Source organism: Gymnodraco acuticeps, unplaced genomic scaffold (assembly GCF_902827175.1).
Source record: "Gymnodraco acuticeps unplaced genomic scaffold, fGymAcu1.1, whole genome shotgun sequence".
In the NCBI taxonomy this organism is placed as follows: Eukaryota; Metazoa; Chordata; class Actinopteri; order Perciformes; family Bathydraconidae; genus Gymnodraco; species Gymnodraco acuticeps.
In genome coordinates, this window is record NW_022989980.1 from 1,105,926 (window position 1) to 1,178,014 (window position 72,089).

The 72,089-nt window shown below is 40.5% G+C and overlaps 4 protein-coding genes across 4 annotated transcripts; 3 read left to right on the forward strand and 1 right to left on the reverse strand.

The window, feature by feature from the left end:
- Positions 1-1,137: 1,137 nt before the first annotated feature.
- Positions 1,138-23,114, reverse strand: xkrx (XK related X-linked). The gene is made up of 5 exons (XM_034211787.1): positions 22,928-23,114; positions 22,401-22,490; positions 15,362-16,320; positions 3,652-3,908; positions 1,138-2,775 (listed from the first exon to the last, which is right to left on the reverse strand). Exons 3-5 carry the CDS (start codon positions 15,706-15,708, stop codon positions 1,910-1,912), a joined length of 1,470 nt encoding a protein of 489 aa, XP_034067678.1. The 5' UTR covers positions 15,709-16,320; positions 22,401-22,490; positions 22,928-23,114; the 3' UTR covers positions 1,138-1,909.
- Positions 19,281-24,452, forward strand: arl13a (ADP-ribosylation factor-like 13A). Its single transcript, XM_034211788.1, has 11 exons — positions 19,281-19,306; positions 19,406-20,814; positions 21,650-21,757; positions 22,157-22,227; positions 22,325-22,577; positions 22,752-22,857; positions 22,949-23,154; positions 23,262-23,370; positions 23,524-23,782; positions 23,871-23,987; positions 24,101-24,452. The coding sequence occupies exons 2-11, from the start codon at positions 20,795-20,797 to the stop codon at positions 24,160-24,162; spliced, it is 1,311 nt and encodes a 436-aa protein (XP_034067679.1). The 5' UTR covers positions 19,281-19,306; positions 19,406-20,794; the 3' UTR covers positions 24,163-24,452.
- A 3,087-nt stretch (positions 24,453-27,539) lies between these two features.
- tmem35 (transmembrane protein 35) lies at positions 27,540-30,094 on the forward strand. Its single transcript, XM_034211789.1, has 2 exons — positions 27,540-27,767; positions 28,647-30,094. Exons 1-2 carry the CDS (start codon positions 27,648-27,650, stop codon positions 29,010-29,012), a joined length of 486 nt encoding a protein of 161 aa, XP_034067680.1. The 5' UTR covers positions 27,540-27,647; the 3' UTR covers positions 29,013-30,094.
- A 2,227-nt stretch (positions 30,095-32,321) lies between these two features.
- On the forward strand, positions 32,322-50,458 carry cenpi (centromere protein I). The gene is made up of 20 exons (XM_034211837.1): positions 32,322-32,627; positions 33,783-33,920; positions 34,119-34,237; positions 34,597-34,704; positions 36,751-36,799; positions 36,920-36,966; positions 37,215-37,304; positions 37,413-37,544; positions 38,783-38,920; positions 40,518-40,638; positions 41,637-41,728; positions 41,871-41,988; positions 42,364-42,428; positions 42,614-42,723; positions 44,014-44,149; positions 44,451-44,575; positions 45,474-45,522; positions 47,127-47,345; positions 48,373-48,414; positions 49,680-50,458. The coding sequence occupies exons 1-20, from the start codon at positions 32,408-32,410 to the stop codon at positions 49,809-49,811; spliced, it is 2,250 nt and encodes a 749-aa protein (XP_034067728.1). The 5' UTR covers positions 32,322-32,407; the 3' UTR covers positions 49,812-50,458.
- Positions 50,459-72,089: the final 21,631 nt, after the last annotated feature.

Consider the following 72,089-nt stretch of genomic DNA (forward strand, 5'->3'; position numbering starts at 1 on the left):
ACGTCATAGAGTGGCACCGAATGCTGGGCATTTAACCATGGATGTATGCATTTAACATGCATTTAAACATCCTTCGGCGCCACTCAATGACGTAGTATACTTGAAATAGTGGCTCTGCAGCAGGTATACTCGACATTGAGAAACGGCCCAGGGTTGCAGTCGAATAGTCCATTTAGCTTGAGTTAACGGAGTGAAATGACCCGGAAGTACATCAGTGGCAGCAATGACAAGGGCCTTTCGATTTCGCTAGATAGGAAAGCAATCCTTTCTACGTCATGTTAACTGCACAAACGACATATCACATGAAATCTGAGAATCCACAGATTCCATTGGTATAAATCTCATCACTGTACGACCAAAACTCACTGAACTAGCAGCCAGGAAAGAGCAAGAAAACAACTTCACTTTACGTAGCCATGATGATGTCTTACCTTCGCTGCTTTGTAATCAAAAGTTGTGTTCAAGGGCATAAAAACAGTTAATCCAATGTCTCTGTGTAACTTTAAAATCATTACTGATAATCCATCATTACAATTATAAATAATAAACGCAATAAACGGATTATAATGGTTAGCCGACCGGAGCTTCCGGTTTATGAGGTGCGTAACTGAATAATGGTCATGTTTACATGGATGTATGAACTGCCCCTAATTACCGCCCCCCTTCCAGAGACACACTGTCAAAACACACCTGCTTGGTATTATGGTTTTATATTTCTGTTGTAAATGATTGTCTTTTATTGTGATTGTAGTAATGTGTTTTTATTACATGTACAGCACTTTGGCTCGACCAAAAATCGCTTTTAAATGTGCTATATAAATACAACTTGATTTAATTTTGGTATGACATTGAAAAAGTTACATTAAATAATAAATACAAATAAATTACAATAAAATGACTTTTTTAATCTTCACATCTTGTAAGCATGTCTATAATTTTGAGCACCAAATTATTGAAAAGTATCGAAAAATACCAGTATCGAATCTGTATCGATAAAATCCTAACGATACCCATCCCTAGCAAGGAGGAAATGTTACCCTGCTGGACGCTGAAGCAATACGCTTTATCGGAAACAATGAGCTTTTATTGTGTTAGTGACAATTAGTCATAAGTCATGAAAGAAGTCAAGAGCAAGAATGAATGTGTCAGATTCTTTTATTTTGAGTTTCAAGTAAAACAATAGTAGTCAAGGCACCGAACAAACAAACAAGACATAGCATAAAAAATAAGCATACTGTGAAAGCACTTTGATAAAGTAGTTAATTCAGTTTAAGTCGGGTAAATTCAACTTCAAGATTGACTTTAAAAAGATAGGCATTTTATATTCCATTACGTTTTTTAGGTGTTTTTCAACTGCATATTGTTTTGTGACATATTTTGATGAATTTTTGTAAAGCTAAAATAAGTTTTTCTAATAGTAAACACCTAACGGCTTTCAACAAAGCGGGTTTATGTAGTAAGGTAGGAGGAAGATACATTCTTCTTCTGACCTTTTTCTTTTTTTTGTAAAAGTATTTTTAGTGCAGATGCAAATGTGTGCAAAGGAGTGAAAACCCTGAGAGGGAGTAAACTGGGGGTGTCCCGGTCTTTCTTTCTGACACTTGGCACGTTTCCCACACACCTGGCTCACTCCTGCACACTGCTGCTCTCTCAAGGCGGCCTTTGTGCATCGCTGCATATCTGGACGTGCTACATTCTTTGGTGCAATGAGGCCTTGCTGTGCCTCAAGTGTAAGTAATCACCCTTGATAAAGACAACAGCAGTTAACCTTAATCCACCTCACAATCACAAACTAGTAAAAGTTGCTTTATAGTCTCTGTTTTTTGTGTTAAAAGTACTCGAGGACTTGTGCAGCTGAGGTGCATCCTCATTAAATAACTTGTTCATTTATTTCTCCACTAAGCCCTCCTCAGGCTGCCTGCATCATGTCATCAAGGATAGCCGTCTCTTGCTCTCCCAGCTGATTGGTCAGGTCGAGGGGTTGGGAGTTTTCGGGGTCCAGCAGCTGCAGGGGCTCCTCCGGCACCAGCACCATGGTGGCAGCCGTCGAGTACGAGGGTGGCAGCTTCCCTCTCCGACCCCTCCCCCCCCTCCGGCCTGTACGGAAGCAGACGCAGTGCAGGCAGTCGTGCACGTTGTACTTGAAGAGGCTTTTGCACGGGTGGCAGAACTGGTAGAAGAGCAACATGAAGAGCACGGCCAGGCTGTAGCAGATCAGCAGCTGGGCGGCCAGCAGCGGCGCGCACACGTACTCGTAGAAGTCCGACTTGTAGAAATACCATAGCGTGATGAGGACAAAGTTCTCCACAAAGCGCCCGCAGTAGAACATGGCCAGGCGGTCCCAGCGCTGTTTCCTCTCGATGAGCTCTCGGTGAGCGAGGTCCAGCTGCACCGCCGACCAGCAGAAGACGTTGATGCAGGCGTACAGCAGCGTGAACATGGACAGCACCACCGTGGTGCCCAGCTTGGAGAAGTTTTTCTCCACGTCCTTGGCCAGCGAGCCTTTCCTGGCCCAGAACTCGACCCAAGGGAGAAAAAAGAAGAAGAGCAGGTTTCCCATGCCGACGAGGATCACCCAGTGTGTGAGCGCCGTGCTGAAGAGGACCAGAGAGGTGATGCGGGTGGCGATCTCCAGCCCGCGCCACACGATCATGCACAGGTAGGCGAAGGGCCGCAACCGCACCTTGTAGTCGTCGTATCTGATCTGGATGGCCAGCACGATGCACACCAGAGCCCCGTATGTGATGGAGATCAGCGTGATGATCATCAGTGTCACTGAGGAAACAAACACAGGTCATCGGTTACATTATAATCAGCAGCGTCATATCCAAAAATGTCTTGTCTTTAACTTATTAGAACTTATATTATCAACATAAAGCTATCGTATTTCAATAGAAATGTTCTTATAAACTCACACTTCATTTAATATAAAATGTATGTTATATTCCTAAATTAATGTAATTTAAACATAGGGAAAGTAAATAATACATGCTCAAAAGCGTCTTCTTTCAAGAACTCATAAGGTAAAGATTTCAGGTCACCTCTTTGGCAAACACTGAATTATATCTGCAACTATTTAATGTATTACCATCATGTTCAGAAAGGTAAAGTATACATTTGATCATCCTTAACTTTTAATCTAGCGCCATCATCAGGTCAATTTGAATATTTCTTTGATTATATTACACTGAATACCTGCCAAACTAATGTCCTCATGACTGCCTCAGATTCTGTGTGTTTATTGATCAAAAGCAAATGCTAACTTACAGTGTTTCCATGTGCCCTTATCTTTATCTTGATTTTATATCTTAACAGTCTCCAATAAACAAAACATCTCCCGACTAACACACTGACTTCTTAATAACTGTGGGACATTCACAAAAGAAAATATTTACTAAGTTATGAGGTAATTTGAAATATTCTACCCTTACTAAGTGCATTCAAAAACAGCAGTGACATTTGAATTCTGTGTGTACAGAATTCATTTATGGGGGGGGGGAGAGAGAGAGTCAAGAGCTGCCAACCTGAAATAATGTAATAATTGTGTAATTTTAAGAGGCTTGCATGATGTAGAAATTGCATTGTTTCATAGCGGTTGTTAATTTTAATTGTATAGTAGAACAAAGGCATGATCCCCTCGGCCATTCTTACATCTGGCAGGGAGGAAGTATTTCTCCTGGATGCTGGCGTACAGCTGCAGGGTCAGCTGAGGTGCAGAGCCCAGGAAAGCCTGAATGACGGCGGTGCGTTTGAAGGCGTTTCTGTGAGTGGCCAGGTTGCGCTCTGATTGGCCGATTTCCCACTCCATGGGGCTCTGTCCCTTTTCCAGGTTAATCTTCCTGGAGATGGTGACGTAAGGCTCCTCCCTTTTACCCGACTTGAAATAAACCACCAGAGCCTCGAAACACCTGAGGATGAGATAATGGAGTTACTGAAAGTGGAGTGATATTTTTACACCAACAGAGGGCAGTGTAGTGTTACAATGATTCGTGTATCTACATCATTTAAAAACAAAATTACATTTTGAAGATGTAATGAATATGTAAGACACCAAAAAAAACCAGCTATTTCCATTACATATTGCAGGATTTTTTCACAGCTTGGTCTTTTCTGCTTTTTCTCTTAAGCTTGGCAGATAATATCTTCAATCAAAAAAGGCTACCTTCCTGAATCACAACTCAGGTCAACCAGACTGAATACATACTCATAAATGTAGGTCAATTTAATAAAAAGTGCATAATCATGCCCTTTGGACAACCTTATTATGAACTTCACCTATAGCTTAGCTTGTTTTCAGTGTAGGAATTTAAGATGAGATATTATACACATGATACACTGATCTCAGAACTGTTATCTCGTAAGGGATCCATCATAAACAAACCTGTCTTTGTAAATCACAGCTAAATAAACTAAAGCACAACACTGAGACTCCAGCAGAGGGCAGCCAGGGGAAATAAAACAGTTTCCAGAGGCCTGAATGGATCAACTGAAACTCTCTGGGTGTGGTCCTCTCAACATTTGAAAGGTAAATGCTTTCTGTGTTTAGCCTAAGGGGCAAGTTTAACTGTATTCATGTGGAGTGAAACAAGTTTTCCACTGCCAGAGGTCTATTTGGAAACTGATGGTGATCATCAGTGGCACCCCCACACACTCTTCCCCCCCCCCCCCAGAGCTGAGCAAGGCAACGAAACTTAAAATAAAAAGCAGCATTTTACGGCGCGCTATGCATGGGGCCCCCTTGAGGGAATTTCCCGACATGTCGTTGCAGTAAATGAAAGGGTGTTATCGTTGCTGTGGCATAGCCGCGGGAAGTAGGGGTGCTGGGGGTGCTGCAGCACCCCCTGTTGGCGAGTGGTATACATTTTAAAAACTGAGTGACCACCTAAATAAAAAGGATTAAACTACATAAAATAGTTATGATTTTACTTAAAATAAAATTAGCTGTATACAGTAGCATATAATAGTCATATATATTTGTATATATCAGGTGGCTTGAATTTATTTTCCAAATAAAATCCGAGTCATCTAGGTCGTAGTTCCTGGGAGTGTGACGTAATTGACGCGACACACACACAATGCAGAGTGACAACTTTCTAGAATGGCGCAAAAAAGGATTTTGGATTTTTTTCTCCAACAAACAACCCAATAAAAAGAGTGGACCACCATCTACTCCTCAGCCCACCACCTCTACAACTAGAGTAATATGACACAGAAGAGACTGACACATCTGACTTTAATGCATGTCCATAGTAACATTTTGGACAATGTGGATGTATCTGCTCTAATGAGGGTCTTCATTAGTGCCACCCCAGGCTACATTTGGTGTTTTGTGAAGCCCCAACACAAGGTAAGACGATATGTTTCCTTTAATGCTGCTGCCGCTGTGCAGTGTTTTGCCTTGTCAATCAGTTAAAATTGAATTCATAGTTTTATTAATATTGTAAATAATATTTTCTGACTATTTGTAATGTTATGTAGGTTTGTAAGACCCATAGTTAGCATGTGGGCATGTGCAGCTGTTGCTAAGTGATGTAGGTCTATAATGGTTTATTAAGCCTGGTTAAGGCGAGACACCCCAGGTGAATAGGGTAATTTATCCAGTTAATTACCTACAATAAGGCAATTGTTTCTTATATTACAAGTTTTCTGAATATGCAAATGATCCATTATCTCATTAAATTTGCGCACATTTTAATACATTTCAGGAACCGAAATCTGAACTTTGGATAAAGCCAGGTTCAAAATTCTTGTTTCATTTTGTAGTCATATTAGTATCTAAGGCTTTTACTGAAGGGATTTTGGATATCTCTTTTTATCACTCCATAAATCAGAAAATACTGTCAATAGCCCTAAAATATCAATTTTCGCCATGTTTCTAGCCATGTAATCTTATATAATTCAGGCTATGAATGATATATGAACAAACCCTTCTGTAAAAGCCTTCATAATATTGATAGGAATATAACTGGAAGGTTTGGTGTATGTAAGTGCTACTGAAGTGGACATTTCGAACTCAGAGTAGGAGAAACAACTCATTTTGAGAAAACAACCTTTAAAGATTGCAGTGAGGCGCTAGCTAAACCCTCCTGTTCTTTGGATGACAGCTTGCGCCTCGACGCACTCCGTGAAGGTATTTCATGTTCGGGGTAATTTGGTTTTTGTATAATCTTGCTTCGTGCAAGTGACAATTGTTGTTGTCTTCTCTGTGAACGTTTTTTCGCCGTTCTTTTGCCATTTTGAGATTTACATTTCTAGCGGAAAGCTAACCAGGAAGTGTTTTAGCACACCACGTGACGCATCTGAACGAATCACGTTGTCAGAAGTTGACACCAGCCAATGAGATTTCGTTTCTTGGTTTAACCCCTTTGTGCTTTCACGATTGGTTGCTGATACAAAGGAAATGACCATATTTGGATCCGATGAGATTGTGCAGGAGAGACGGAGCTTTTCCAACGATGACATTGTGCAAACAGCGGTCGCGGTACTTTATGTTACGTTAGAAAGCTAACTTTTGGTGAATTTAGGAGAAATATACAGATGCAAATAGACAAACTATAGTAAAATGAACACTTAAATGTGTATTTTGTACGTTTTCCTTCCAAAAGCCTGAAAGAAAACATGTTATGGAATCAAAATAGCACAACATCTCAAAATTGACCAGTGCATGAAAAACGATGTTTTTGCCTGCTGTGTCTCGCCTTTAACAAACAATTGATGCGGCTTGTATCGCTTAAGCGGCTCCCTCCCCACTTTTGGCAGCACCCCCTGAGCAAAATGACTTCCCGCGGCTATGTGCTGTGGACCTTCTTAATCTACCTTCTTAGCAGTTGCCTGCCTTGCCTGTTCGCAAGTGGCGCCCCTGTGTGTGGAACACCAACTATAAGGAAACTATTTGAATCATCGACAAATATAAAATGATTTATAACATCAAAACCAAATGTTCAAGCTGCAGCAACACATGTCAGCCATATGGCAAAACACATTCTTGATATTTTTTGTCAAATTATATGAACAGTGGCGGCGCCAGACTATTTTTGTTGGGTAATCTATGGTAGGGCTAACCCATACAGTGGTGGGGCTCAAATCAGTATTTGTAATATAATTACATACACGCTATATCGCACCCCTTGACAGTGAAACGCCACGCGTGAGGCTTTTATTAGCTTTTATTAGTCTCCTTTTATCAGCTAAATTACATCGAGAGCAACAGGTGTGAGTTAAACAATACAATAGCCTATTCTGCTAATTCCACGTTGTTTCAACATGCTACGCAGCGGCAGAAACAAGAAAAGTTGGCATATAGAATTGACACGGAGAGAGAGGGAGAGTGAGGGAGACAGAGACACGGGTAAACAGAGAGAGACAGACACAGCACACAACAGGTGGCCTGTGTTTCTATTGTCATACAAAACACTTTTTCAAATGACCCATTATTACAAAATATATTCAAAACTCACTATTCACTCTTCAGGTGGGTCGTGTGACTCTGGCACCTGTTCGACTTGTACCTCAATGCGAGGGCGTTTAAGAACAAATCTATCCATCTATATCCAAATATACTGCATCTATAAGCATATAAGCACTACATACATACATACATACATACATGTATTGCTACCAAAAAGAGCTGCAAACTATTGTTAACTGTCAGCCACTGTCAGTTGCAGCACACAAAGGTTAAAGGTAGCATATAATAATGTTAAAATGTGCAACAAAAAAGAGGAGTAAAAGTAGCTCTTTTTTTCGTTTTAGTTTTTGAAAGTAGCTCTCATCCTAAAAAAGGTTGGAGACTGTTATAGAACGATACATTTGACAATTTTAAGCTTGAAAAATTAAGCTTAAGAGGAACAGGTGTGGCTTGAAAAGGCCCACCTGTTCAAAGTGGGGAATGACAGAAAAAGTTTGAGAACCACTGCAGTGTAGGATAAGCACCAGGGTGGGAATTTCACGACGGCCACGACGGCCATGGCCGTCGTTGCCCCGCACTTTGGCCGTGATGCCCTGTGAAAAAAAATGCAATTCACGGCCAAAGTGGCCTTGGTGCCCCTGTCAAAAGTTCCAGTGTAAACAACGCTAGTAAAGTCATATTAGTGCGCGCAGTAGGATAGTCCCGTGCCTGTGGATCAGAGCGATTGCTCTGCTGTGATTGTTCCGTTAGAAATGCCTGTAGGGGCCCGACAGCCTGCTCCTCAGCCGCGGGAGCAAGACAAGCACAGGTAAGCAAGCGGACCAAGCTGTTTTGATATGATTTAACTGAAGTATGTGGTAGTATTTGAAAGGACTTAACATTTACGTGTTTATAGAAAGTACTATTGATAGGTAATTACCATTGTATTAGCCTATTTAAAGTCGACTCGTTACATTTTGTCATGAAAACTAGCGATAGCTAGCTAGTTTGGATAGCGCTAACGTCTTCCCTTCAAGGGGTCTACATCTAGTGTTGCTTCTACAAGCTAGCAGATAGCTGTCACCTTTGAATCTAGTATTTTTCTTGCTAAGCGGTTTTGATATAATACATGACTGACTTATGTGGTTTATGGCTGAACTTAACGTATACGTTAAAGAAACACTATTGCTATTCAGCCATTTGTAAAACGACTGGTGTTGACGTTAGTGCTACACTTTTCAGTCATGTTGATTGACCAGCGTAATTTAACCAAACGGCCTTTGTGCCCTGTCATGTGGCCTTTGTGCCCTTGAAAAAAATGTGAACGGGAAGGCCAAATGGCCTTGCCCCTAAAATGACGAAATTCCAAGCACCCCTTTATAAGTAGTGCTATGGCGGCATCTCAGTGGTGCTCTGCAAAGAATATGGGAGATAAAGTCATCCTGCCACAAATTCTTTCCATGGCCCCACTGGACAGAGAAGCAGCTCTCCATAACCTTGGTGAAGCCAGCAACCTGCGGGACGAAGACAGCTGGGAAGACAGGATGGACCCATTTATGTTCAGGTTCAAATTTGAGTCGGACTATTTAATGTTTTTTGAGCAGTGCATTGACAAAGAAAACCTTAAGGTTCATGCCTGTTTTGAAGAGCGCGGTTGAATGTTTGCATCAGCAAAGCCTTTCACTGTTGTATAGATTTTTTTTTTGTATACTTGGTTTGGTTTTTATATTTACTGTATTTGCTTTTTCGGTTCTGTTATCTTAATGATTGTTCTGTTATATGATAAATGTTGTAAATAATAAATGCTTTTTCTATCATTCTATGAAATGCAGTGCAATGTATCATTTGAAATATATGGACTAGATATGAGTATGCACAGAACTAACTAAATGAATAATCAATTAAAACAAATATTAAATAATATACTTAAATACACTAATATATCAATTAAAAACAAATATTAAATAATGAACTTAAATACACTAATAGAAAATATGACTTTTTATACCACATATTTAAATACATTCATGCATTTAATTAGTATGAAGTTTTTTAAATTATATTTAGTCGAGTGCAGATTTGTATTTGTACTTATTGTAGTTGTCCAGCAGATGATGCTGTTTGTGTCATTAGGATATCCATACAACCCGCCCATCGGACGTCCAGCCCCGCCCACATCCGACCCCGCCCCATTCCGCGTTCCGCAGCCAGGGCCTATAGATGCATGACGCAGCAGACCCAACGTTTCGTTGCTGTGATTGGCTGTAGGTCTATTCAAATTGCATTCGGAGGCATTTTGATCTGGCCGCGGCCTCGCTGATATTATAACGCGAGAGAATTTTCACACCTTTTTAGTGTATAAAACTACCCCACTACTTAGACTATTCCGTGCACCCCTCTAGCATAAGCCCGAATGGTCTCAACCATATTGCGTCAGTAACGTGCACTTGTTGTTACAGCAGGATCAGTTTGTGTGTTAAGGACACGACCGGTAGATTTTCGCAATCCGTGTTCTCAACATGCTTACTTTAACATACTTTTTCATGGTCGGGCTAAGGTAGGGCTAAGCCATTTCTTGGTATGGCTGTAGCCTACCCCAGCCATACCCTGGCACCGCCACTGGATATGAACCATGTATGGCAATGTCTGAACCAATATTGTCATAACATTTAGCAAATGTTTCATGGTAGAGACAATGAATCCAGGCTTTAGAAACACCCTGACTTTTGTTTTACTAGTACAGTGCTGGACATCTGTATTCAACACACACACACCTCTCCCCCTGAGGATCCCCACTGCTGCACCAAATCTAACATCACTGTGCTGGAATGTTAGCTTTTACTCCAACTTTGGACATAAGACTTGAATCCCACACAACTGTGGTTCCACTGTGTTGCTGTGCAGCAGACTCTCAGAGTCAGCAGTCAGACATGTTGCTTCAGCTGCTCTTTGTAGGGAAACTGTACACTGTAGTTACATTGCAAATGCAGCTCAGTGCCAAGCTTCCACACTCACCTCTGAACTGTGTTTGACCCACCAGTTAGAGGCTGGCAGGGGAAAAAAAAATCATTGTTGTTGTTTGGAAGCACGCTCTCATCTCAAAACCAGCGCACTCCCTTTATTAACTCCCTGACATTAGCTTTACAGTACATTGTCTACGATCGGGAAACAAAACCTGATTTATCGACATAATTGCCATGGAAATCTGGCAGCAAAATGTCACAACACTTTGTGAGGGTACTGAGCTCGAGCCAGCCAGCACTTAGGATTCAGACTGAGAGGCAGGCTGTGTTTCACTTAGCGGAGGGGGAAAGAATGAGCAGGGCTGCATTAGCTAAATGAATCAATATAGTGACATCCGCAGCAGAAACGTATGGATTTATCAAAGGGAAACACACAGGCTACTGCTCTGTATCTGCAGTCTAAACACACAATATGTCCGTGTAGTCTACAGTATGATGTGGAAATACCACATAAGCAAAGAGGAACAAGCATTCAGGAAATTCTATCAACATCTCTTTAGCAAAATTCCCTTGTTTTGGTCACATGGGATTAACTCATCAGGCTCATCAGGTTTATGCTAACAAGCCAGACTGTGGAGCGTTTTCGAAACACAAACAGACACACAACAAGAAGCTTTGCAAGTCTGCACTGGTCCACAAGTTGACATTTTAGTTATGTAATTGTGTTTCCCAGCTTTAGGAGCAGGATTGTTGACGAGTCGAAACAAGTTGAAAATAACCTGACCTATTTGAAGTTGCCAATATTTACTCTGTGGAAACAGTGTCTTCTGGTAGACTACACAGCAACTAAAACAAGGCTCTCGTGAAGGTTATTAGGAAGTCATGTGTTAAGATTAAGAATTGTGACTTGGAATTCTGCTTTTGACAGCAGACACAGTATGTCTGACCACAAGATTAGCAACTGAGTCGTCCCTGAGTCACACAGGAAACCTCCTATCTGATCCGAGGGGGAGCAGAGGTGATTTGTTTACAGCGGCAGAGCGAGGGAATGAGAAGCATTGGAAATAAAACAGAAGAAGAGAGCAGAACAAACTGTTCTGTAAGAGCAAGCATTGCTACATGTTATTTTTTCTACACTGCCACATTAAAAGCATCAGATGTCACAGTTTAGTGTAAAAGATTAATATTACAAAAACGCTTCAGGAAGTAGACATTAGAGAGGCAGCTTTACTTTGATATTAAAAGCCGATTCATGGTTGTTGACGTTTTAAATCACTGGAGTGTGCAAAGCATTTTTAGGTGGAGGAAAGACGTGTACTGGATCATAAAGAGTGAGCGTAGCCGACAGATAACAGCTGCTTTTGGTTTTTAACCAGCTTTCTTTTTACAGCTGGAAACTAGGGCTGCTCAATTAATCGTATTTTAATCGCGATTACGGCTTCCAACGATTACGAAAACAACGTAATCGAAATAAAACGATCATTCTTTTATTATTACTTTTTTTTTTTTGGTTTTTCAGTTGAATTATACTTAAAGTTCAGGGTAATCAACTGTTAAAAACATACTGTTCACATTTTTTCTCTCCAATAAATGGATGTTTTCAAAGTCAATGAATAATCGCATTTAATAATCGCAATTACAATTGTTGACCCAAATAATGGAGATTTTTGCCATAATCGAGCAGCCCTACTGGAAACTCGTGGATACTTTGCTATGCTAGCAGATATGTATGGCAGTAGGTCTGGTGATAAGTTGGTCTATTGGAGTATCATAACATTTAGCAACTTTTTAATGGTAGACAATGAAATGTGCTGACAATGGTGATCCCCTGACTTCTCCCTTCAGCACCATTACCGGGTCAAATGTATCATTCGTGCAATACTTTTATTTAGGTTCATGAGCAAATACCAAATATGTAGGACATTTTGATCAGGAGATATACATTTAAATAAAGGTCTGTTAAGTCATCATCTATCGTGACAAGAGATAACACAAGCTCAATTCCAGAGAAATCCTAAATCAACCAGGAATAAACTATTAAGGATTGCTACTTTAACTAAGATGGTAAACATGATTTCTGCCACATTACCATGTTAGTATTGTCGGTGTGAGCATGTTGATGTCAGCTCAAAGCTTTGACTGTGCCTTAATAGATTTAGCATGACTCTTTGCCCTGTTTTTATCAAATCAAGGCGGCAAAACCAGAGATATGGTCCATTTCATTTCACACATTTGTATTCCTTGTCAAAAACCAGGTGCCTACATCATCAACACTGCAACTAAGCTAATTTAGCCTCAATGGGGAGCGTGCTCCAAGCTAATGTCCACACCCCCAAGATTTGTTGTGTTTTTCTAACATCTAGTCCTAGTCAGATATCAGTCAGTGTGTGTCAAAATGTATGCTCTAAAATTAAGTCAGACATCGTCCTTAAAGTTCAGACATTCTTCTATGAATTCCCCAGCTCTGTAGCTCTGTAGCTCTGATCAGTTCCTCATAGCCAAAATATGTCGTAACTATTACAACAACAGGCAACAGCACAAACCAAGTGTTGACTCACTCAAGATTGTAATAGTCTGTAGGGCTGCAGGTGGTCTATCCTTCTCCTGCAATGACATGATTGGCTTTATCTCCAGTGTGTTAATAATTATAGACCTGTGCCTGACCTTGGTCAAGTTATTTGTGAGAACTGCAAATCTGCTATGAGCATTGTTCAAATAAAAAGGTCTGTTCTCTTGGAAGATACTCTGTGTTACATTGTCCTGATTTGTGAAGCACTATTAGCTCAAATGGCATTTATCACCACTGGGAAAAATACTATCTATTTTGATATGCGGCTACACTAAACACGTCACTCAGCATTGTAGATAAGATAATTTCCTGTCTTCTGAACGGCATTGCAAAGGGTTGTTGTTCTTTCTACAGATGTCCTTGATCTTTATTTACATCTTTTTATCCAGATCTTTTTATCTATATATTTTCTCCTATATCTGTAAACTGTCTGGTTATATTTTAGGGTGCACAGAAACCTGAGCCAAATCAAGCTATTTATAAGCCTTTTAGCAACACTTTCTCTAGCAAAGTGTTCTTCCTGTTACACATACATTTGTTCGGTTGATTTTCTTGCCCTGTAAAATATAGCACGCCCTACATTTAACTGTTATTATACTGTACATTCAGACCAACACCTTAACAGCTCACTGTAGACATATCAAAGTCCAGAGGGGAAGAAAGAGAGTATGAATATGTGTATATTTGAATTTCAAAGAGCTTAAGTCACCGCCTACATGAGTCACGGTTCGCCGAACAGGTCTCTCAGCTGAAAACAACTGACACAGGAGTGCAGACTGAAACACCTCCCTCACAGAAAGAGAACGTTTAAGACAATACATATGCTTTGATTTCAAAGAGTAACTCAAGCTCTATTATTTCAAGAGGCAACATTAGTCTCTCTCTCTGTTAGCCAGCCAGGCCTGATCTCTGGTCTGCAGCACCGAAGGCTTCTGGGGGACGTTATCCTGAGATGAGGTCATACAACCGAGCGACGTAAATGAATGTGAGTGATGTTTTACTAGGGCGGGTGCCAGCTCTGCAGAGTCATATGACAAACTGGCTTTCAAATTAAAAGAAGCTCTAAGGTTGTGGGAGGTTGTCCTGTTCAGTCGTCCCTCCTGTTGTTCATACTGAAGAGGCTGGCATCTGGATTGTGATTCAGTTAGAGAGCTTAATCTGTAGATCTCATTCAGTACTAAATCCATGATGCTGCAACAGTCTATCTACAATGTAATGTGGATGATTCATTGTATTTGATGAACTGACCAACTGATTTAATAAGTCAGTCAGGGCTGCAACCGATAATTCAATTTATAATCGATTAACTTTGTAGTCTATGAAAAATTCCCGTCATAACACAGTAGAGGCAATGTGGACATCTTTAAATGGCTTGTTTTGTTCAACCAATTGTTTAGAACCCAAAAATATTGTTGACAATAATATATGACAAAGAAAAAGTATTAAAGTCAATTTAGAGGCATGAGACTACTTTGCTGTTACTGGTATATCTTGAATAATGACAAACTATTAATTCATTTTGAAGAAAGTTTCAGATAATTTTTCTGTCACTGGTAATAGATCAATCATTTCAGTTCTAGTCAGCATCCTTTATTTATGAGGACAACTCTGATTCATAGTGACACATTATGGCAGCATCATGTCACCCCTCAAAGATCATTAGAGTGCTCTTGTGCACTCAATAGAGATTTAAATGTGTATCCCATTAAGTGTACTTCACTGCAAATGGAAAAATCTGTATATCTGTAAACACTACAAAGTCACAGCACTAATACAGAGTATCATGATTTGTAGTGACTTTGACATACCCCTAACACCCCATGACCCTCACCTACCCAGTGGTGTGAAGAATCTACTTATATTTACTCAAGTACTGTACTTGAGTACACTTTTGAGATACTTGTACTTTACTTAAGTATTTCAATGTTTTGCTACTGCAACTTCTACACCACTACAATTCAGAGGTAAATATTGTACTTTTATTTATTGTATACCTTTTACTTTCCAGATTTGGATTTTATTGATATGAAATATCAACATCTAAATAACACGGAGTAAATCCACCAGCTATCTTGCATTATACAAAGGGATTTAATTTAGCTCCACCTTTACCAGCTGTGGTAAACACATTAATGCATCAATAATTAGAATTAAAAACACATGATATATATTCTTACAAAATAGGCCAATCTGCATAATGAGTACTTTTACTTTCGGTACTTAAAGTATATTCTGATGCTAATATTTCTGTACTTTAACTTGAGTAACATTTTTAATGCAGGACTTTTACTTGCAACAGTAGTCCTACACTGTGGTATTTCTACTTTGTACTATTTTGTACAAGATCTGAGTACTTCTGATTATATCAAGGGATTGTTTTCTTACATTCAACAATATATAAACATTTCAACATACCAACAACATCCCATCACCCCTCCCTACCTGATAACAGGGCCGAGCAGCAGCAGGTGCAGGAACAGCACGAGCGGCCTGTCCCGGCCCAGGTCTCTGTGGATGAACGTCAGGGCCAGTTGGATGAGCACGGCGGGCAGCAGCATGAAGGTGAGTGTGAAGCCCATCCAGATCACGTCCTCGGTCTTGTGATACCGGCTGCAGAGCACGGCGGCCGTGATGAACTCCGCACAGTACAGCACGGTGGCCAGCAGCACGCTGAAGGGGGGCTTGATCCGGCTGTGATTGACCACCAGCATGACTTCACTGTGCGCCACCGTGGAGCTCTCCATGTCGGAGATCTCACTCTCATGCTCCTCCATGGCCACTTCGCACATTATGTTATCCACTTTGATCAGTATACGGTTCACGATTAAGACGCTAAACTATGCTAAAAAACATCACTATTTGTAAATAATTCCCTTGATGCGCCGTCTCTCCCAACTTTCCACAAAGTTGAGCATCGCTGGGTTCACATTGTGTGTTACTCAACAACTGCTGTGCCACCGCTCCGATGCACTCCCACCAAAAGCGTTTATTTAATGGTATCGTTATATCGTCGGACGTGGAGTTACCACCCCGTTAGATCCAGAGGAAACCACTGTACTGCCCGTCGGGATTTCAGCGCTGTTGTTGCACCGTGTGTGCAGAATAGGGAAAGTTCAGTTCAGCCTCGTCATCCAGGACGATATCTACTAAATGTCAGCCAGCCGGTTACCGTCCAAACTCGCTGGACGTCAGTAGCTTAAAGTTTGTTATTGTATGTTAAAAACACCTCCAGCTATAGTGTGAATGCCGGGCTGTAGGAGGGCCGAGTGTCTCCGTGTCGGTGTATTTGTGCGTCTGCTGGCTGCTACTCGTGTTTCCAATCTTTTGACTGTCTGTCAATGCAACAACTGCGTTAAGTCAGCCAGAAACTGGGGGCGATACCGGAAATTACGGGCGGCTGCCTTCAAAATAAAAGAGAGTACAGATAATAACATACAACTCATCAAAAATACAATTCTGTGACAAGGAAAACAAATCCATTATTAAGAGGCTGGCACAAATAGTTTGGTAACTATGAGGAAACAGCTTCATTTTTGTGATATGATCTCGCTAACTACTTTAGAAAGGTGTTTAGAACCACATTCCGTACATGTATTCAAGATGTTTTCTCTTTTTCCCCTCAAACTCAATTACAATGTTTTATTAAAATAATTGTACTCTGAAATGATTCTGGTATAATATTTCTTTAAAAAAATATATGATTTGTATTTAGAGTTTTATTTATTGTTAATTGTCAATTTCATAACCCTGGGTGTTTTGCTTGAATCACACCATAAGTAAGAAAAATGGGAGGTGAAAAGCTCACATGATAATGAAAAAAGTATAGGATGTCTGTTACAATCTTACATATTACAAGCAATGAACAAACTGTTAAATAAATAATAGTAAATGCAGCCTATACAAGTATATATTACAGGGTAACAAAGCTGCCTACAAAGATAAGAACGATTTCATTTGAATTGAGGGAAACACAACAACTTGTTTGACATTTCACTTTCTCTAGAGGACCTTTGCCAAGCTAAATGCCACCGATACTGTAAGCACATGCACTGTAGTTTTATTACAGTACTTGTCCTTTTCAAAAGGAAGCTAGACTGTGAAGGGCGAGTAATGAGAGATCAGATTCTCCGCGCTTCCATTTTTAGTTTCCAAAAGTAGTGAGGACTTGGCCTTGTTATGGTGACGTGCAAGCCTGTGAGGGGAAGCAGCTACACAAACAGGTGCAGAACACACACACACACACACACACACACACACACACACACACACACACACACACACACACACACACACACACACACACACACACACACACACACACACACACACACACACACATACATCATTCCATCGTTTCATTCGCTTTTCACACAGACATTTCCTCATTATATTACAATCAGATAAGGCCACATGCTCATTAGACAACAATAACATTTTGTGACCCTGAACGTAATCCGTTTCATGTTTGTTCTACTACTTATTCAAACAAGGATTATTTGTTTGGAAAGTGCATGAGAAGGACACCAAATGTAGTTAAACCCCCACATTCCCATTGCAAAAATATCATGTGTTGCTTAGCTTGATGTCATCATGACCTAAAGTAAACCCTTATTGTGTTGTTTTTTTACTGAATAATCACTCTTACTTCCTGTTTGGTAGATGTCATGTTGCTGTCCCTGTGGTACAGTTTAAATACAGCTCATTCCATTCATGCTGATCTCTCCCTGTCTAACCAGATCTCATCTAAGTCAGTGGTCGACACAACCTACGAAGGCATTACTAATGCATGTGTTTGGTGAAGCAGTGCTTTGGGTCAGTGACTTCAGACTGCTGAGGCTGTGTGCTGTTGAGACATTACTGAGCACCAGCATGTGCACAGTCAGCCAATCAGGTCAGGTCAGCTTGTCTATGTTTCAAATTCTTTACAGGAATCTTCAGCTGCAGTCAAATAGTATTTTCGCATAGGAAGATTCCTAAAAGAGTGAAATGACCTGAAAAGCCATGGTAACAGCTGGTTGAAATCTCTAGATCAGTGATTCTCAAATGGGGGTACGCGGACCCCTGGGGGTACGTTGGGGTACTGCAGGGGGTACGTGAGATAAAAAAAAAAAAAAAAAGGTTAATTAAAAAAATAATCTTAGTAAAATAAGTTAAATAGAAAACACACATTTTATATAAAACATTCCTAGAACCACCAAGGGGGTCCTCATATAAACATGTCAAATGTGTGTATTGTATTTTATAGTTTTTCACAATAACATATTACTTAAATTGAAAAACTCCTTGGAGAAATCTGTTTTATAAAAGTGTTATGTTGTTTTTTTTCATGCATAAAATGAAAATATCCTTAGTTTGTTGTAATGCATACCACGAAGGAGTTAATACATCACACACTGAGGGAACATCACTATATTGTAATTATTTATATAGGCTTTTTCGATCACAAATGTTCGGGATCGGTCAGGGGGTACTTGGCTGAGAAAATGTTTCAAAGGGGGTACATTACTGAAAAAAGTTTGAGAAGCACTGCTCTAGATGATAAGAAAAAAGTACTACGGTTTGTTATCTAATTTAGTATAGGGTGCACCAGACAATCCTTAAAAACAAAGGAGATAAATGCTTTCCTACAATTCCTTATGGCCTCAACAAATATAGTTCAACATTAGGAAATATAACTGTATTTTCATGCCGAAAGTTAGATGACAATATACCACCCTGTGTGTCAAAATGTAGCAAAATGCACCTGCCAGCCCCTGTAAAGAACACTATACAACAGGTTGTATCTTGTATGTTTAATCTGTACGAAAGTGTAAGTATAACTATTTAAAATATGATTCTCAATTTCACAGCGGTTATGAACCAGGCTTCTACATCAGCTGCCTGGTTGTCGAGTACATACACATCTGTAAAACCACAACATGCTTTTCACACAATATGTTGTACAAATTACATTAATCAAGTATTACATGTTAATGACCGCCCCAGTGGTGTTGGCTTGCATATTTCTGTGATAAAAAAGAGTATTAAAGTAGAAGCTTTAACCGATATTGCAATATCAGCAGTTGGTGGTTTTTTAAACATGTTTGCAATGTGGTGAACAGGAGCCGTATGGGGGTGTGGTCTTCAGCTGCTGCTTTTTTGCTGTGTGTGTGTGTGTGTGTGTGTGTGTGTGTGTGTGTGTGTGTGTGTGTGTGTGTGTGTGTGTGTGTGTGTGTGTGTGTGTGTGTGTGTGGTGTGTGTGTGTGTGTGTGTGTGTGTGTGTATCAGCTGACGCAGGGCTCTGGTGAGAGTCTGGGATGAGTCTACTCAGCAGCGGAGGCAGAGCCTGATTGGACGTTGGTATAATGACATAATGAGATAAGGCCTGCACAGAAACCATTGTGACAGGTTTCTGAGAGCTCCAAATAACCATTTATAATTTCATTATATCTACAGAAGCTCTACTCTGTAGTCTACTCACCATTTTGTTTTGATTTCCCTCATTAGACGTGAAGAAGGAAAACATCCAATGAGGGAGGATTGGTTTGTGAAGAGGCTGCACATCTAAACTATGAATGTTTGTTTTCAGTTTGGAGCAGACTGTCATTCAGCTGCAGCAATTCATCTCAGCTTGTCAAGGATTTGAAAATAGAGCATTTATATTATTTACAGAGACTACAAGGTGCACAGCAGCCTCTTGCAGTGAAGATATATCCTGTGAATGGGAGGCCATCTAGTGGTGCATGCTGCATTACAGAATGCACTTGCTTATGCTTGCATTAATACCATTGTACGTTGATCCTCTGTTAACGTAAGTGTACTGTTGTACCTGAACATTAATGTTTACAATTAACAAGTGATTAAGTTACATTAAGTACATTTTCCTTGTAAAGTAATTTTTAACCTGAACTATAATTGTCTTTTTTTTCTCTTTACTTGCCACACTTCATAACATTTTATATATTTTTGTCTTTTAACTTGATCTGACAGGAAAACATTTAATTGATCAATAGGAAAACATCTGTACATTTAACCCAATCCTAAAATGGTCATTTTCATCAGTTGTCCATGGCCTAATGTTATAAACGGACCATAGGAATAGAATAAGTGAGGGTAATGGGGGAAACATGGGTATTGATAATTAAAGTATCAAATACTTAAAAAGAAACTGGAAAGCACATGATAAGCAAATGACTCTTATACAGTACGACAGCTTTGAAAGACACTAGGCAGTAGGCAGGAAGTCATTTTTAGGATATTTTAAGAAGTATAATGGACTGAATATGCAGGATTATGCAGTTCAGTTTATTTTGATCTGCTTGTGTTTGTTGCATGTTATTGTCTGAACGTATAAAACCTTACAAATGTTGTAAACCCTTTTGAAGGAACATATAAGATAACATTATCTGTAGAATGATCAACACGCCACATCTCAAGCGATCAAGATATACCTCGCTAGAAAAAAATAGAAAGAAAAGCGATAGTTCCAAATATACAAGTAAACCTGCCTCACGTACACCGTGATGCGACTCCACCATCACCATAGACATGATGTCATTATCCCTAACAGTGACTAAAGTGGTGCAGCTTAAATCTGACCAGCATTGTTCCACTTTTAGGAGATCACAGCACGTCACAGATCACACCACAAGACACATTTAGATTTTCCTGACGGATAAATGCATCTTTGTTTGGTCTAACTAAAGAAGCACTCTGCCATCCAATGGGATTAGTGATTGGATCAGAGGGCTTTGGGATTGGTTGAAATACCAAAACACAACTCCAAGGCTGTACCTCCCACATGAGGTGACTAAAGGCTTACTGTGAGCCTGATTAGTTATATAGCTCCTACTGTAGGTACAAGTTGTTGTTAGAAAAGAGAATCCAAACAAATGCATGGACATAGACTTACTTCTGTGAGTATCCTTCAATATTCTCACATCTTAGTTCATTTGGTATGTTATACGTGTGATTAAGTCGTTCAGTGGTGTCGGGTAGTTGTAGTTTAGTGTCCACTGAGTTTTAAATGCTTGTTTTAATCCAATAATTCTCAGCATTTACAACCCATGTTGACTTTTAATTTATTGTCTGTGTGAATTCAAACCAGAGCACTGTTATGCATTGGGCTTTTACAGATATATGAACTCTGATTTAACAGAGACAACAAAGAGTTTTCCACGAGTGGTATAGGTCTGCTGTAGGTTTATTGTTGTTTCAACATCAGGTTTCTCATGGCTAATAGGACTGCTTATTTATGGCACTTTACTGTTTATTGTTGGGCTAATATCCCAGTTTCTCCTTTTATTTACACTCGCTGATATCACTAAAATTAAGATACCATCATAATATACATCGTCTGTAACAGCCAAAACAAATATGCCAGCTTGTTACCAACACTGTAAAAGCAGGCCGTTATTATTACACAGCCTCAACAGATGCACTGCACAAAGTTTTTTAGCACATGGTCTGACTTCCTTAGACACACCTGCTGAATTTGTTTTACAAGATGAGAGGACCACGTATAATTCCTGACACATGGTAAACCACACTGCAGAAAATACGTAAAGCACAACATGTTTTAATGAAACACAGCTAAGAAATACGAATACAGCTAATTTTAGACTTTTGATTTTGTTGATGTGTAGGTTGAGATATGAGGCAGTCCGAACATTTGCTGACTGTATCTTGAATTCACAGGAGAGGATATTTGTGCGAGACCTGATTATACTAAGGTTGACCATCTGTTCATAGGTACGGGTTCCAGAGAAGATGGTGGCCGCTGTGCTCACCTCAAGCAAACATGTTCAACCTCATGACCAACTGCTGCGCCTGGTTCTCCAAAATACAGGAGCCAATCAGGTAACAAAAACGACATTTCTTGTAAAATGACAGAGTGAAATCAAATGTATGATGAGTATCTGAAAATGTGACCTGTGATGGATGGGATAGCATGGCCTATCTTTCAAATTCAAGAGAACACAAATGTAATCAGTTTGGTTGAATCTCCTTTGACCTTAAATACAAATAAATGCATTCTGTACAAAAAAACAGAAACAATCTTCTTTCTTTTGACATTTTCGTATAGTATTTAGATTGAGGTCTCATGATATCCCCTCATGTTGAAAGCAGCACTTGAATTAAATGAAATCAAAACTTCTTGTCCTGACAGTATTTGTGATATCGTATTTGTGTCCAAAAGAGTCAATATATTATTGTATCTTGATGACACGTGTCATTTACAAAAGCACTTCTTTGTAGGAAAGTTACCATTTTGGTGGTTGGTCTTGACAAGGCAGGAAAAACAGCCTCCATTAAAGGAATGTTAAAAGGTAATTCAAGAGTACATTGAATACTGAATAAACTAAAAGTTCCCAAATCTGAAAATGGACTGAAGATCTACCTATGTTTTACTTCCTGTCCTTTCAGTGCCCCATACTGTAGAAACAGGACCCACTCATGGCTGTGTGAAAAATGAGCTGAGAGTGGAGAACTACATGGTCACCTTGCTGGATGTGGGGGGGTCGGCCGAGACCAGAGGAGCCTGGATGGAGCTCAGTGGAGAGGCCCATGGGATCATCTTCGTGGTGGACTCCTGTGACAGGCAGAGGATAAAGGAGGTCAAGGAGGTTCTGGCAGAGCTGCTGAAGCAACCCAGAGTGGCAGGAAAACCCGTATTAGTGTAATTATACTCAACTTCTTACATGCATTATATGTGTGATCAAACATCATGTGCAAAGTAGAGTAAAACTAGAGCCCTCTAGTGGCGGATTGGGGGAACACTGAAATAACTAATGACTGGATAACTGTGAAGCTAAACGTAACTTAGGCCTGTGCTGAAACCTTTTCTTCTTAGGTTGGCTAACAAACAGGACAAAATGAATGCTTTACTGGGAAGTGAGCTGATTGAGAGTCTCTCATTGGAGAAATTGGTCAACCAGAGCCGTTCTCTGTGCCATATTGTAAGTATTAAAAGTGTGAGAATTAATCATTAGAAACATACATTTCTTGTAGGAATTGTAACAGACCAACCTTTTTTTCTTTCCTTCACAGGAGCCTTGTTCAGCCTTAACTGATCTGCGACGCTGGTCGGAGGGAAAGACTCTACGAGGCCTTCGCTGGTTGCTGCGGGCCATAGCTCTGGATTACCCTGAGCTGTGCAGTCGTGTAGCACAGGACAGCAAGAGACCTCTGGAACCAGGAGAGAGGAAAAAGACCTGGAAAACAGGGAAAGTTCGCAAAAAAACTAAGGGGGAACGGTAAGAGATGTTCAACATTATGAATATTGTACAGATCAATGTCAACCTAACCCATAATCTATTATTCATTCTGACTATCTTTTATGAAAAATGTTTTCCTACCTCAGGATGCGTTCCAGTAAGTCAGATCTTCGCCAGTTTCATCGGCCAAAAGAAAAGGCTAAAAAGACAAAGGGTGAAGGAAAGCTTCAACCCATACGAGACATGCTGCAAAAGGTCAGTATCTTGCTTGACTTTATACGTATGTAATATGTACATATATACATTTTACCTTAACAATGTTCAAAAATAATATTTACACTCCCACAACTAATCATACATTGACAGTACAGTTCAAATTAAACTCACCATTTTTTAAATTCTTTACAGGAGAACACTCTGAAAAAAAAGCTGAGGAAGAAGAAGCCGGTTAAGGTCAAGGAAGGTGAAAAAGATCAAGCCAAAGCAAATGAACAGGAGGAAGAAGAGGGTGACGGTAATGGAGAACATGAAAACTCTAGTCACACAGAGAAAGCAAGCAGTGCCCTTATTCCCCCGAAGAAAACCAAACCGAAACGCAAAACAAAGGTGAAAGAAGATGCTCTGGACGTGCCAGAATCAAACAACAATGGAGAGAAGCCACTCAAAGGTAGAAATCAGTTATTAATGGCTTATAGATATTTTGCTTTTCAACTGTTTAAGAATGGGAATATAACATTTCTTTATCTTATGTATAGCTAAGGGGGAAAAAAGGAGAAAGAAGAAAGTTGTCAAAGTGAAAAGGAAGAACAAGATCAACACAGAGGAAATGTCGGGAACTTACTCTCAACCTGTGGACCTGTCTGCAACATTTGGTGAGCCTCATTTACATCTTCCATCTCCAAATCAAATGCAATTACACGTTGGAGTCTGAAATTGAATGAAATCAAAGCTTTACATTTAAAAAGACGCATCGTTCTCCCGACAGATCTGTACCGAAAAGCAATAATGGCTCTGAAGGAACGTCAGGATCAGGGACAGAGAGCGTGAATCCTGCTTGAGTCCTGAGACCTGAGTGTGAGGATGTTGTCCACGGCGTTGGACACAGGCACACTACATCAATTCAAAGATGAAGAAGTTATTTCTTTAACACTTTTTGACCTGATCCCTGAACCTTGAGAATGAAACTGCAAATTCAAATGTGTGGGTCTGCTGCATAACTATGTCATGATAGAAACATCAATAATAATTAAAACTGCGGTCGCACTTGTGCGCGCAGTGATGAGCGGGCCCTCGCGTCCGTGCGCCTGTCGGGGAGGGCAGCAGGTCGTCCCGGCGTCAAGCAGACGTGCGCGAGTCCTGGGAAATGAGCCGTTTCTCATTTCTATAATTTTAGCGTCCCAGACTCCCAGGTCTTCCGGCAGCGACCCGGAAACGGATGTCGAAGGAAAACAAATTTCTCTAAAGGCTCGTCGAGGATCGATTATCGAGGAGGCTGTCTGGAGGAGGCGTAACCGAGGATACACTGATTTAGAGGAGAGAGGAGTGTCTCTAGAGGAGCTATAACCGAGGGTACACTGAAGTATTCTCCTGAGACGATTTCAGCCAACAGTGATGTTTAAAAGAGGCGTGACGCATGGCTGGACTTCTGTCAACGAAGCACAGCTCTGCAAACTGTTCCCGTTGTGATTATAAGTTATTTGAGATGATCAAATGTGCATCAGACTTTGTGCCCTTTACCGTTTGTTTTCTCACTAATCACATGTCCCCTGGATGTTAGGTGATGTTACAGTGAGAACAGCTGCTGAGGTCAGTGCAGAAAGCAGAACAGTGTGTATAATATATATCGCTCACTAATAAATGTAACAGGCCTACATTTCACATTTTATTTGTAGACTTTAGGAGATATCTACAAATAAACAGTAGGGTTAGGGTTAGGGTTAGGGAGTGTATAGGTGTCTGTTGTAATGAATATGCCGCCAGCAAAGGGTGTTGTTGGACTAACAGTAGGTGTGTGTGTGTGTGTGTGTGTGTGTGTGTGTGTGTGTGTGTGTGTGTGTGTGTGTGTGTGTGTGAGAGAGTTGATGTGCCAGGCAAACAGGCAGGCCTCAGTAGCTTATCTGACATATAATTGGTCAAAAATGGTACATTCTCCGTTAGCCTACGAGCTCCCCGTTTGAGCGAAGGACTATTCCTTCTCAATGTAGCATGACATTGGAAATGCGCTGAAGTTGTCCTGGATTGGAATTGTTCCGATCATTCCCCTATGAGGAGTTTGCAGAAATGTCCTTAAAATGTCCAATTTGAAATATGTGTGCAATCATAATAGCAATATGTATACAGCGTTTCGTGAATATTGGAAAAAGTATACGCGAGTAGTTTGGAGTAATTTGGAGTAATTTGTGACATGTAAATCGTAATAAATGGTGTATTCGCTGTTAGCTTACGACCTCCACGATTGAGCTATAAAAAATGTTCTTCTCAATTTAGCATCATATTGGATAGGGGCTGAACTTGTGCTGGATTTGAATTTTTCCGATCATTCCCCTAGGAGGAGTGCGCAAGAATGTGCTTAAAATGCATAAAAAACGCACATATTTCAAAATGGCCAACTTTTTGGGGGGCGGGGCTAATGGAATGTATGTACAAATATGTCCGCAATTCCATGAGGAATGTTTGTGCCAAAATTCGTGAAGTTCTGAGAAACTATATGTGACTACCACACAATAGGGGGCGCTAGTGAGCAGTTTTTTTGAAAATTTACGTTTTTTTTTACATTCTCGAAAAGGTCCTGGGCTCTGACGTGTGTCCCAAGTTTTGCGTCCGAAGCTCATTTAAAAAAAATGTATAGGCCACGCCCACATTCTGCATTTATTGCGACACTTTAATTCTGAGTTCGTAGTCACCCCGAGAGTATGTGTAAAAAAATAAATAATAATTCGTCCATCCGCTCTTGAGTTATAAATTGGTGGTGTTTTTGGCGCCCCCTATATTCCTAAATGAAAATTATTTGGTAAGCCTATTCCTCAAGACAGACTGAACCTATTTATCAAAATCTGTGATGTTTGGATATATTATTGATGAGTTATGAGCATTTCTTTCTAAGCCCCGCCTTTTTGCGAGTACCTTTTAATTCATGGCGGAAATATTTATCGTTTGAACATACTCATCTCCGAGGGTAATGTGTCTGACCCTCCACCGATGCTGTATACGAAGTTTGGTGTTGAAAAACTGAAAATTGAAATTTAAGTGAATATTTAACTGTTTTGAACATTATGCTAATTTAAATTAAAAATATAAAAATATAGGCGGAGCTTAGGGTTCCAAGATGATTACTTGTAGAGCAGGTCCACCCGGATATGTGTGCAAAATGCAGGTCATTTGGAGTTACTGTGCGACTTTGTACATTTATTCCGAAATGGGTTTTTCATAGGTGGCGCTAGCGAGCACGTTGGAATATTTAACCCATTGACTCCAGAATATTGTATTTTTCACCAGTCCTGGCGTCCGTGCAAAATTATACAACTTTGTCAGCGTCCTAAAGGCCTCAAAAACAGGAAACGCCAGCAGAAAAATAATAATTCCACCAATAACAATAGGTTTCTCGCACTTCGTGCTAGGACGCCGTTGGGTCCTAGCGCTCCGTGCTCAGGCCCTAATAAATAAAATAAAATGAAAAAATGTAAGATAAAAACTGAAAGAACAATGTATAAATGTTTTCAATTTAAAAATGAAATTGAGTACCTGGCCAAAATGTTAATGGATGTTTTGTTTGTAGCCTATACATTTATAAATTGTCATTGTTAGTGGAATATATTTTTTATGGGTATTGAACACTTTCTAGAAATGATTGGGCAGTGTATGGGATATTCTTGAAAATAATAATGTCTACTGTGTGGCATATCTATTGTGCTAACATTATTAAACCATCAAAGCATCAGCATGGGCCTAAATGTGGTATGAAAAGAAAATGGCTGTAGCCTATACCTCAGAAACTATGGAGCACAATCAAGTAGGGCTATTTGGTATAAAAACTTGAATACCAAATCATTTATGAGATTAAAATCATGAGGTGTTGATAATATAGCATATATTTCACAAGGTAGACATTTACTGTATCCAAATAAGCGTTTTGCAATGCTCTAAATTAAAGCTGTCAGCCTTATAGGCATACTAACATGTTTCCTTGTCATAGCCTACTGAATGGAAACAAGAGTGCACAAGAGATATTTAACATTATTTTTGGCGAACCAAGAACAAGATGAGATACACTCTTATGTCTGGATGGTAGATATGAAGTACAAGTACCTCAACATTGTACTAGAGTAATTGCACTTGGTTATTTATCATCACTCTGTACAAGCTCCCGTCAGTTCTCTCCTGCTCCTGTATGCGACGCAGAGAAAGGGGACCAGCGCGACGCCATCTTTGTCATTCAGCCAGAGAAGCCCATCCCCCTGGTGCATCTTCACCGGGAAACGGACTATCATTCATTTCACTGTGGGAAGCGCCTGCTGCACTAACGGTGGGCAAAGATGGCCTCACCAAGGACAGTTACTATTGTGGCCCTTTCTTTTGCTTTAGGTTTATTTTTCGTCTTCATGGGAACCATTAAGCTCACTCCGAGGCTAAGCAAAGATGCATACAGTGAAATGGTGAGTAAACAGTGATGTGTGGGGGTTCAGGCTATTGTTCTGTGCGAAACGCTCTCAGGCTCAAATAATGTGAGGAGATGCTGACCTAAATAATCAAAGATACGGACAGTTAATCTTTTCGGTATTGGTGGGCTCTTCTAATCTGACTATGTTCTGACAATGTGACCATTGTTAAATTTTCCCAAAGATCATCCTGTATTTAAAATGTTCAGACCTGCTGAAACAGTATTGTCTTTAACGTCAGTAACACAGTTAGCACATTGGCTATATTAGGCCTCTGTGTTCTAGAAAACCCTTCATGTATGTTGGTAATGAAACAGACAGCATCCTTGAATCGGTGTGGGTAAATAAAACAATAGCAAGTGTGTCTATCATAAGATAGTAAACGGTAAAACAGGGATCAATAATGGACGATAGACTCCACCGTATTAATTCATGATATAATGATATTGCACGGTGCAAACATGTATACAGGAAAATCAACACATTTCTAAAGTATACCTTGATCTTTATAGCGTAGTAGGTTGTTGCTGCTGAGCTTCTCGCTTTATATGAAGAGCAACAGCTAAAGAGCAATGGCGGCTGATTTCTAGCAAATTCTGTGAGAGGCACCCACTGGTGCTGATGTTGAAATAGCCTGTGTGCAAGATGCTAGCTGTCATGCATTAGGTTTCATGCTAAATCAAAACTCATACGCTCATACGATAAGTTTGAATTCATGTGTTTATTGGTTTTCTTTAACTGGGTAGAAATAGGTCAAATAGTAATCGTGCAACCATCATTTTAAATAGCCTCACTAAAAGAAGTCCCTGTGCATTTGTATGACCTTTGTGTAATGTTAGAGATATTTAACGGTATCTTTGTACATTATCCTTTCAGAAAAGGGCATACAAGAGCTATGCCAAGGCATTGCCCGGCTTGAAAAAGATTGGCATCAGCTCGGTCCTGCTTCGTAAGATCATTGGCTCTCTGGAGGTGGGCTGTGGTGTGGTGCTTACCCTCGTACCGGGCCGTCCAAAGGATGTGGCCAACTTCCTGCTGCTGCTGGTCATGCTCGCTGTCCTGTTCTTCCACCAGCTAGTAGGAGACCCCCTGAAACGGTACGCCCACGCTCTAGTCTTTGGTATTCTGCTCACCTGCCGACTTCTTATTGCCCGCCAAAGTGACGACCGACCAGAGAGAGAGGACAGCCGAGAGGAACAGCAAATAAATGACCAGGAAAAGAACAAGGTCAAGCAGTCTTAAGATGCTCTTCTACTTCGTCAAATCCACAATAAAAGGGAATTTGGTGCGTCCCTATTGTTTGATGGAGAGTCATTAAAATGTTGAAGGAATCAGTCACTTCCACTAATAAATCCCCTCACATCATCTCCTGTCCCATCCAGCTGGCGGACTGATAACTCTCACCTACTCCTCTGCACTCTCACTGTGAAACTGAGAACTCCTGATCCGTTAATCCTCAACATGACCGTGGACAATCATACCTGTGGAAACTCTCATGAGATCAGCTCATTGTCTAAATAGTGAATCAATTTCCTCTATTTATTTCAGTCCTACACTGTGTTAAATGTATTTTGTTTTTAAATGATTTCATTTATGTTATGTCAAAATGATTTGAGAATGCTGTTTTTCCATGTAAGAATCTTTGTAGCTTCTTTTTTTACTGTAGGTAGGAGAGACTAATCATTTATGAATTTCAATAATGTCTAAAGCATGTTTCATTTGGTCAAGAGTATAAACATTAACCAATATGAGCACTTTTGAAACAATTTTGTACTGATTATACATCAACTAGTACGACATATCCACATCATATTTTGGTGTAGTGTTACCAGAACACAATTCTGGAAAGAAAAAATGAATACAGCCTTGTTCATCTCATCTCAGTACATTTTTGTAGAAGTGCGCATGTCACCCTTTCTCCTAAAGTGAAAATGGCAGAATATTATTTTTGTCCTTTCAGTTCAGTTACCACAGTAAAGTTGTTTAGCTGGAAAGTACAGCATTTGCTAGCTAGGGTGTCTTCTGCTAGCGTGCACAGCAAAACATAACTCAATCAAAAAAGTATTGTTGCCTGTTAAAAATGTAATTTTACCTTTTTTGTAATTCACAGTTCAAGTCTTAAGCATATTATCTGTTTCTTTAAAAGACAACTTCTGATTAGTTTGGCTATACTTTTTCTGTTTCAAAAATATAAACTCAAAAATTCATATTACAGATCTGCTTTAGGAATTAAATCTCAATGGAAAATCCTGTCAGTTAATTTCGAGATTCACAATATTTCTGTAAATGATATACTTAAAATAAAGAATTGGAGGTGAGATTTACTAAATAGTGTTTGCTTTATTAACTCCCTTGAATTTGTTTTAGTCAAGTTATGTTATATACTGTACCTTAAGTCTGTCCCTGTCAAGATAAAGCCATCAAATCAGCACATAAGCTACATCCGTTTTACGGGCCAGATGTGCAGTGCTTGTCTCTCTGTCCTATATCATAGGTGTTACTTATTATACTGTATGTAATGCATTACAGGTTTTTCACTTTTATGATCTTAACTTAACTTGTATAAACTAATGTAGCTAAGAAAAAAGAAAATAATGAGATGAAAATGTGATACATTCGGTGCCATTTTCAACACAGGAAAACTTCTTTAATTATAATCCTACATGGGCATAAAAGGACCATGCACTGTAGACCGACCGGATGAGGGGACAAAGAGACACAGGGGTCCTTCTGTTATGCCTCTTGCCTGGAAAGTCACTCTGGTATTTGCATAACAGCTTTAGCAACATAAAAACATAAAACTTAATGAAGCACTGAGCACATTTTATAAGAGATTGTACCCTGAATGTCTTTGATACAATTTTTTTATTAATTGGACCTGGTTTTCAGGTAAGATTAGTTAGTCAATGGACAGAAAATTATTTGGATCAGGGTTCTCAAATGTTAATATTTGTTGACTATTTTGGTTTGTTTTCTGAAATAGTAAATATAATTATTTTGGGGTTTGGACTGTTAAACAATAATTTTGATTATTTTAGCCTGTTCTCTGGGAACTTATTTCTGATATTTCATAGACCAAGGAAATTATTTGATGTTATGATCTTGAAATACTTATATTTGACAATACATTATATATGTTCGTTGTGATGCTCGCACAGCAAAGAAAAATCAACATTTACAAAAACAATTATTTTGGAAAGTGTTCATATTCACCTCACCTATGAAAAGTGCTGATGGTGAGAGGGGGCCAAAGATGATCCCGTGAGTTATTTACCTGGGACAGTGTTTCTACACAGCAGTGCTGCTGCTAAATATGTTAAATGCCATATTTCAGTTTATGACAACACATTAAATCGCCTACGCCAAGTCACAAACGTATTCGATAAAAGCGGTAGGCCTATGTGATCAGGCTATCAAACATTTCTGTGAAGCGGTGCGTAGCGTAATTATAATGTTCTTTAATGTTGAATACTGACCAGTTTTCAGCCTCCTCTCATGAGACACCAAATGAACCCAGATGAACCACAAAAGAGAACTTCCGGGGGAGCTCCATGGGACCTTATTTCGGAAAAAGTATGTATTGAAGTCAATGGAGAGAGAACGATTATCTTTCGATCGCGTTTGAATTGTGCCACGAATGTGTTTATGATGTTTATCAATTTAAAAGATAATTTTGAAAGTCAAAAAAATAAAAATGTGTCGTAAAACTGTGAAGTAACACTTTTTTTTGGTGAAACCGCTCAATGAACTACATCTCCCATCTCGCACCGCACACCAAAACGGCCGTCACGTTGGCACATTTCACTTCTTTCTTTCAGAATGTGGCGAAAAGTATTAAAAGAGGTGAAAATCACTAAAAGTCTGGGCATGTTGAGAGCTGTACATACACACAAGGGGAGTTAGTCGGTTCCATAAGAGCCAGCATTCGGGACCGGGATTCTGGGATTTGTAGTCTTTCTAGTTGCGTATTTTTCATAGTCAAGGGTGCGTTCACACCTGCCTTGTATACATCGCCGCCGCTTGCCGACAGGCATGGCAGGCAACTGCTTGGGGCCCCAGACCAGTAGGGGGCCCCCGAGGGGCGACACATCTTTAAAACGACATCAGTGGCGGGTTTTTTTTTAAATGCAAAATTCAGAACAAATTATAGAAAAAATACAATTAAACAGACATCATACATTGCCATAAGCCTTCATCAAATTCAGTTCATCTACAATAGTGGGGGCCCCATTATTGTAGATGAACTGAATTTGAGTGAGGGGGCAATGCGCAACGTATGCAATGACAGACAGTAGGAGATAAGATGTGAAATATTTAAATGTGTTTACAATTACAATTGTAAATCTACAATATTTAACGGTATCTTTGTACATTATCCTTTCAGAAAAGGGCATACAAGAGCTATGCCAAGGCATTGCCCGCTTGAAAAAGATTGGCATGGTTCTTTATTTTATTTTATTTTATTGTGTTCTGCATAGTCCACACTCCAGTTGGTGGCGGTAATGCACCTACAAGTTGGTTTGCCAACTGCCAATAAACACAACGAAGATATACAAAAACCTACTGAGCAAGCGCAGACCAAACGGTCGCGCGGAGTTTGAGTTGTGTTTGAATTGTAAAGGTTTGAATGTGTTTGAATGTGTCTGTGTTTGACGGAGTGTTTTGAATATTTTAGCAATGTAGAAATGGCAGCACAGTTAAACTTGTCAGGGCATCCGGATTCGGGTCTACCGTCTCTAACCGACCAGTCTATGTCCAGCCGGACCAGCAACAGAAGTTTGAGAGTCGCAGAAAAGGAAAGGAGAAAGAACGAGGCGGAGGACCCGTCTGTTCTGGCCCTGCAGTATTTCTACAACGGTAGGACTCAACTCAACGATAGGAGATGGTGCTTTTATTGTTACCGATCTACTCAAGATAAATACGTTAACCCTTGCCGTTTAAGTTCTAGTACGATGCATACAAATAGTCCAGGATAACTTTAGGCTAAGTTACTTTCTTGTTGCTTTTTGGGTGTAACTTTACTGAAAGCTAATGTTGCTTGCATAGTTACTTATTAGCTCCCAAATCAGTGGAGAAGGGAGGCTACTTGTACTTTACTTGAATATTTCAATGTTATGCTAACGCATATTTATACTCTGCTGCCTTGTTCTTTTACTCGAGTACAATTTTGAAATCAGGACTTTTACTTGTAGTGGATTGTTTTTAAGACCATACTATTTGTACTTGTAAAGGATCTGAGTACTTATTGAAAATACTGTTAAAAGCTTGATTGCAGAGGAGAAACTCGGTGTTTGGTGATGTAATCTGTTGTATACTTAATATGGGACACAGACTTTTGTTAGGGGTTTGCTTCCAAATAAGACTTATCTGACCTAATTATTATTATTGCACTCTACAATGTTACTGCCATTTACAACTAAGATCTTGAGATAAGAATATTGACAATATTCTTCAGATCCACAGTGTAAATGATGCAGAGGAGTATCTTAATTATTAATACTTACTTATACTCTTGAATTAATTAATTAAATTAAAACCAAAAACAGACAACTAGAAATTAAAACACAATGCTATTTGTGACTCCTGTTTCTATAACATTGTACCAGAGTGGCTTACACAATTTGTTCGTGCAAGACGGCCTTCAGATAGTTTGCTCCATTTTTTTTTGGGAATAATTGGAATACATATTTCCTGCCTTTTCACTAAAAAAATATCACTGTGATTATTAATGTTAAAATAGTTCCAGGATTTGTTTTCTAGATGACAACACTACAGACTGTTTTATGTAATGCTCAACAGTCAATTAAGAACATTCCAAAATATTATGTGATGGATTTTAAGCTCTGCTAAACTGTTATATCTAGCAGTTTTAATGTTCTAGTAATCAATTAAAATAACCGATTGTCTCAGGTAAATACTTGTTGACATTACCTCTTGTATGTTTGAAACTGTTGTGATTATTTTTAAATATGCTTACACACACTGATGGGATGTTTTTCCTCCATCCTGTAGTTGAAGCAGGTACTCCTGTCAGTGGTAACGATGAGGTGGAGAGGAACCTGGTCCTGGTGGAGCAGGTGGCCTACAGAAATGGACTTTCACCAGAGGCCATCTCTATTATGCTGGAGTTTGCCATGAGCCTCCGTATGGGTAAGACATTCACTTTGCAGCAGATAAGGTTTATTGTAAACACCAATTGTTAACCAGAACCTGAAGTTATGGCACACAATTTGATCTTCCCAAAAGTATAGGTACACCTGTGCAAAAGAGATTAGTGTACAAGTGTTACTGTCAGTATTAAGATGTGCTTCTTTTAACTGACTTGTTTCTGTGAATTTATTTGTGTAGGACATAGCCTTTGTCCCCGGGTGCTGAAGTGTCTTATACCCGTCACCGTGGTGCCACAGGAGGCTGTTGTTCGCGGTGTGTCCTGGCTCGGAGTTGGCAAAATACCTGTCAGCACACAAGTAAGTGCAATTGGATTTGTCTAGATTCTTGTCACCAGTTTGCTGTATGAGTAATTTAGAAGTATGTTGGTCGAACATACACACCTTTACCCTCAAAGAATAACATCAATTTTACAACTACTAAGGTTATGCCATGAACTATCTCTAATCAAAAGGATGTGATTTAAAACTATTGCTCTCGTGTGTCTTTCTAACAATATAACAATTTTGTCAATTGAAAAAAGAGGTTCTGCTAAAAAGAAAATGATAATTTGAGATAAGAGAGTTACATTTAATGTATGTTAATAATGTATGTATTGTTCTTGAGTTGCACCCCAGTTAACCCATTTGTATGTTTACGTTGCATTCACAACTTTCAGGTTCTTTTCATAAAGTGGGTGTTGACCGTCTTTGACATGATTGATGCAAAAGACCAGCTTCGAGCTATCTATGGCTTCATCTTCAGCTTCGTCTCAGAGGAAAATCTGGTATGTGTGATGATTATGTTTGCTCTTTATAGTCAGATGGCACCAAAGGGAAATTGTACACGTGCACACTAGGGATGTGCATCTCCATCACTGAGGCCGATGCGATGCGCATCTCGATACGTTGCCACGATACGATACATTAACGATGCATTTGAAACACCAGGCGATACGATACGATACGATTCACCCCTGTTGCGATACAGTTCGATACGATTTGATTCAACATTATGCGATTCGGTGCGATACGATGCGATTCAACACGATGCAAAAATAATGATATTTCAATATGGTACGACAGAGGATTTTGTTTTATTCCTCATATGCAGCAAATCATACATTAACAAAAAAGTGCTTTACATATTTGGTACTGCACATCCCATCATGCCGTTTATTTTTTTACCTTTAAAAGCTCTCCAGAGTACAGTACAATGTTATAACACCTCATAGTTAAACAATGTAAGGATGCATTGCCCATGATTAACAATATAACAGCTACCATAGTGCAATGCCCATACAGCTGCCAGCCTGATGTGCTTAACACTCATTCATAGGCTAACTCACCAGTGAGCAGAAAGCAGTGGGTTCTATGGGAACAATAAAGAATACAAAGAACCTTTCACAAACAGCTCTTTCATAACTGCTTACAGTAAGGAAGACATTTAAACTATTATTGGCCGTCACAGGCTGCTGTAAACTAAACACCACTCTCTCTGACAGAACACCTCACTGAGTGATTGAACTCATGTCTAACTTTCAGGTTTCTCTTTTCAGCCGCAGACCCCATGTCGCCTCTTTATGTGCGTCGCTAAGTTCCTCGTACTACTTGTGTACTTTAAAGCGGCACGGCATCGTTTACAATTTGCGAGCGATTTTTCAAGTTGACCGTCTGTAGTATATAGTGCCGCGCACATATACCATCAGGACGTTACAATATTGTTTTAGAGTTTTTATATGTTTAACTGCTATGCCTGTCATCTTTGCTCTATGTGTTTGTGTTGTCTCCTGGGTTCTGTAGTGCCCGGAGTCTGTCTTTTTATTTATTTTTCCTCCCAAACCCCATCCCCTCAGGAAGCCTTTGCCTCCTGTCAGGTCATCATTGTAAATAAGAATTTGTTCTTAATTGATTTTCCTGGATAAATAAAGGTTCTACTACATGGGGTGCGGCTGCGGAGTGATACTGTGTGTATGCAAGCCCGCATCTAGGACGGATCTATGTATCATGGCTGTAGACCTGTTAAGTAATAAAGATACCTCATACAAAGGTCTACGGATACCTTATTACTCTCCATGACCTGCGGTCAACTATATAGCATAAAGGACTATTACACCGTCTTTCTTGAACAATCCGAAGTGTTGCCAAACGTTTGATTTGTAGGTATTTTTCGGTGCGCTGTGTTTCTCTTTCTCCTCAACTTCCGTGTGTGTTGATAACTGAGACTCTCGGCCTCCGTAGTGGCAAAGCAAATATCAAAGATCGTCTCTGCTGAGCGTTGACAAGATGAGGGGATTTTATATGAATGAATCGTTTTTTTACCGATGCAAAGACGCTACGCAATCGATGCATCGCGAGTTCAACCCGGTTCAACCCAAACTGTAGCCGATGTGCACTCTTTCAACCGGTGCACTCGCATCTTGAACGTTTATGCCGGTGCACCGATGCGAATCGGTGAATCTTAACATCTCTAGTGCACACACATCTTTGAGCCCCGAATTTAGGTTCACTAATCTTATTTGTCATGGTGATTTTTAAACAAATGTTGAAATGACAAGCGCGTCACTGTTTATGAATACTCTTCCTTGTTCAGGAAACAGTCTTGGCGAGATAAATAAAGGTTAATTTCTGCCTGACTAGACAGATAATGCGTTTATCTGGCTAAGGCCGACATTACAATCATCATTTGTGATGAATGTAATGTCCTGTTTGTTCAAAACTGAACTACTGTCTTCTTACCAGTGTAAGTAAATGAATGCAGCACTGTAATGTGATATTGTTTCCACTGAAGAACTTCCAAGATGTAAAGTTGATATTTTGTCACATTATTTCAGTGTCCTTTCATCTGCCATCTGCTGTACCTTTTGACCTCAAAGCAAATTGGTAAGTCTCACATGTTCACACCTGAAAAGTCTGTACTGCTATTGTTTCACAAGTACTCTGCTATTTCCTCTTTTCTGTTTCACTGTATTGTAAAAAATAATGTTTTTTTTTCTCTTGTAGTGCGAGTCTTCAGAGTGAGGAAGCTACTGGAGCTACAGTCTAAACTGGTAAACACTCTGCTGATCTAATGCCATCTAAAGCTACTTATAAAAAAGCTACATATTTATTAGCTAACTAAGTAGGAAACTATGTTAATAAGAAATCCCAGGAATTGTCTTTTGCTCAGTACAAACATTTACCCTTTCAATAGAGTTGGTTATTGTTCGATTCCACATTATCAGGAACCATCAATCAAATATAAAAATGTCGAGAACAAAGATGTGCCATATTGAGTGTGTTGATATCATTTCCTCAGGGAAGGCAGCCGTTCCTGCTGAACCTACTGTCCCTTTACAAGGTGTTTTGCCCTGAACTGGTGACGTTCTCCATCCCATCGCAATCTAAGGTTTGTACATGGAACAAGCATGTGATGCTCATTATGTGCGTATAATAACGTCTGCGGCCATCATCTCTAAAGCCCCAATGAAACTCTATGTTTTCTGTTATCTTACAGAGTGTGTTTAAGAACCACAATATGCCCTGGAAATCAGCTTTGTTTGCCGTCCAGAAGAGGAACGGTTCCCAGGTTGCCTCCAGCATCAGCCTGGCCTCTGCATCGAAAGATGGGACCAACCGCAGGAAACGGGTATGGGAGCCTTTCCACATTGTCAGATGCAATCACTCCTGCTACACTACAGTTACTGCTGCTGCTTCCCAATGCCATACATTCTACACTTCAAAGTTTATAATGTTCAGTATATGTTGGAATTGTTGGGAATATTTACATTTCATTTTACATTTAAATTCAGTTTATTACTGACTTGACTTACTTATATTGAGATGTCTTTATTTAAGGGGGAGAGAATATACATATTGCACTAACTACGACCCTAATGCTATTGCTAAACATATCAATAACACCTCGGACTGAAAACTGATTATAGACATCAGCAAAAGTACATTTTACTAGATTGTAACTAATAACGTTGCCCCTGAGTGTATGTACTGCAGTGGCGAGCCGTGACTTTTATACCTAGGCCTTCTGACCCCCTCTTCCCTCGAAAAAAGAAAAAAAAAGAGTTATTACATCACAGTGTATACTTCAGCGGAATATCAAAACAACGGCCCGGGGTGCAAAACCATGTGCAAAACGCATCAATGACAGCGACCCTCTACCACACAAAACAACACTTGTAAATAACCCAATTTGTGTTCTTTGAAATTGAAAAGGATATTGCATTGTGTTTGTTACTTTCGTTGCAGTTGTATATATGTCTTTAGTATAATTTGGCTTGGCTTCCTATTTTGTATGGACATGCTTTTATTTTGAAGGAGAGTTTTCGCTGCTGAAGTTGTTGTTGCTATGGAAATCTTGACCCTTTGTTATAACACATGCATAAACTTCCCAGCGGGCGCAACTTATCATAAAGTCCGCGATAATAAAGCCCACCCATTTAGAGGGAAGATATGATTGGTCAATTGTACTGTCATTTGACATTACTCTCTCGTTCAGTTACTATAGCGGGCCCTCTGTGAATTTACAGCAGGACCACCAGTCAGCTCCTGTCTTCACAGACTTTAAAAAATGTTTTTAAATATTATTTTGCAGAATATCTTAGAGGGCCCTGGCGGATCGCCACTGATGTACTGTATACAAAATATGTTATGTACCACAGCTTTGAAAAGCTTAAAAAATTCCTCTTTTTTAAATGCTTGAAAAGCAATAAGATTTGAGTAAAAAGTGTATGATATACATTTCTTTATAATTTGATTTGCTTATCCTGACTTAAGCTTTTTATTAATGCATTTTAGTAAATAAGACAATCATTTTATCCCAGGCTTGCCTTTATTTATTTCCTTGTCTCACTGTGCTTTATTTTTTAGAAACGCCACCACCTGGAAATACCGGTATTGAGATCTGTAGTAAATAAAGAACCTCAGACGGAGACGAGAAGGAGGCTGGTCCCTCTGGTGCAGATCCAATCTGTTGCTGAGCTCCTGGAAAATATGGACCATATAGAGGTACTCCTGCTGCGAAGAATCTCTGGCTTCTTTTGGGTTCCACCTCTGCCCCTTATTGTCTTGCTCCTTCTCAGTCTTTCACTCTTTCGGCTCCTTTCTAACTCAGCTTACACGGTTTCGCTGTCCCAAAACTTCTGGACTGGGAACAGTTCAGAAGATAAGCAGCAGAATTCAACGTATGCCAGTGTGTCCTTAGGATGTGAAACCAGTCTATTTATACATTGTGATGTATCCTCACAGCCAGAGGGTGGTGCTGTGTTACTGTTATAACTGTTCGAGCATACCACCAGCATCTTTGTCCTAGAGAAACCACAGCAGAGGTTGCCTAGGGCTGTCATTTGTTTATCAGATTATAACCTAAAAGACAAAGCGCTTATCTTTTTTATTTATTTTTTTAAACAGGCCATTGTTCTTTTTGCAGATAGCACGGTTTATCTCTCCTATAGTAATGAAAGCAAAATAACTGGGATCTGAGTAATGCATTGGACAAAGTTTCATAGCAAATGGTCATTTAAAAATGGCCCTCTTTAAATGTCTATTTGCCCTGCAGATTCAGTGACCTGATAAACTAATATAAGTCATTTGAAATGACTCGCTGACTTTTATGCGTCATGCTACATAAATCCACCGCTTTCACAGACCACAAAGCCAACAATAAGCAATAAGGCTTTTGTACAGTGATAGCATCAACTTTGTTTATCGCTAAGAAAGCTCTACTTTTCCCCATACATTAGAAAAGAGAGATAAGCACAGTCAATCACACACGTAAAACTATTTAGCAAAGACAGTGACAAAGGATCATTGATTATTCTCCTCTCTGCCTGCACTCTTGTTATCAAAAGCAGAATGGTGCTTTCTTAGTTTAATGTCATTGTTGCTGCATAGTTATAGCTGAGCTGTGTCCCGTCAGTCTGTCCTTTCCCCATTCATATTCATTTACTACACAGATAAGGGCCCCCATATTTTGAGGCAGCTGTTCATACACAATAAGAGACTGTATCAACTATCCAGTGTGATGGCAGAAATGTCGTAGTGCTGGTATTATGGGGATTACTGGATACTGAAGAATTAGCTCAGTAGCTTATAGGTGGCCCACTCAATAAAATCAAGGACATGAGTGTTTTTTAAAGAAGGTAAACAGATTAATTTTAGAACTGATAGCAGGGACTTGAGCAAGATTTTATGTGTTTCTGTTTTCATACAATGGCTGGTTTTATAGTTATTGTGTTTAGGTAATATGATTTATGTTTTTCATATCTTTTTTGTTTTTAATGTTTTGATTATTCTAGCCTCACAATAATGGCTGAAAAATGCATTTCACCCATATAGAACTTGGACAAATGCAATGCAAACAGGAGGTACAATATTTTGTAAGGGGAAATATCTGTATTAACACCATTCTGAATGTAGTATTGCAGTACTTTAGAGATTTCTTTGCAAAGTCCCACCATGTTCATATTAAGATATTCCTCACTGAAAATGAGAATAATGCAAAAAGAATCAATCAAAACTAAATGGAGTAAGAAATGTTTCCAAATGATTCAGCCTACTCTCAGTTATAATTGATTGCATGTTTCCTGCTTCCCCCCCCCACCAGCTGCCCGCTCAGATGGGCTCTCTGCTGGGCTCCAGTCTGGCCCTGCAGTACCTGGACTGTGTTCAGGATGAGTCTGCTCTGCTACGCCTCAACTTCTGGCTCGGCTACGCTCTCCACGAAGGTAAGGGGGAGCGGGGATGTGGGAGGGCGGGGATGTGGGAGGGCGGGTTGGGGTTAGCGAGCAACTACCAGACTTGTTGTGACATCTTCTATCAGGAAGATTTGTCCAAAGCCAAGCTAACCTCGAGTTGAACCAAAACGCATTACCTAGATGACAAAAGGATTCTGTCAGAGAGGGGTTTAAAAGAGTTTAAACGGAGACTGGGTGCTTTACTAAGTGAATGCACGTCAAGTATGTATTCCTCTGCTGTTTTCTTTCAATCCCCTTGTCTTTTTCCATACTAAAAACTAGGGACGCTCCGATCGATATCGGCCGATATTCACTCTCTGCCGATCGATCGGTGCTCTATATAAAGGCCGATCGTGAGAGCCGATCACATGACGTAAAATACACGACACTGTTCTCTGTGCGCGGCAAAACAAGCTCGCCAAAATGGCTTCACCGGTCTGGCAGTATTTTAAGGTGTCCGAAAATGACAATAAAATAGCGGTATGCAACGTGTGTGAAGCAGAAATCCTGCAGCTCCACCCGCTGTGACGGACCGGTGAGCGGAGCAAAACACACACTAAGGGTTAGACCTAACACACAGTGGTATTTGATCTACCTCTGGAACTAGCTAAACTAGTTATAAATATATTAATTCTTCACTGTCGGGTCACTCATTACTGGATCAGTGAGCTGCATGAGACGATACTGACAGGCGGAGAGAGAGAGAGGAAAAGAGCGCTTCCGCTCATTTCTCCGTGTTATTATCCAAAGTGAATGTAAACTTGAATAATGTACTTCATTTGAATGTAATAATTATGTTGGTTGTTGTTTGTGGAAGCGCCAGTGAATGAGCCCCATTAACTAAGTTTTAAACATCACTTTAAATGGAAGATCCCCATAGGCCCCGCCCACTCGATCGGATCGGCCGATACTGATTCCGGCGATCGGCCCCAAAATAGGCGATCGGAGCATCCCTACTAAAAACACTTTATCTTGCTGTCTTTGTTTAGAATTGTTGTTCTGTGGCGATGGAGCCTCCCAGAATTCAGAAGAATCTCTGCAGTTTTTGAACAAGTTGCTGTCCACACAACACTTTCTCCAGGTGAGTCTCACATTTTAGGGCCTGATAGTTACCCCACACCTGTCATTCAATATTCATTATCCTGCACCCTCATGAAGCTGACGCTGCACTGTAAAACATCAAGCAATGATTTCACAATGTTTTACCGTCACATTTCCACCAGGAGGGGTTTTCCAGTTCCGAGGCTTTTCTCTACAAATTTCTCAATGTTTGGGACGGTTCTCTCCTCCGCCCACAGATCCTCGGCCTACTAAGCAACATTCCGGTTATTCCAAGTTCTCGTGAGTTTTCCATGTGATCTTCTTCACATTATTGCCTGGTTTCCACACTGTTTTGTTGTCCCTAATTATGTTTAGAATACAGAGTCCATGAACTAGTGTTCAATGCAAGGAAGTTGGATAATGGAAACCTGCAGTGATGGAAGAACAGTGGATGTAATTTTCTTTTTGACCAGTATACTTACCTAGCTATGTGAAAATGAAGTGTTGGTGAACTATTTTTGTGTCTATCAATGTCAACGCACACAATCCTGCATTGCCCTCCACTTGAATAAAAGATTCTACGTTGGCAAGGCCATGATATTTGTGCCATTTCTTAGGAATTGCATTGAGGTATAGCAGCTGGTACAACTGTAACCTTGTGTCTCCTTGTTTCAGAAATTGAACGGCTTCTCTTCAAGCCCCTCATGCAGCTCTTCTTCACATCATCCGTGTTTTTCAAGGTGGGTTTTCCTCCCTGAGGCACAACAAGTGTATACTCCTTCTACTGTGCTAGAAATATCTAAACCTGTAAATTAAATGGAGAAGATGCAATACTGTTTGTCTTGCATTTTTCATGATGGGTCCTTTATTAGCCTGTGGTAAAACAACTGTAAGCTTAATGCTGTTCCTCTCCATGTGTGTGCAGTGTGGACTGATCGAGTGTCTGAACAACATGCTGTTGAAGTGGCTGATCTGGCACTCGGTGTACGCTCTGGAAGACGACTTGGACATCAGCCGCAACAGCCACACCTCCATGTGAGTCTCATATCTACTTCCCGCTTCTTGTTTATGCCCCGAGCATAAACAAGTAATAGACATAAAACACTTTGTGTATTTACTTCAGAGCATTAGGGTTATAGCTTGTTTAGCCTTTACTGGAGAGCCAAGAAATGCATTATCACATCTAATCCGTCCTCACAGATGCTATACAACTATTGAAGTTAGTTTTATTTACTGTGGTTTAGTGTAATTGTTACATCCCCACTAGGGATGAGGAAATGCAATAAAATAAAAAAAGTAATATAAGCAAAACACTCCTTTCTGTAGGTGTTCAGGTTTATGTACCCATTTTCGTCTAGGCAAGCATTATGTCACATTTTCTACTCTACCAGATCAAATCATGACTGAAACTATGGCTGCTCGATTATGGCAAAAATCATAATCTCGATTATTTTTGGTCAATAATTGATATCACGATTATTAAAAACGATTATCCATTTACTTTGAAAACATCCATTTATTGAAAAAAATTAATGTGAACAGTGTGTTTTTAACAGTTGATTACCCTGAACTTTAAATATAATTAAACTGAAAAACCAATAAAAATAATTAAAAAAATAATCGTTTTATTTAAATTACGTTGTTTTCATAATCGTTGCAAGCCAAAATCGTAATCGAGATTAAAATATGATTAATTGCACAGCCCCAACTGAAACTCTACACTGTTCTTTACAGTTTCTATCTTTATTTGAGCAATCTCATACACTAGCAACAAAAGCAAAATATGCAGAAAGAAGTATTAACATGTTTTTTCTTTTGGGTTTGAGCTCATTTATCCACCAAATCCTTTCATTTAAATTTGTTTTCAGACAATAACAGCACTAATAACCAGTTTAATGATTTTCAAGCTTTCAAACAAAGGTGCTGAGTTGGTGTCAGTTCTGTTTAAATACCTGGGCATCAGTATCGAGTCCTCAAATGTCTAATCCCACAACAAATGATCCAATAAGTGTAGGGATCTATTCTTTATTCACTGCCATTTCCAAACTCACCTCTGGTATTTTGACAGAGTACGACTCACTGATTAGATGTAGGAATAATTAATGGTGTATATCCGAACACTTTCCCAACATCACTCTTGATTCAGTGTGTCCTTTGTATTGTAATACTTGAGTTGGGAGCTTTCTCCTGTTCTCACAGAGACCTGAGTCACTGATTAAATGTAAGTGTAGAGTTCCAAGGGTAAATCAGCTGACTGCCAGTCCAGCTTTCACTTCATTCTGCTCAAATTGCGTGTCTGACTCTCTGCTCTGCCCTCTGTCACAGCAACATGACTCTGTCGGGGTTCAAGGATTCAGTGATGGGGCTAGTTGACTTTGTGGGTCGGCTTGCCTCTAGTGGCCTGCAGCTAGAAGGATGCCACTCTCTCCTCCTCAGCTTCATCCTCGACTTCTATACCATGGTACATGAACAGATGCGGATGCTTTTACCTGCGGTGTGCCTTTTTTAAAGCCACAATGCAACCGGTGTTTGGGCTTAAGTGGTACCATTTTAAAACTAGGATGTTTGAGTTTCACTGTCCAGAAAGATGTATATGCAGAGTTTGACACGAGAGGCCCGTTTTCACATGAATCTGTTTAAGGGGCAGAGATGTTGCAGTGGAATAAACTGTAGTTCCTGCTTTTATGTGCAACACCAACATAGCAATCATTTGGAAAAAGGATGCCAAGTGTGTTTTAATCTATATTTCTCTCCTCCCCCAGGTGTGTGACACGTTTCTGAAGTATGGGCTCCCCCTTGTGGTGATGCCCCCACCTGGAGTTTTTTACCCAGCGCTGTTTGCTACTGACCCGGTTAGCGTGGACAGACTGGCCTTCATCATGTATAGGTGGGGGCTCTTTCACAGACAGTTCCCGGTTCATTACTACGATAGCTTCTTACGCACCTCCTAATAATTCTCCCTATTCAGACATTCACCACATACAGGAACATTTTTCGTTTTGTTACACATGCTATAAAAAGGTTAGAATAGATTGTGCAGCATATGGCCAACTGCCATAAAATCCAAATCGTTTTTGTTTCGTGAATAACAAAATTGAAACCCGAATAGTACTCCAAGAACGGATATTCAAATATTGGGGTACAGCCCTACTGTCAAACGGTCATAACCCCTTCGAAGCCTGTTCCTGCAATCTCACAGATGTATCAGTGTTATCCCTGAAGGGTTATTTGGCCTTGAGATTGGAAATTGGTTGTACAGATTTCCCTAAACATCAATTCCCTCTCCCATTCAACCATGACCCCTCGCAGCAAATGTTCCTGAACATTTCAGGGATTGACTCCATATGCTAAAGAGACTTCTGCTACAACTTGCCCCGATGCATACACTAGCAACCCCCTTAATGTAGTATGTCATATGTTGATGCATGTTTTATGATGGAACAGACCTGGAATCAAATGGATAAATTGTACGTATATCTTCATGCATGATTTATGAGTCTAAGAAGCAATGCACTTAAGCCCTCTTCTCCCTTTTTATGTAGAACTCAAGCACCATTTGTAACTTCAGGCTTTAATAACACAAATCCTTACAGTGTTGGTTAATTGACTACCCCCCAGGGCGGCTTCAGTAATTCTGTCAAAGTTGAGCGAAAAAATGCCATGGCAAAGTGAAATTGGAGTATAATTGTATTTTCTATATTTTGACAGCCTATTGAGAACAAACTGTGTTGCATTAATAATCACAGAGGTCACTGGTTTTTCATGATTCTGTTTTTTTTGTTCAGGTACAAGGTGAACTTGACATCAGCCAAGATTCAAGAAAAACTCACAGATGTAAGAAAACCCGCCTATCTTCTTGCAATGCATGTCTGAAAATGAAACATGATGTGGTTTGCATTGCAGGGGTACTGCAAGAGTAAAGTTTGGTCCAGTGCACCAAGCAGTGTGAAGGGAACAGATTTTCTATTAGCAAACTGCTATCTCAACCTATGGATTTTGAATGCATTTCTTGTGAATGCATTAGGGCTGCGCGATTAATCGATTTCATATCGGAATTTGAAATGATGCAAATCGCAAAGCCTGCGATTTGGGATACACGTTATACAGCGCGTCGGATTCAATGTTTTTCTTGTGGGTCAGTCATCCACACCAATCAGAAGTGCTGTGCTCCACATGTACCAGCCATTGTTAACCAATCAGAAGTGGCCCAAGGTAACTACACATACGCCCAACAACAACACTGCACGTGAAACGCCCATGTGTGAAGACGTTTCTAGCAACATTCATGGTGTGGATAAATGGCTTCAGCCGAGCCAGAAGCAACGTTGGGACAATTTAGTCCCGAAGAAAAGCAGCACTTCGGTTGTATGGAAATATTTTGGGTTTAGGACGACAGATGTGCAACAAAAGCAGGTGTTGAGCACGACCTGTCGCTACATCCCGAGAAAACACCACTAACCTGTATCGGCGCTTGAAAAAGCACCACATGTGTTAAGTGAAGGTCCCGTAGCCCAGTCTAACGTTAGTCGTTTGCGGCTGTTACGCCGTATGAAAAGGGTTCACGAAGGCACCGTGAGATAACCAATTCCATAACGCACTACTTGTTTTAATGCATGTAAAGGTATTTTTATGTGTTTCTGTTGCACTTTGTCCTGGTCCACACGCTGTATTTATTGCTCGCCTGGTTCGTTTCTAAAGGCTCGTCACGCTCTTTAAGTTTCTAATGGATTACTTACTGTCTGCGAGGCGTCCTGCAGAGTTCTGTTTATTAAATCCTACAGGGAAAAGAAACTGCTTCTATATCCTACGACCAGTGAACGCACCACCATAATATTATGATATGTGTGTCTCTGTTTCTCTGTGTGTATTTTCTCTATGGAAACACTCCTGTGGATGTCCTTTTTAGATTATATATATATATATCTATATCTATATCTATCGCAAATTGAATCGCAATCGCAATATCTGTCAGAAAAATCGCAATTCCATTATTTCCCCAAATCATGCAAAATCCCTAGAATGCATTTACATTTGAGGCATTTAGCTGGTGTGCCTTTCAGAAGTGACATGCTATTTGCTTTTATAGATTTTTCCATCCCTCAGTCTACATTCACATGCCTCCACCTTCAGCGCGTACCTTTTAATACCCTGCCAGATGAGGACTTAAGAAGTTGTTGATTTTAAAACATCTGCCACTGCGGGCAGAGAATTTACAAGTACATGTCAGGCAGCCAAGCATGCTCCCTGTGGAAATGGGAAATGAGGCACTTTTTATTAGGACAAAATGGACTTGGTAAATAGCATGCAAATGAATCAGCACAACACACATCAGAAGTGAAACCTTGCAGATATGGAGATTGGTTTCCTTTTTTTTCTCCACTTTCCTTTGCTTCTTTCTTATAATTTTGTGACTCCCTTTTCAATTCTGTTTCTTTCAGCAAGCCTTTCATATCAGCCGTCAGACTTTCCATGAGTTCAACAACTACACAGTCTACATGGTCAACTGCCTGTGGAACTCCAAAATGTTCCAACCAGGCATGGGTGTACAGCTGGGAGAGGAGCTGCTGCTCAAGAGCAACGTTCCGCAATACTGGACGAGCTTCGACCTCGTCCACCACCCCGCCTTCATGAGCTACGCAATCGACTTCCACCAGAAGGTGAGTGTGGGCCGTTTGGGAGTTCCTGTGTCTTTCCACTAGTCCAGATCGCAAGTGCACGTCAGCATAGCACTTGCATAACGACAGAGTTCACGCGACACTGAAGCGATGAGCCTGTTCCGTCTTTTTTAGTTTTAAAGAGAGAACAAACCAAACTTTCTATTCATTTTTCCTTTAGTTTTTGTGAAAACTCTTGAGCTATATTTCCATCATCATTGACCCACAAGTCATTCATCATTTCTCACTGAACCAAAAGGTTAACAAAATACTTTAAAGAAAATTGCATTTGTATACCACTTTTCAAAACATTTAGAAAATGTATGTAAGGAATAAAATAAGGATTATCATTACAGAATCAAAAAATGAACAGATAGATAGAAAGATAGGGTAAAACATGTTATTACATTGGACAAGATATTCACATCATAAGAAAATAAGGATAAAAATGATAAGGCTATTAATTGAAAGGATTAAAAAAATGATAAAATGTTATAATCTGTAGTAAAGTTCTAGTGTTTTATGGGATAACACTCGGGTTGACTAGTGCATGAGCGCTGACCTGTTGTGTGAGACATGTTAAGTGTGAATGGCTCCTGATCGATTTTGGTCTAGACGGGGGTTCAAATGTATTTGAGCAAGATCCCGTGTACTGCACACCACTAAATGTCTTCTACTGTATGACACATACAGTAGAAGACATTTAGTGGTGTATGTATGTAGCTCTTGCTTATTTTCAAACGGTAAGAGGCAGTTGATAAATCAGCGAGCAAGCCCGTCTGTACAGTTTGGTTAATGGACTTGCACGTAAGACAAGGAGACAAATGTAGTATTAATGTATCTTTCATAGAAGATGCATTAATACAGAAGGACATTTTATTATTAATGGGATCTGCATGAGACGTGGTTTTCATCATGTTTAATAATAAACATACCATTTTTTGGTTTGGTCCAGCTGCAACATCCAGCAGCGATATTGAGATCTAACAGGATGAGCTGACAATGAATAATAATGTTCTCTCTTTTTCAGTGTTGGCCCGGGAAAAAGGACATCGACCTCGATTCCATAAAGGTTTGAGTGGTCTTCTCTTCATCTCTGCATCATTCATGTTAGACATTAACCTGTTAAGCCCGGGAGCCCCCGTGCAACATCTTGGAAGAAACAGCGTCTGAGGGCTTCTTAACATTGAACAAACTATGAATGTGTCATACCCACTTAACGGGAAGAAACTCAGCTACCTGACGATATGAACCATTTTTACCGAAACAAAACACAAGTCTAACGCCAAGCCTCTGATTTAGCATTAAGCGAAAGAGTGCTAACGCACTTAGCACATAACTCACGGTAGAAATATTTTATACTTCATCGGATCTTCACAAACTAGATATGATATGAAAGCTGAGATTCCACAGAGTCCACTGGTATACGTATCATCACTGTGCGACCAAAACCCGCGGCAGCGAAAGCCATTAAAGACAACACACAACTTCACTTTACGGAGCCAAAACGGCAAATACGTCTTACCTTTGCTGTTTTCTGATCAAAAGTTGTGTTCAAGGGCATTAAAACGCTGCTGAAGGTTAATCCAATGTCTCTGTGTCACTTTGAAATGATTACTGATATTCCATCATCATATGTATGTCAATAAACTGAGTTTTCATATAGAGTGTATGAGAGCTATAACCCAGCTTCCGGTTTTGGGCGTGCTGGCTGCGCATCACTCTCATTCACCAATGGTAATGTAAACTTTAGATGGATTTAGGAACCCCCCCTCAATTCTATTGGCTCTAACGGTTAAAAAGAGGTGTCAATCACCAAAATCGACCGATGGGTTCCAGAGATATGGAAAATTCACCCAAATGGCCCCAGAAGTGTTTTTTTTCTTCTAAATCTCTCTAAAAAGGTCAAATTTAACTTGTGTTGCATCAATCTTGATACAGGGTACTTATTATATGTTATAGTTTGGATTCCTAAAGCTTTTAGTCTACTATCCCATCATTCGGGTGGTTTTCACTAGAAGTAATGTTTTTCTTTTGGACGGAAACTATCATTTACATTTTTTTACTATCTTCAATCTGAATTTACTTTAAAATAAAAAGGTCTATATTGATTCTGACTCTTCTACATCCAACTCACAGGTTTATCATTGCTTTGAGAAAAAAGATGATTAATTTACCCCTTTTTAGAAGTGAAGATATGGTCATTTGTTCTGGGCATGTCATTTTCAAGCCTGAAACCTGAAAAACAGGCTCAGGGCTTAACAGGTTAACAGAGGTTGCTTTGATCATAGAAAGCATCAGATGTCTCGGTTGTGACTGTGTCTTTCTCTGTTTCAGCATTCCAAGCCATGGAGCTGGTACCTGGAGTATTTGTTCAGCCAGGGTTATGACGGCCTTGCACTCTTTGTTCAGAGCAACATCAGGGCAAGGCAGGGCAACGGGCAGCAGGGCGACAGCCTGTCCACATAACAGAGGAAGATGCTCAACTCAAAGGAGAGGAAGAACAACCACTCGCAACTCACCCATATTTTTTTAAAAGACTTGTAAATACTTAATCTTCTCTTCAAGCGAGCTACTTCTGGCAAAGTGTTTATGTACATATATGTATCTGTGTTTGTTTTGTTATTTTAATGACGATGCTGTCCAGTTGACAATAATAGACTACAAAGCCCTGCCGCCCATTAGCCAGATGATTAGGTTTGAAGTCAGTGTATACACATTAAACATGGAAGGTGGTATGTTTGTTGAAAATGAAATAACCTGAAAGGGGATCATTGGTAATATTAATATCCGCACTTGCTGAAAATAGACAACTGATGTATCTACATGCAGACAAGATGCTAAAGAGTAACACAACTTTAAATTATTATTTTTCCATTTTCTTTCTTCGTGTTACAAACAGTCATTCTTCTTCAATGTCGGCACGGATCTTTAACCAGCAAAGGATGATTTTTTTTTTTAGCTTGCTTTTTTGTATTTTATTCTTGTACAGCTTGTCGTATGCTAAACCTGACTCTCTTGCACCTTGTTGAAAATAAAACAGTCCAAGACTTTTACTTTAGAAGCTAATAAAATCTGTTGTCTCTTAACATTACACTGCAGCATGTCACAGTTAACAAATGTCTTGGTCTTGTGTCCTCATGTAAAACCTAAATTGTTGCTCTTTTGAAAGGCATCAGTTGCTTGAGTGTGTGTAACATAGGTAAGTTTACTTATGTATTTTTCGGTCAGACGCGCTGCCACCTGGAAACAGCATTTTGTTTTAATTAAGGAACCCACCTGGATGGTTAAAGGTTCCTTGGCTACTTGCGATAACTCTGATTGAAATCAGTTTGCCAGATACACAAAGTGATTTGCATTGTGGCAACAATAAAAAACAAAAGTCACTAAAGGTCTGCAACCAACCAATATCTCCGTTAATCCACTAACTATTAGTTTTGATTAATTGATGTGTTTATGTTATGTAAGAAAGTGACATTTAATATATTTTTTAAAGAGCCCATAGTTACATATTTAAATGTTGGTTTCATTCAAGCAACCCACCTTCAATCTATTTCAGATGATTCCATTTTAAATCATGTAACATTTGAAAAAGTTAAGCCAGCAAATATTAAGCCTTTTTTTACTTGATTTAACCGAATAAACCCATGATCAACATTGATGAGTTTTCTGTCACTCATTCATGATTTCAGCTGTACACTTAGCAAACCTGTCAAAAGGGTACGTTAAATTATGTCCTTGTTTATAATCTTACAGAAATCCTCCACACTAGAAAGGGTTAATATTTATTATGTCTGTATGCTTCATAACAACAGTAAGAACATGCCCAAAGAATACACTCAAGGTTAATTTATCCTTATAGGCTTGAAGTTTCCAGAGGTGTAAAAAAAAAAAACGTGTTTCAAAATGTGCTCTCAACCCTGAACTGAATCTCATCCCCACATTATTTTTTTTTGGATGCCCTCCCTCCCCTGAGCAGTGACTTCAGAGCCTCCCTCCTGCAGCGCTCATAACGCACCGGAGCCTCGGAAGTTTTCCGGATAGTATTTCATCCCGACCCTTTCTTTGTGGGGTGAAGATTATGTATTGAGATTCAAATGATCCCCTCTGATGGTGGCGGATGAGCACTCATGTATGTGTGAGTGAGCAGCCCGCTGATGTCAGACAGCCGCCGGTACCGCGCTGCTGCCGCTGCTCTCCTCACTTTCTCCAGTGCCTGCATCCACGGGAGTAGCTTATTTCAGCCTCTGCTCCAGCACATCCAACTGAGCTGAGCCAGTCCGACCCGAGCCAAATCCTCGCCCCGGGGAGAGAAAGGTAACATTGTTCATTTATGTGAGTGTTTTACCGCATGAAATATGTTTAGATAGGAGCCGGTTACCCTCACCATCAGGGAATGGAGTGTAACAATGTGCTTCTTTAACCACCTTTGGCTCACTCCTGTGCATGTTGAGGCACACATTGGCTGTAGTTCGGATACTGTGTGCATCGTCCCGGTCACAGTTTGGTGGCAGCATCCGTGTGATGGATGGTGTTTGCCGGATGAGCTTCAGAATAACTACAGCCGGTGTGATCAAGACACACAGTTTGTCTATCCACTAAGTGCGGACCAAATGAAGTACGAGTACCGACACTGATTTATCTAAGTGTGCGCCCCTGTGCGCTTGTTTTATGGAGCCAAGATGAGGGGAGCCTGCCCGATCATTCTCTGCAAGTTTCCCCCACAAAGTCAACATTTTTGGAGAAAAAGCGAACATTTTAGGTATTTTCTGCCTCTATAGTTCGTGTGGGTAGAGACTGACGTGTGATGGCAGACTGAGGTGTTGAGCCGGATTTGAACTCTGGATGTCGCCAGTAATTATGGTTACAATTACACGGTGTGCGTCTTAAGCCCCGAGACTGTTTTTACGAAAGCCCCGGGACGAAGCAACACAGTGTGGGATAATTTTGGGATGTTATTGTAGGGCGGAGTAATGCTTTTTATCTGGATGTGACAGAAATAGTAGCATATATTTGAAATCCAAATTTAAACCATAAAGTATAAAAAAGACATGATGTGAGCACTCTTAATGTGATTGACAGGTGTTAACACCTATTAAAGTTTGTTTATGTGTTTGTAAACTTGGCTGCCTATATTCAAAGCAATTGTGCTCAGATTTTCATCATACTACAACATATGTAGATGTCCCATGTTGACATTGGATACACATATATTCTTAAATTGTACTTGTGAGTTTTTGTCCGACGTTGACTTTATGTTCATTTTGAAGAAGCACTCAATCACATGCACAGAAATGCCCTTCATAAAAAAGGTAATCATTTTGGGATTGGACATCAAAAGCATTTCTCTGTCTCCAGCCTGGTTTTGTATTTCTTTCATCTTTGATCATAAAAGCTTAGTAAATCTTGGTGTTCATGGCTCATTTCAGAATGGATTTGAAGGTCTCCGGAAGCTTTAAATGGTTTATTTTGTTTGTTTTTTAAAGGGGAAGAAGGTGAAATATCTTTCCTTTCCAAATGGGCATGCGATATCCTGCCTCACAGAGATTTTCCTCTGAAACGAATTCCATGTTGTGATTTGGCAGGACGTTTCACTGTTATCATCCGGCATTTATTTAAAATAGCTCCAAGTCATTTCCATGGACTGTTATCCTACAGTACCTACGCGGAAAGATAATTTCCCTTAGAATCCAAAAGCCTAGCACAGTATCCACTTTTTCTTCAGGCATTCAATTTGATGTGATGATAGGATTGCATGTCTTTTGATCTCAAAGACCGCTGCAAAACATCTGAATAATGTAAAGAAAATAGGCATATTTTTCCAGACAGAGGGTTTAATAATGGCTAATATCATGTGTTGCTCTTTGTGACTAGTTTTGGTCGAAGGACGCTGTGTTTCTTGGGGCTTCACACTGTAGTGAGCTTTAATTGTGAAATAGACTAAAAGGATTACAAGGATGTTCCATTGTCACTGCCTCTCTCCATCTACATGCCTCCTGGTCATGTTTTATGTTATACATTTTCCACAATCTCCCTCCAGCTATGATTTGGAGAATACAGATTAAATCTCAAAACATCATCCAATTTTAATGTCCTTTTATTTATCCTTAAGAGGACAGTGGCACAGTCTCTCGTATCAGATAATGGAAAGGCTGTTTAACTTGATCATCTTATGTAGCTTACAGATGAACTAAAATGACCCCTTTATTCACAACAACCGTGTTTTACATGTTTGATTTGAATTTGTTTGTGTCATTTAACTAATTTAACTATTTTTTAGTATTTTTATTTTATTAAAGAGTAATGTTACACCATTCTTTTAATGGTTAGGCTGGTTTGGTCAAGTTTGCATTTGTGCAGATAATGGGCATTTGACCCATCCTCAACTTCAGCTTTCTTATTCAGCTATTTATACTGAAGTAACTAGTTAGACTATTTATACTTTAGCTCTTTAATTCAACATTACCTTTTCAACGGTTTATTACAAACATAGCTAACATTTAAATCATTTATCCAATAATTTCAGCACTGTAAATAGCCACTTTTGCTGACAATTTGAAGGGTTTATCCATGGCTTTTAGATAACACGAGGCTTCTCTACTTCCTTTGCTAAGCTCCAGTACTTCTAGTAACTCTGGTATCCCTTTGGAATACAAGTATGCACAGTATGTCATATTCTCCTCTTAGGGGTCTCTATATCAAAACAAAAGATAGTTTGATGACATTGTGACAAGCGCAGGATTGTGGGAGTTGTTGTCTTTGCCACCATTGCCATCATTTCAATCAGATTACCCGTTAGAATTACTTTATTGTTTAATGTTAAGGAAGTTAAATTACCCTCAGATGTCTCTTTATCTCTAGAACAAACCAAGTTATTTTAACCAATAGAACCGATAGAGGTTAAAATTCAGTGTTTTTCTGACACAGTTTGGCAGACGTTCTGAGCTGCCACTAACGTTTTCTCAACTTGTTTCTCTGATAAAATCAAGACAATGACTGAAATCCTTCATCCAGTAAAAAGATATAGCTCTAATAAATAAGATCGGAAGTGTATTGAAAAGATCTGGATTTATAAAAGTACATTTATAAGAGCACGATTACAATATATTCCCATTACATGCAGTCATTTGGGACAATATAACTACACAATAAAAAAAAGGCAATTCTAGACATTTTATATGCAACATCTTCATGGCATTTGTGTTTTTCTGGGCTTAGGTCTATCATAGTTTTGCTAGTGGGAAAGGTTGATCCCTAATACTCAAAACTTCAAGGCGAGGAGCCGGTTTCTCTCATGGTTTGTTTTCATCTCCTCTGATGAATCCTAAACATGTATTTTGAGATTGCATTATTTATGGCGTTATGTGGGGAAGCAATCTGTGTTAAAGATTGTCTCGGGCATGTTTTTCTTTTCCCCCTTTTTTTTTAAATTCAGGAGAGTGATCTGAAAATGTCATCCCCTGTTAAAGTCTGCCCCGGGTCTTCAGTAACTCTATCAGAGCGTTAAGAATTAGCAACCTACTAACTGCTGCAGTGACATTACGTATTCTCGCTGAGAAGAGTTTTCTTTATTTACAACCAAAAGGTGATAGTAGGTCGGATGCTGTTATTTTCTCGAAAGCACCGTGATCATGAATAATCAGTCTGGTGTCATATGTTCTTGCTAAACAGAGAAAGGCAGTAATGAGTTTACATGTCGTTACCTCAGTGAAGGGAAACCGGTCACACTGTTACAGGAATTTAATTACAGATGACCTTAGATTTGACCTTCTCTTTCGCTTCTCCCATACCCGCTGACCTCCTCCATTGAGCTGGACTGTTATATTTGCTGCTCTAAATGTATTTATATTTTATTTAAAGCAATGTGTGAGCTACCTGAAATACCTCAAGAGAAAGAGTATTGTATCTTCTAGCTATGTCCTTGAGCAAAGCACTGATCCCCTAAATGATTCCTGGCACTGCAAAACTTCCCTCTGACACCTCTCCATAAAAAAATGCATATTTGTGTATGTGTGTATTTTTACTGTGTATATATATACTAACAGAGTGAAAAACTGAATTTCTTATGTCAACATGCTCTAATGCAGCTTGAAGACCTCGATTTGTCTTTCCATATTTCCTTGAATTGCTAGACTAAATATATGCAGCTTTTAAAACTAAAAATGTCTCTGTATTTGGAGGATGATTTCTGTTTGTGCCTTGAGTCAAGACTGCTCGTCTGCTTGCAGTCGGCATAGCTGGAAATATCAGGACTCATTTCCCTCTCTTCAGAAAAAGCCATTTGTTGCTACTTACTCTCCGACAGCAGAAACAACTATCTCTAAACTAAAAAGAGTTTATAATCCACTATGATTCTTTAATGGGGTTAAGTCAACGTTTCTCTGTTGTGTCGTTTCATCTTGCCTTGTTTGATGTTTTAATTTCTAACCATGCATGCAGAGAGCAGAGGACGTGTCAGACGATCTGATTGGATGAGTGAGGCGGTGTCTTTGATGCTTTATTAGTGCTGCTATCTTTTGTGGTTGAGCCCGACTAATGCTTGGGTTACTGGTAATCTCCTCCCTTTACAAACTCAATTCTCACATCCATGTTTTCTCAGTTAAAGGATAATTGATTAACAAAACAAATACAAGACCTCAACCAATAATGAATGATCCTACTAATAGGTGTTGTCTGTTTACACAAAGCTTCATATATCTTTGTCCCCTGAGCCTCTGATATCCATTGTTGTCCAAAATGATTAAAAACACGCCAATGTGCCTCCATTACAAAGAACATGGACACTCATTTATTCTTTCATTTCATGTACTGTGCTGTTTTCCCAACATGGCTGAAAATAGTTTGATCAAGAGACATAACAACACATAATTGGGCTTTTCAAGGATTGTAATGATATCAACAACACTTCTATTTTGACAGGCTAATCCTTTATTTTTTAACTAGCTTAGACATTGTAAAGTTTTCTATTAAAATTCATGAATACATATTTAAAGAAATGTAAACCGATAGTATGAAAACAACCAAGTCTCAGAATGATGTTCCTGCATACTCTTGCAAACTGCATACACAATCAGGCAGTTTGAAACCTGTGGTACAACAACACATATCAAGTAAATCATAATGAATTGGCTTAAAAAATGTTTTTTAAATACTTTTTTTAAAGTTATGGTTGTAAATTAAAGTAACTTAATGTTGACTTTTGGTTTCATAAAGGTAATAGGCCTACATACTAATCATCCAATTGTAAGTGAGTGTGTTTGTATGAGCCCAACATCTCCCACTACGGATACTTCCTTGGATTAGTTAGAAACATTTTTGTGATACACAAAAACATTCTAATTGAAAATGCAGTGTCATTGTATGGGAATGTTATTTTTATAGGAAAACCGCAGACTGTTTCTTGTGCTTCCTGCCCAACAAAATGGCCACTGGTGACAACCAAACACCCCCAGCCCTGCAGAAATAAAAACATCTCCCTTTGCCCCGTCAAGTGGCTGTCCCTCCTGAGACCCAGATAGAAGGATAGTTGTTGAACACCTCGGAGCACCGTCATCCCGAGCTCTGTGGCCGCAGGACAGGTGTGCTCAGTCAAGCGGGCTGCAACAGGCCCATCATCTTCCTGCACCTCTCAATCATCCACGCTGCGCAGAGAGCTGGCAAAACGACAAATGGGGGAAGAATGGGGATAGAAAAGCAATTTGCTAACTCCATAAATTCCTGCGCCTGCGGTACCTATCCTTGGCCATTGTGACTGCAAGCTATTATTTAGAATCTGGTAACCGATGCTTTCCTATTAACATTAAATGGGTTGGTGTCTGTGGGTTGTCTCCCATGACACTTTTATGCTGGTTATTTACTGCCCGGCACTGCAGGGCCTTGCTCTCGGAGCGGCTCTGAGGGCCGGCTCAAAGCGTTGCCCCGTGTGGCGACTCGTCCTTAATACGGTAGGCTGGGAGTAGGAGAGGCGCAGAGACCAGTTGCTTGATGATCAATTTGTTGAAGAGTAGAAGGAATAATGTCAGTGTGTTAAAAATAGTATAATTACATGACACAGAAATAGAAAGCATACAAGTATGTGAAAGATCTTTGTGTGCAGATGCGTGTGCTGCCTGTGTTTTCTCTCAATCTTCATGGACATCTTCTTTTGTCAGCTTTGTGTTTGGCAAAAAGACTAGAAAAACACAGATGTACCTTCCCTCTTGCTTGCACTGCCTTTCTCTTTATACCTCCATGGTCTTTCCTCTGATCTGCACAAGTACGAACGCTCCATGCTGCTGAGCCTGGGCTGTGTATGAACACCACATTTATTTTCAGCAAGCACCCAGAACAGACAGCTAGTGTACCGTGAGAAGGTATTTGCTGAATTTAACAATATAATCACTGACTGTACCTTTTTAAGGAAGGCAATGTAGGTCAATGGGTCAGTTCACCACTTTGGTCCAGAATAAAATATTTAAAAAAAGATTTGGTTGGCTCCTGTGACACAGAACATGAATCTTACTGATATTTGTGGTTTTAAGTGAAATGTCTCCACAACTATTGGATGGATTGTTAGAGATATTCATGTTAACCTCAGGATGAATCATAATAACTTTTTAGCTTTCACTACCTTTTGTTATCCATTTTAAAAGATTGTCCAATACTTTGGTTTATGATACAAAGCCTAAAAAGCTAATGACATTTCCATATTCTCCGGCTGTACATTTTCTTTGGTGCAGCCTCAAAGTGTCACTACATGGCTATAGTTTAGTTTCATATTTTCCTGCTGACGGAAGAGGAAAAGTCCACACTGTAAAATAAGTCAACATTTTTAACTATCATATCAGGAAGCAGCAAGGTGATACACTGTCATACTCTGCGCCGGAGATGCTGGCTTTGGTTGTTTCCCCTTTTTAAGTGTGTTTGTCAGCATGTGGGACAGGAGTTTGAGTAAATATTCACTGCCTGAACATTTTTGTTTGCACGCTGAATTTCCCCTTCTGACAGCAGCATCTCACAGTCGATGAATGATTAAACATGTGACAATTAGTTAGTGATAACTCATTTATGCTGTCTTCAAAGCTCAAATCCATTGTTTACAACATTCTTTTTTGCTTATCATTGCAATGCTTTAATGGTCCATTGGAGCCTGAGATAATTGTGTATCACTTACAAACAAAGCTACATCTAATCTGTTCAAATGGACTCTCATATATACAACTTTCCAGGATAGATGTTGGTTTGTAGAAGGCACTCTGGTCAATAACCACCCATCAGCAGTCCTCTGCAGCCGCTCCACACTAATTGGAGTTCATGGCTGCTGCTCTGAATTCAATATGCATCTTGTAGCTGCCTCTGAATTTGTTTTCCCTTTTTGCAACTTTGTTTTCAAACCGCACATAAGCGCTGCCTTTCTGTTCCACTAAATCTTATTTTGTGAAGTGAACCGATAGCTTGTCTCGTGTGTCATGTCTGGTTAGGGCAACACGTCGTCTGCTCTCCTCTGGTCACACTTCATCTTCTGCACATGTGCTAACATGCTCCAATTAAAGATGACATGTTCTCATGTTCTGATCAGAGCCGTGTCCTTTCTGACAGTGTGACCTCGGGTGTGTCCTCCACTGCTCTCTTACTCAACTCCATCTTTCCACCTGGGCTTGCTTCTTAAAATTCATGGAGCACATTGTTGATATTATGCAGCAGATTTGTTTCGTGTCTCGGGCTCACACCTCAGACAGAGCTCTGCTCTTTGTTTATCTCTATTGTTTTTACATTCAAGAAATAGGATGGGCATATTTAGATGATTGCAGTAATTCACCTGGTTTTATATCATTTGAGGCACAAAATTGAGTATTTATGGCAATTTGAAATCCCCCCCCTGCCATACACAAGATGATGAACTCATTAGAAATGACTTCTCATCTTCATAAAATTAACCTTCAGGCTATGAAGGAGAAACAACACTGCAAGAAAAAATAATTCTGGCAAGCCTTCAAAGCAGGTTTTATATATATGTGCAACACGTATTTTTTAATCAAACATTTTCTACATATAATTTTCCGGTAGATGTTTGATGTTGTAGTCTGCGTAGTTGAAATGGTAAATGGATACATATGATCATAATCTGCCTAAGTGGTACATTGTTGGAATATACACAGTGTGTGTATGCATGCCTTTGTTTCAGAAAAAGGTTTACCTTGACTTTTGTCCTCTTCTGTCAGCCTTCGTGTTATTTTATGTTGTTTAGCCATAATAGCATTTTACTCCCATGCACCACTGCACACATTGCAGACACGGCGAGTCCACTAATTACAGATTTAGAAATTTAGCAATTAATGCAGGCAACACAAGCTTTAACCATGGTATTTTAACAACCCAACATGTTGTGGATTGTCATAATCATGTGTGTGTGTAATTTTGTGTTTTATAGCGCCTCTCCCATTCCTCACAGTGTGCACCGCCACAGAAACCCCTTAAAAGTAAAGGATGATCTAAACTCATGCCTTAAACCATGCTTTTGATTGTTGCTCTCTGCAGTGCTGATAAGGAACACATGTTAACCTTAGGAGGGACAAAAAAGAAAACCCAATTTGAATTAATGTTGCTGAACCCTCATGGAAAATAAAACATTTGCTGTACAGTTTAACACTCAGTATTATACGTTAGAAAGTTTGGTCTATTTGCACAAGTGACCTTCGAACAACTCTTGCCTCACAGACGTAAACTGTTATAGATTAAATTCCTCTGCTGCCATTTCTGTTTCATCTCACCATGCTGAAGCCTTTCTGTGCTGAATATGTCTTTCTTTATTCATGATCCCATTTTTAAAACAGGTCTTATGTTTACTTTAACACATTGCAGCAATAATTCATCATATTTCCAAGAACTAGAACAGTGGACCAACTCACCTCCAAAAAATAAAATGTATGTTTAAATACAATGTAAAATAATTAACTTGATATACCTGGAGTTATTGGACGAAGAAAAAACATTGAAGCCTTGAAGATATTTGACATAGCTGATTCACACAGTCAAGCAGAGTTCCTGACCCCATATTGTACAGTATTTTTATTGATGATGAAGCCCCATTGCTTTATTATGATGAAATCAAATGGAAATCCCCACACTTGGCTCCCTTACTTTGTATTTCACCTTGAAATAATTACTCTTGCCCATATATTACTACCTAACTTAATGTTAAGTTGTCTACTGATTCTTCTACATTTTAATTATTCAGTCATAAGCCGAGATAAAGAATTGAGAACTTGCGTAATTCAGAAGCCAATGTGGTTTCCTCTTAAAATGAAGTAGAAAAGCACATAATGACTGTCTACATTATTAACAGTCCAGAGACGCTAGTGTGGTTCCTCCTGTTGAAGCTTAATTAGGCACCAAGGAAATGCCTCTCTTTACTGAATGATAAAATAGGAGTTTGATTCCTCCTCAGACCATAAAGCTCCAGGTGTATCTGTCCCATTTCCAGCAGCTATAGGGGAAGAATGATACAAATCTTGCATTTTTTTTTCTGTGGGTGTATCGTGTGTGTGTGTGTGTGCTGTATGTGCACTAAAAGCATAAACTAGCCTGGTCGATACAGCTCTAGACCCTGAGATCCGAGATCATTTCTCAAAGCTGTATATTTCCCATCCACGAGGCTAATGGCAGTGTCTTAGGCTTTATGATTTATCAAACAGAAAAGGTCACTACGGCAGCCTGCAATTAATTCTGTCTGCTTTTATTTGGTGCTGCTCAGTTGCTCGTTCAATTACTGACATATGTCCTTACATGGGATGTCTTCAGGATGGGTGCACAGGAAGAGGTGGAATTATTTTTATGAAATAGTGCAGTTATCTAGAGCTGCTGCTGATCCTTGTAGAAGGTGTATATTTTTCTTATTTTATTTATTATACCAATGATAGCTAAGAGGTTGAATGTGGAGCTTCAGTTCAGTTTGTAATATATACAAAGGAAGGAAGAACCTAACAAAATACTTGTGAACAAAGGGATTTGGTCACTTAAACTATATATTTTTCACACCTAATAGTCCTAACCAAGGTTCCCATTTTGTTACATTGATTTTATTTGGTATGAAATCTCCCTATATGCATGGCATACCTCCTGTTGTCATCACCTACCACCTTGTTAGTGTTTTTCCAAAAGATTTCTTTGGACAAAACTTGAATTAAAAATTTGGTCTCTTCCCGGGTTTTTAACATTAACTAAAACTGAAACTAACGTAGCTCTCCAACTATGTATTTTGTATGTAGACACATGACCAACTGAAACTGAAACAACTGTTATACTGACACTTAACACATCAAATATATAACTAAAACTTAAAAAAAACACTTTGTAAACTAACTTAAATGCAATTTTAAAACTATCTTATGACTACATTTTTGTCAGATCAAGGTTTTCCTCATAGGTCAATACGTTGGAAGGGAGGGAGGTTATTGTTCTAGCACATCTGTCATTTTGGTTCAGATCAACCAGGAAAACTCAAACATGGAAGGGGTGAAAGGGCCTTTAGAGAGGTTATAAACCTTTTGCAACTGAAGGCCCACTTCTGATTACCCCCCCCCCCCCCAAATACATTTGACAAAAAAGGAGCAAAAATAAACAGGTCTGTAAAATACATGTTATGCCTCTGTCAGCTGTAATGACCAACATTAATTCTGCCTACCCTCACCTATCACTGCCTGCAATTATGAATCCAAATGTAATTTATTCCTTCTTTCCTCACCACACGCTTTGCAGCTTTTCCTGCCGCAGGGTTATCTCCCACATGCCTTTTTGTTTTAAAAGCAGATCAATTTTGTGTTACTGCATCTGACGTTTGCTGAGGGCTGCATTATTATGTGAATTCTTGAGTACACTTAGATTAAAACATAACTAGCTCTCTAAATAACATATTACTTATTTAATCTGACCATTTGTCAGTACCTCCGAGGCCAGCCAGTGGGAGAAAAGAGCCAACAGTCAACAGACATGCTAGAGGCTAACAACTTTGAGTGAAATGCTATGTCTGCATGCTAACACGCTAGTGCTCATCATGTACAGCGAATGTGTGTACAGTTTTTCACTTAGATTGTTTTGTTGAATTCATTTTTTGTCATTTGGCATTTAATTACCCTTTAGTTGTCTTATAATACTGCACTCAAATAGACCTGCCTCTGATTGTTAAACAGGGAGTTGAGCTGCATGTAAGCGTGGCTACACAGGGGAAAGACCATCTACTGCTATCCTCTCAGTTTTAGCACTCAAAAGACCCCAACTGTAAGTAGCGCTTATATTTATTGTATACTCTGTATACATCGCAAGTTATTTTTTGTTAAATTTGATTGTTTTTCAGTTGGTTTGTTGTTGCTAAATGCTACTAGCTTAACTACTGTAAGATATTGGATAATCAGTCTAGAATGATCACATCTGTCACCTAGAAGGTTGTTAGCATTGTCATTAACAGATAGATAGATATATCTTTCTATAGTCTATACGGGCGCCGTACATAATGGCAGCCCACTACTCCTAACACTAGGATGGGTCAAATGCAGAGAAACCGTTTCGTTACATAGTACCTGTACTACGTAATGACAATAAGTTGAATCTTATCTTATTGTATAATACACATGCACCCTGTTTGATTGAAATTCACACTACATTGTTCTTGTACACACAGCTTTCATTTTTTCGTCTTTGTTTTATGGTTTCACGTTTCATCAAAACATATTTGGATCTAAGCTGTACATACAGTTGTATAGACATGTGCACAACAGTTCAAGACAAAATGAATACATTTAATACAAATACAGAAAATGGCAATATGTTAATAGTTCTGGGACAACAAGCCCTGAGCCTGTTTTTCAGGTCTCAGGCTCGAAAATGACATTCCCAGAACAAATGACCATATCTTCCCTTCTAAGAGGGTTACATTAATAATCTTTTTTGTCAAAGTAATGATAAACCTGTGAGTTGGATGTAGAAAAGTCAGAATCAATATAGATGTTTTTTATTTTAAAGAAAATTCAGATTGAACATGGTAAAAAACTGTAAATTATAGTGTCCATCCAAAAGATATTTTGTACTTATAGTGAAAACTAACCTTGGATGTGTTACGGTTATCTGAGAGAACCCAAACGCAGGACACGGCAGTGTGTTACAAAGGTTTTATTTGGAGGAGATAATCCGTCTGGAGAGTATCCACTGGAGCGTATCCACTGGAGCGTAATCCATTGAAGAGTATCCTCCGGAGTTTTAATCCACTGGAACGTAATCCACTGAAGCGTAATCCTGGAGCACAAGAAGAACAGGTAAGAATATATTCAGGTGTAGAGAAAATAGTCACTATACTTTAAGAAGGCTGAGAAGGCCAAGAGTTTTACCACTGGGGTTTAACAACGATCTGGCGCTGACAGGTTGTGGAGCCTCCGCTGATATACCATCCGTAATGGCTGATGGGAATCAGGTGTGTCGCAGAGGAGAGTGCTTAACTGTTTGCAGCTGGTGGAGATTTGAGCCGGGAGCCAGGAGTGACAGGCACCACGCCCACACAGACAGGGAAAGGGAAAACACACACACAAGGAAGGTGGCTGGAGAATGCAACCACCACAGTACTCCCTTAAGGGATGCCTCCAGGCGGTCTACCAGGTCTACCAGGTCTTCCAGGGTTATCCCGGTGGAAGTCCCGTATCAGAGATGCGCCCACGATGTCTCGCCGGGGAACCCAACACCTCTCCTCTAAACCATAGCCCTCCCAATCCACCAGATATTGGAATCCCCTTCCACGGCGACGAACGTCCAACAATCGCCTGACGGTGTAGGTTGGATGATTATTGATGATGCGGGGGGGGGGGGGGGTGGTGGGGGAACACTCACTGGAGGAGACAAAGGACTGCTGGCAACAGGTTTCAACAGAGATACATGAAATGTTGGATGAACCTTCATGTGTGAGGGAAGTTTGAGTTTGACTGCAGATGGATTAATAATGGAGTCGATGATGAAGGGGCCGACATACCGTGGGGTAAGTTTCTTTGACTCTGTCTTGAGTGGGAGATCTTTGGACGAAAGCCAAACACTCTGACCTGGTAAGTAGTTGGGGGCCTGGGTCCTGTGGCGGTCTGCGATGAGGCGGTTGCGGGCAGCGGAGCGGAGCAGGGCTGCTCGGGTGTCCCTCCACACCTTACGACAGCGACGAAGGTGGGCCAGAACGGAGGGAACAGCAACTTCCTCTTCCTGGGCTGGAAACAGAGGTGGTTGGAAACCCATGGCACAATGAAAAGGTGAAATACCTGTGGCTGCACTTGGCAGGGAGTTGTGGGCATACTCGATCCATGGCAGATGTGGGACCCATGATGAAGGGTTCTTGAAAGCCACACAACGAAGGGCCGACCCCAGATCCTGGTTGGCCCGTTCTGTTTGCCCGTTCGTCTGAGGATGATAGCCAGATGACAGGCTCACCGATGCTCCCAGAGCCTGACAGAAGGCCTTCCAAACGTGGGAAATGAACTGGGGGCCCCGGTCAGAGACGATGTCGGTGGGGATCCCATGAAGTCGAACTACATGGTTGACCAGAAGATCTGCAGTCTCTCGGGCAGTGGGAAGTTTGGAAAGAGCCACAAAGTGTACCATCTTTGAGAATCTGTCCACAATAGTTAGGATGATGGTATTTCCTTGTGAAAGTGGAAGTGCAGTAACAAATCCAATGCCACATGCGACCAAGGGCGACTAGGTACTGGCAGTGGGCGAAGCAGGCCAGCGGGAGGACTTGGCGCGTGCACACACTGTACAGGCAGCAACAAAGGCCCTGGTGTCTTGAGCCATGGAAGGCCACCAGAAGCGTTGTTTGAGAATGAACAGTGTGCGATGGACACCAGGATGACATGAGAAACGAGAGGTGTGTGCCCACTGCAGGACCTTGGAGCGAACAGGGGTAGGCACAAAAAGACAATTAGCTGGGCAGTTACCTGGGCTAGGCTGCGCTCGCTGGGCCTCCCTGACCAATGACTCAATCTCCAAGGTAACAGCCCCCACCACGCAGGAGGCAGGCAGGATAGTGTCTGGACTGGCAGCTGGTCCATCGGAAGCGAACTGGCGAGAGAGGGCGTCAGGCTTGAGGTTCCGTGACCCTGGACGGTAGGTGAGGGTGAATGAGAAGCAGCCGAAATACAGGGCCCATCGAGCCTGACGGGAGTTAAGGCGCTTGGCAGATTGGATGTACGCCAGGTTCTTGTGGTCCGTCCATACAATAAAAGGGAGTTCAGCTCCCTCCAGCCAGTGCCTCCACTCCTCTAGGGCAAGTTTGACAGCCAGCAGCTCTCTGTTACCCACGTCATAGTTCTTCTCAGCTGGGGTGAGGCGGCGAGAGAAAAATGCACAAGGATGCAATTTTTGGTCTTGTTCCGAGCGCTGGGAAATAACTGCTCCTACCCCGGTGTTGGAGGCATCGACCTCCACAACGAACTGGCGAGAGGAATCAGGGTGGATGAGCACAGGGGCAGTGGTGAAGAGTGTCTTTAGCTCTGAAAAGGCTGCATCGCACTCTGGGGTCCAGGAAAAGCCAGTTGTGGGGGAAGTGAGTCAGGTTAAAGGACCCGCCACTCTGCTGTAGTCCCTGATGAAGCGCCGATAGAAATTGGCGAAACCAAGAAACTGTTGAAGCAGTTTGACTGAGGTTGGTTTGGGCCACCCCACCACCGCTTGGATCTTCTCAGGGTCGGACCTAAGCTTTCCTTCCTCAACGATGTAGCCCAGGAATGAGACTGTGTTGACATGGAATTCACATTTCTCCGCCTTTACAAAGAGTCTGTTCTCCAGGAGTCTCTGCAGCACCTGCCTCACATGGATAATGTGCTCCTCCTTGTTACGAGAGAATATGAGGATGTCATCCAGGTAGACAAAGACTGACCGGTTGAGGAGGTCACGGAGCACATCGTTCACCATTGACTGAAAGACTGCAGGGGCATTCGTCAGTCCAAAAGGCATCACCAGATACTCGAAGTGACCGAGTGGTGTGTTAAAGGCCGTCTTCCACTCGTCCCCTTCTCGGATTCTGACGAGGTGGTAGGCATTGCGGAGGTCCAGTTTGGAAAAAATGGTGGCTTCCTGGAGGGGTTCAAAGGCGGAGTTAATGAGGGGTAGTGGGTATTTGATTTTTACAGTAATGGCATTGAGACCCCTGTAATCAATGCAGGGCCGCAGTGAGTGGTCCTTTTTGGAGACGAAGAAAAACCCAGCACCGACCGGGGAGGAGGATGGCCGAATGACACCAGCAGCCAGGGAGTCATGGATGTAATTTTCCATGGATTTTCTCTCAGGGCGAGATAGGTTGAACAGACGTGAGGAAGGCAGAGGGGCCCCGGGAAGGAGGTCAATGGGACAGTCGTAGGGTCGATGAGGAGGAAGAGAAAGAGCTCGCTGTTTACTGAACACCTCTCCTAGGTTATGATATTCAGTGGGAACAGATGACAGGTCAGGCGGCTCGATCTTGAGTGGTGGAGAGGCGGCCTCTGCTGGCGGTAGGGCAGACTGCAGGCATGAGGATAAGCAAAAAGAACTCCAACTAATGATTTTGCCAGTTACCCAATCAATCTGGGGGTTGTGAGTTCTTAACCAGGGATGGCCCAACACTATGGGGGCCTGAGGTGAGGAAATTAGGTGAAACTGAATAAACTCACGATGGTTTCCAGACAGAATGAGGTTTACTGGCTTGGTGCGGTGAGTGACTTGGGCCAGGAATTTTCCATTTAGAGCATTAGCACTAAGAGGTGAATCTAACACTTCGCAGGAAATTCCTGCCTGAGCTACAATGTCAATGTCCAAAAAATTCTCATCCGCCCCCGAGTCCACTAAGGCGAGCAGGGGTAGGGACTGTTGGTTGTAGCAAAGCATGGCTTCTAGCTGTGTTCTGGGTAGGGATGCCAGCGATTATTCGATTATTCGATTAATCGTTACAGTCTCCATAATCGAATATTATTTTTAAAAATCGATTTTATTTATATATTTTTTTATTATTATTTATGTTTTTTTTTTTTTTTTTTTTTTTTCTGGCTTAGTTTCAACCAAAATATAGACTAATGCTAATAATAGTAATAGTATTAACAATTGTAAATGGCCATTGGTCACACCACCAGTTTGTTTTACTGTAAACTTGGAGGAAGCCTGCGTGCAGAGCAGACTGCTGCTGCAGCACGCTACACACCGCCCCCGCCCCCACCCTCCCTCACACGTGCGACTAAAGATGAACAAAGCGGCAGGTAAAAAGAGTTCCTCCTCGTGGAACTACTTCGAACTTATAAGTACAAAGGAAGTGAAATGCAAGCTCTGCGAAAAGACGTTGGTCTATCATAGCTCAACCTCAGCAATGCGTTCGCATTTGACAGCCTACAGCCTGTATTAATAATAGCATTGCAATAAATAAATTGCTATAATAATATTTATTGCAATGCTGCTATCATTAACACAAGCCGTAGCCTGTATTTAATAATGGCAGCATTGCAACAAATACATTGTGCGCGCATAGCGCATCTCCAAATAAAGGCAATGGCAGGCATTTTAGAAAATCGATTATTATTCGCCAGGGCTGCCGAATAATCGATTTTGATCATGGTCAGTTTCTGGCAACCCTAGTTCTGGGTCGGGGGTTGAGAGAGGAGGAAGGGCTCGCCAGAATCCCCACAGCTACTGACGAGCCTGACCTTTTGGCAGACTAGGACAGGAGGAAACGAGATGACTGGTTTGGCTGCAATAAACACATTCCCCAGCATGGATCCTTCTAGCACGCTCAGATGGTGAGAGGCGGGCCCTTCCCACTTGCATGGGCTCCTCTCCATTAGATGAGGCTGAGCAAGGAGTCGGGAAAGATCGGGGAATAGGGGTAGTGGCAGTTCCAATTTGGGGATCAAGTGAGAAGTCGCTGGGATTGGAGTGACGGCTAGTCCTATCCCTACGTCTCTCTCTGAGGCGATTATCAATCTTAATGGCTGTGGCAATTAAATTATCCAAGCTACCTGGATCATCCCTAGCCGCTAGCTCGTCTTTAATTGCTTCGTTCAGCCCCTGAAGAAAAGCATCCTGTAGTGACTCGTTATTCCAGCGTGAGTCGGAAGCCACTGTTCTAAACTCCACTGAAAATTCGGCTACACTACGGGAGCCCTGCCGGAGAGAAAGAAGGCGCCTAGCAGCATCCCTCCCCCGTACCGGGTGATCAAAAACTTTTTTCATTTCGGAAATGAAAGTATCATATGACCAGCAAATGTGTGGCTGGCTCTCCCTAACAGCTGTAGCCCAATCTAAAGCCCTCCCCCTCAACAGGCTCATTACATATGCTACCCTAGCCCCATCTGTGTGATAAGTACTAGGCTGCTGCTCAAAAACTAACGTACACTGGAACAAAAAGGCTCTACAATTACCCAAATCTCCAGCGTATCGTTCAGGTGTGGGAATGACAGCCTCTCGTAGTTGATGGAGGAGTGCGGCAGGAGGGGGGGAGGGGCTGTCGGCTGTGCAGCGTGCTGCGGAGGAAAAGCCTGTGAAGTGAGCAGTTCTACCTGCGTGCCGATCCTTTGCACATTAACGGAGAAGTTCCGGAGAGTCTCCAATGCCTCACGGAGAACTGTATCATGATGCCCCACGAGAGCGCCTTGACTGGCCAGGGCTTGGCAGAGTTCGTCCGTAGTTTTGGCCTGGTAGCCGGTGTCCGCTGGGTCCATACTGGCCAGATCGTTCTGTTACGGTTATCTGAGAGAACCCAAACGCAGGACACGGCAGTGTGTTACAAAGGTTTTATTTGGAGGAGATAATCCGGCTGGAGAGTATCCACTGGAGCGTAATCCATTGAAGAGTATCCTCCGGAGTTTTAATCCACTGTCGTAACACAGTTTAATCTGGGCGGATCCCATTTTCCCATGGGCGAATCACAGTTTACCTGAGAGGAACAGTTTAACACAGCTGAAGACTTCTCCACGCTGCTTTCAAACTCTGAGTAAACAACGTACGCTTCACTGGGAGGCTGTCTGAAGGTGTACACATGTCTCAGATGGACTTGGTATCACATTAGGAACGATATTCAGTGATAAATCGGGCAACAATAGCTGGTTTTAAGGATTTATTCGAGCGATCACAGCTTAACACAGTTGAAGACTTCTCCACGCTGCTTTCAAACTGTGAGTAAAGAACATGTGCTTCACTTGGAGGCTGTCTGAAGGTGTACACAGGTCTCAGATGGACTTGGTATCACATTAAGAACGATATTCAGAAATAAGTCTGGCAACAATAGCTGGTTTAAATGATTTATTGGAGCTCGCAATGTTGATCCCCGATCAACTCGTTTTTCTTTTTGTAGTCCTCGCTGTTCGCATCCGGATATTGCCATCGTAAGCACAACCTCACACACTGGTACTGAATGTGCATCAAAGTGTTCCTATCCAGCCAAATATACCAAAAGATGTATGTAAACGACAGAAGAAGCGATCGAAATGTGTATTTCAGTCGAGGCCACGCCTCCACATCTGTCAACCAGTTGATCGGGGAACCAGTCAATCCGGAACACCGGAACCGGGGTCTCTCGGGCTTAACAGGTTAAGGATAACGTATCCCTTTAGAATCACTTGACTTAAATAAACCTTCATATGTACAAAAGTTAAGTAAATTATCCGTCTGTTGCGGATTCCCCCCACAGCAAATACAACAGCCGTGCTGTTTCAGCTTATTTTTGTTTCAGTTTATTTTTGATTCGCTAGTTCAGTTTTCTGAAGGCAAAGGCTTTCCATTCTAGATTAGGCGCCTTGCCTTGGGCAGTGTTTATTTTTGTGATGTATGTGCTGTAGAAATAGCCTGCATGATGATGAGAAACCTGAAGTTATTTCAATATGTTTCATAAAGCTTGGTTATAATCCTTCTTAATTAATGCCCAAATCATTTTCTGTGCCTTGTGGCTCTGTTTTGAACATAAATATTCTTGCTTCAGCCCTTAAAGCCTCTCATCAATTTGTCTTGTGAGCTGATTACGCATTACTTAGTTCCTATGGAAACGGCTGTGTTAAGAGTTCAAACTTATTGCTATGCAGACTGATCCAATAGTCGGTGCAATGTTACAAGACTGCAGAACTCCTCATCATCTTTGACTGCGTTTCTTCATGTTAAATCCTACTGTCTGGCAGAGGGCAGCTGGTCACTGATATAGCGGCAGAGAGTTTAAGCATTTTTTACTTGTGGCTTCCTTCCCAATGATCCAAGAGCTGTGGAATAAAACTCAGTCAACAACACTGTTTTAAATGTTTGATTATTTTGTACTGTCTTGACCTTTCAGAATCTCTCCAGTCATATTAACCTATCCATGTGCCAGTAGATGATACTTTAAGCCTTCCCTCTTAACATATTAAATCCTGACTCACACTCTGGAGATCCTTGTCTGCATCGCCAAATTTGCACCTAAAACCTTTTTGTGAGCATGTCAATGAGATCATCCTGCTTCTCCTCGGTGAGCTCTTACAAAGCTCTGCCTTTGACTGGTTCTTTGTGCACGTTCCATTGGCAGCTGTGTCAGTACCCGGGCAAGATGTATAGTAGGTCTATGTGAGGAAATGCTGATGGTGCCTGGTCTTTATTTTTAGAGTCAATCTCCTGTTGGTGCTCAGTCTTAGCGAGGAGGCAGTGAGTCATGTTAAAACCAATGAATGTGCACTGCCAAACCCTCATGGTGTAATAGGAACCTCTCATCTCCTGACTATATTGCTTGGTGGTATTAAAACCTCTCTTTTTCTCTATAGATACAATATGTTTCTTTGACCAGTAAACATCCGGCAGGCGGATTCTGTGGCGACTTTGATTTATTGTGTTTTGCCATTGCTGGCCGTGGCTCTGGATAAGGACTAACATATTTGGCTTCCTTTGGCTTTCTGCATCACAAATGAGTTGGAGCAGGATGTTCACTAAACACTTCACACACCCACTCAGGCGTCAGGCAGTGCCATCTGATTTATTTAGTTAAGGCATATTTGTTGCTCACCAACCGAGTGGCTGAAAACATGCCTGTAGTGCCGGTGTACTTCATTACATTAAATATACACCAATATAGTACATTCAGGTAAATAACTTACATATTTTTAGACACAGAATAAACATCTACATACACGTAACATTTTCCCAAGGGACATACATATTACATTACATTGCATTTAGCTGACGTTTTTATCCAAAGCGGCTTACAATAAGTGCGTTCGACCAACAAAATACAAACTTGAAGAAAACAGAATCATATAAGTACATCAGGTTTCATAGAGCAACAACATTTCAAGTGCTACTCAACTGGCTTTAGATAAGCCAGCCCTTTATTAGTATATAAGTGCTTTGTTAATAGTTCTATTGCTCGAAGTAGAGTCGAAAGAGATGAGTTTTCAGTCTGCGCCGGAAGGTGTGTAAGCTATCTGCTGTCCTGATGTCAATGGGGAGCTCATTCCACCATTTAGGAGCCAGGATAGCAAACCCACATGTTTTTGCTGATGGGAACTTGGGTCCCCTTCGCAGCGAGGGTGCAGCGTGCCGTTTGGTTGATGCAGAGCGGAGTGCACGTGCTGGGGTGTACGGTTTAACCATGTCCTGGATGTAGGAAGGGCCAGATCCATTCGCAGCATGGTACGCAAGTACCATTGTCTTGAAGTGGATTTTAGCAGTTACCAGAAGCCAGTGGAGGGAGTGGAGGAGCGGAGTGGTGTGGGAAAATTTAGGAAGGTTGAAGACCAAACGAGCCGCTGCATTCTGGATGAGCTGCAGAGG

Excerpts from the sequence above, each read along its gene's own strand:
- xkrx (XM_034211787.1), bottom strand. The coding sequence starts at position 15,708 with ATGTGCGAAGTGGCCATGGAGGAGCATGAGAGTGAGATCTCCGACATG. Across the intron at positions 3,909-15,361 it reads CTGCTCGGCCCTGTTATCAG|GTGTTTCGAGGCTCTGGTGG; the intron begins GTAGGGAGGGGT and ends TCTCATCCTCAG. Across the intron at positions 2,776-3,651 it reads ATACTTCCTCCCTGCCAGAT|TGACACTGATGATCATCACG; the intron begins GTAAGAATGGCC and ends TTGTTTCCTCAG.
- arl13a (XM_034211788.1), top strand. The coding sequence starts at position 20,795 with ATGGACATAGACTTACTTCT. Across the intron at positions 22,858-22,948 it reads GCCGTTCTCTGTGCCATATT|GAGCCTTGTTCAGCCTTAAC; the intron begins GTAAGTATTAAA and ends TTTCCTTCACAG. Across the intron at positions 23,783-23,870 it reads TGGAGAGAAGCCACTCAAAG|CTAAGGGGGAAAAAAGGAGA; the intron begins GTAGAAATCAGT and ends TCTTATGTATAG.
- tmem35 (XM_034211789.1), top strand. The coding sequence starts at position 27,648 with ATGGCCTCACCAAGGACAGTTACTATTGTGGCCCTTTCTTTTGCTTTA. Across the intron at positions 27,768-28,646 it reads AAGATGCATACAGTGAAATG|AAAAGGGCATACAAGAGCTA; the intron begins GTGAGTAAACAG and ends TTATCCTTTCAG.
- cenpi (XM_034211837.1), top strand. The coding sequence starts at position 32,408 with ATGTGTCTGTGTTTGACGGAGTGTTTTGAATATTTTAGCAATGTAGAA. Across the intron at positions 36,967-37,214 it reads TGGAGCTACAGTCTAAACTG|GGAAGGCAGCCGTTCCTGCT; the intron begins GTAAACACTCTG and ends TCATTTCCTCAG. Across the intron at positions 42,429-42,613 it reads CATCATCCGTGTTTTTCAAG|TGTGGACTGATCGAGTGTCT; the intron begins GTGGGTTTTCCT and ends ATGTGTGTGCAG.